Source organism: Canis aureus, chromosome 1 (genome assembly GCF_053574225.1).
Source record: "Canis aureus isolate CA01 chromosome 1, VMU_Caureus_v.1.0, whole genome shotgun sequence".
In the NCBI taxonomy this organism is placed as follows: domain Eukaryota; kingdom Metazoa; phylum Chordata; class Mammalia; order Carnivora; family Canidae; genus Canis; species Canis aureus.
In genome coordinates, this window is record NC_135611.1 from 101,392,223 (window position 1) to 101,462,863 (window position 70,641).

General features: G+C 45.0%; 3 protein-coding genes, 1 long non-coding RNA gene and 1 pseudogene across 7 annotated transcripts; 4 read left to right on the forward strand and 1 right to left on the reverse strand.

The window, feature by feature from the left end:
• Positions 1–938: 938 nt before the first annotated feature.
• On the forward strand, positions 939–31,937 carry LOC144322746 (uncharacterized). 3 transcript variants are annotated; one of them, XM_077913105.1, is made up of 3 exons: positions 939–1,175; positions 5,193–5,319; positions 6,974–8,025. In XM_077913105.1, the coding sequence occupies exons 1-3, from the start codon at positions 1,161–1,163 to the stop codon at positions 8,002–8,004; spliced, it is 1,173 nt and encodes a 390-aa protein (XP_077769231.1). In that variant the 5' UTR covers positions 939–1,160; the 3' UTR covers positions 8,005–8,025. The 3 variants fall into 3 exon arrangements, 1 of the variants encoding a protein (XP_077769231.1); XR_013388399.1 differs by lacking the exons at positions 939–1,175; positions 6,974–8,025 and adding exons at positions 30,090–30,276; positions 31,439–31,937 and having other exon boundaries at positions 5,190–5,319; XR_013388397.1 differs by lacking the exons at positions 939–1,175; positions 5,193–5,319; positions 6,974–8,025 and adding exons at positions 12,840–13,086; positions 30,090–30,276; positions 31,439–31,937.
• Positions 10,646–11,541, forward strand: LOC144322756 (mitochondrial nicotinamide adenine dinucleotide transporter SLC25A51-like; annotated as a pseudogene).
• Positions 24,213–37,826, reverse strand: LOC144322735 (uncharacterized). The gene is made up of 5 exons (XM_077913102.1): positions 37,590–37,826; positions 35,865–35,903; positions 33,794–33,920; positions 33,190–33,288; positions 24,213–26,439 (listed from the first exon to the last, which is right to left on the reverse strand). Exons 1-5 carry the CDS (start codon positions 37,620–37,622, stop codon positions 25,343–25,345), a joined length of 1,395 nt encoding a protein of 464 aa, XP_077769228.1. The 5' UTR covers positions 37,623–37,826; the 3' UTR covers positions 24,213–25,342.
• Positions 37,827–38,199: 373 nt separating this feature from the next.
• Positions 38,200–40,583, forward strand: LOC144322779 (uncharacterized). The gene is made up of 3 exons (XR_013388440.1): positions 38,200–38,713; positions 39,267–39,332; positions 40,207–40,583. It is a non-coding gene; the product is annotated as an uncharacterized LOC144322779 (long non-coding RNA).
• A 2,449-nt stretch (positions 40,584–43,032) lies between these two features.
• Positions 43,033–48,974, forward strand: ZNF772 (zinc finger protein 772). 2 transcript variants are annotated; one of them, XM_077913010.1, is made up of 5 exons: positions 43,033–43,274; positions 43,852–43,890; positions 45,295–45,421; positions 45,775–45,882; positions 46,502–48,974. In XM_077913010.1, the coding sequence occupies exons 1-5, from the start codon at positions 43,197–43,199 to the stop codon at positions 47,644–47,646; spliced, it is 1,497 nt and encodes a 498-aa protein (XP_077769136.1). In that variant the 5' UTR covers positions 43,033–43,196; the 3' UTR covers positions 47,647–48,974. The 2 variants fall into 2 exon arrangements, with proteins under 2 accessions (XP_077769136.1, XP_077769146.1); XM_077913020.1 differs by lacking the exon at positions 45,295–45,421 and having other exon boundaries at positions 43,035–43,274.
• The last annotated feature ends 21,667 nt before the right edge of the window (positions 48,975–70,641 follow it).

Below are 70,641 nucleotides of genomic sequence, written 5' to 3' on the forward strand. Positions count from 1 at the left end.
TAGTAACATCGTGCATAATTTTGCTAGTGATTAAAACTGGTAGGGAGTAAATTTACTTTTCACAAATGGTTTTCAGAGATCATTTCAATTCCCCAGACAGATGCTATCATTGCAGTTACAGCAGAGGGAGATCAAGAAAACCCATTTATGTCGGGGTTCAGATGGTCACTTTCTACACATTCTATGCCCATGACCACTACAGTCACCATCACAACAGAAAATGAAATTTGGCAAATACTTCTCGTTTTCAAATACATCTTAGATTTCACACTACTGAAAGAAATAGGGTATGTCTTGGAATGTGCAGTAAGAAATACTCCATTATGAGAAGGTCCTGCTTGCCGGGTTGAATAGGAATACAATCTGTGAGTATGCAGACAGGGGAAAAAATGTTTTCTGAGGGAAAAGGAGCCAGCACCTTGGCCACGCGATTTAAGGCTGTCTGATCATTCTGCCCTCTCCCCCTCGACCTGCACCCCATATTTTCGCTATAATCCCACAGAATTAGCTCTCAAATTCAGTCTCCCTGGAACTAAAGAGCAGCAGGACAGTGCTTATGAGGTCTAATCTCTGAGTGGAGGGCTCATTTTCTGAGCGCTATCGCAGTATGCCATGTCCCTTTGGGAACCTAAACCTTGGGCACACACGAAACAACACGTCCCGGAAGCCGAGAAGCAGTGCCCCAGAAGTGGGGCGAGGGCGGATTAAGCCGTGAAGCAGCCTCGCCCCGCCCTCAGAGCCCAATTATGTCATTTCCCAAAGGCCCTTACGTGGGCCTCACAGGTTCCTTGCGCTGATTCCCGGAAGGGCGCCCCTTGAGGCCACAGGAGGAGCTGTGGGAACCGTACTGCCCTGCAGGCTCAGCGGCAAGAGGCGGTAGCGCTGGGCCAATCACAGCACAGGGCTGGGATCTGGCCTCACGCGAGACTTACTGGCGCTGTCCTCGTGGAGGTTGTATTGGGTGCTCCTGGGTCAGCTCTCGAGGTCGCAGCTATAGGACGGTCGGCAAGCTTGAGAAAAAGTGGCCCCTTTGTGCCGACGCAGGGCTGAGGGTGGGTGGTGCAGGTCAGCGGAGCCCTTGAGACCTTTCCCAGCCTCCCGCGGCCTCCGGTCCACGCACGGGAGGGGGGAGGGGTCCCGCGGAGGCTGCAGAGGCACAGATGGACCCGGCACAGGTAAGTGGGGGACCCCCCAGCACCTCTGTATGGAGGATAGTGTTGCCCTGGGTCTCATCACTTTTCCAGGCTGTGCCGCCTTGATATGGAGGTGTACCCACCTCAGTGCCATGTGGAGGAATGATCTAGGGGCCTGCACCAGGGGTGCACATGCAGGGAGTTGAGGCCGACCTGGTGTGCGGGTGGGAACAGACAGCACTGGGAAGGGAGGCGAGTCTGGAATGGCAGGCTGCAGAACGGGCCTCCTTGAGGTCAGTGGGAGCCGTGGAGGATTTGGAGGACAGGAGGAGTGTCTTAATAGGCTTCCTCTGGCAGCAGGGTGAGAGGAGGCAGGGATAGCAGCCCCCACATCGCACCCGGAATTCTGTTCCCCAGGTCACCTTCAGCCACCCTCCCAGCTGAAGTGTGTGTTACGGCTGTGCAAAACAACATCCAGCGCCTACTGTCTAGGTTCAGCTGCAGGCTCTACCCACCCCTCCCAGCACAGCCGTGGGAGAGTTGGCTTTCTTGGCTGCAAAATGGGCTAACCGCAGTATCTTCCTTCTGGGTCCTGGTGGCAGGTGTGGGAGGCAGTGTGAAAGGTAGCATACAGGGAATATCCAGTAAATGCTGCTCATAGGCATTCATTTCTGTGATCTCTCGGGTCCAAGGAGGCCTGTGCCCTGGTCTTGTCCTTGTGGCAGTGTGAGTGAGAGAGACACGGGGCTTCTCAGGATCCCCCATCCCTTCACAATCTGAATGAGCTGAGTTTCAGGAATGAGCTCATTTAACTGTAGACTTCAGGGGCCATTCTGGCCGTGCCCTTCCCAGGGCTGTGACCTTGAGTAAGTTTCCTCAGTCCCTTTGTCTTCCATCTCTTGAGGGTCAGTGGGAATATTGACATTTTGTCCCTGTGGCTTGAGGGGATCAGAGAGGGCATGTGTGTGATGTGTGTCCTCCAACGTCCAACACTGCCCAGGTAGTATCACTGTGGACAGTGTTTTTCAGGAGCAGATCCCCTTGTCCTGTGATGATCTTAGGGGCTTATCTCAGGGGAATCCTGCTCAGGCTGTATCCAGCGGAGGACTAGGGGGAAGAGAGAGCCTAGGGGCAGACTCACAGTGCCAGCAGTATTTTTGGAATTACTGCTTCTCTGCTGGGATGAAAAGGGTCCTCAGACATTGGGAGCCACGAAGGTCACTGGATTCATCTTTGTAGTTGCCATCTGTTTATGGCAAGTAAGCTGGCTTGCTACCTATGGTGGAAAAATTATTTTTCTGTTTAAGATACTTACTTTTTAAAAAAATTTTATTTATTTATGATAGTCACACAGAGAGAGAGAGAGAGAGAGAGGCAGAGACACAGGCAGAGGGAGAAGCAGGCTCCATGCACCGGGAACCCGATGTGGGATTCGATCCCGGGTCTCCAGAATCACGCTGGGCCAAAGGCAGGCGCCAAACCGCTGCACCACCCAGGGATCCCAAGATACTTACTTTTATGTGAAAAGTAGATGCATTAAAGATTCAGTGGTAGCAGTATGCAGTACTGTGATGTGCGTTTAGATGTAAACACACAACAGACCCCAGGTTCTTCTCCAGCATGTGACTCTGTTTACTCCCATCAGAGCCCCCATCACTGTTAGGAGTTGTCACATCCATCTGTTGTTCCTGTGGCTCCCCTCCCTTCATTCCAGCCATTCCAGTAGCCTGTCTTCAGCAAGGCCATCCCTGGCTTTCTTTCTCAAATGGCCCCATCTCTCTAATCTTGTCACTTTTTTCTTGGCCTCAGAATTCTTAAGGCCATCTACATTGTCTTGTTTAGTTATTTAGGTCCTTGTTGGGGATCTTTCTCCAGCAGGGACTGTAATTTCCTGTTTGCTGCTCTGTCCCCAGGCCTATAATGGGGGCAAAGCTGTAACAGGACCTTGATAGGTGGGAGAATGAGACTCCCCTCAGTGGACTCTCATTACACTGTGATCAAACCCCCACCATGGCCTGCTACACCTGTACCTGCTCTGTGTCTACCCATGTGTCTTCCCTTCCTTTCTTCCCCATCTCAGAGCCCTGCAGCTTTGCCATCCTCCACTTGCTAAAATCTTGCTCACTTCCCAGCCTTTGCTCATGCAGTTCCCTTTGCCTAGGACAGTCTCCAGAACCCGGCAGGCATCCCTGTGTGTTCCTCTGGTCTCTGCTCAAATGCCACTTCTTTGTCTTTCTAGTTTTAGCTAAAATACTCCCTGAACCCACAGGGTTGGGATCTAGCATTTTGTGCAGAGTTGAGTGCCAGGGTACTTGAGGAGCAAAGAGGAAAAATAATCATAACAAAACAATGATAATAGCTGGATTTTACCAGGCCCTTGATTTGCTCTGAGGGACAGTTACTATGTTTCATTCAGTTCCCATCTCCTTAGAGTTAGGTTCTATCATCCCTGCTTACAGAAGAGGAACTGGAGGCTTAGAGACATACAGTTACCTATCCAGGGTCCCACAGCTCTTTAGTAGTTGAAACTCACATATTGCCCATTGGCTTCCAGAGCCTGTATTTCCCAACCACAGTGGGCTGGGGAAGCCTGATGGTGACACCTATTTTAAACTTTGTGAGGTGGGCAGGGCTTTCTCCTCCAGGTGAGCTTGGGAACAAGGAGGGAAAGAGGAGCCAACCCAGGATAGGGAACCTTGTCACAGAGGCTGTGAGTACAGAGTTGTTTAAGGAGTCACAAGAGGACCTTGTGATTGCCACACACCCCCAACCGCCAGCTGAGATGTGGGAAGGGGAGCACAGATGGTCATTTGCTGGATGTTCACCTTGCCCTCACCCAGGACACACATCACAGCCAGTCAGAGGCTGCTGCCTGTGTTCTTATGGCCACTGTGGCATTGTTCTCATGCACTTGGGTTCCCTGGTTCTTACGGTATCCATGAGTCAGGGATGCATGCTTCAGGACTCAGGAAGGGGAAGTTGACAGATAGTTCGCTGTGGAATCTCCTGGGGGTTCTGAGAAGGCTGGGGGACCTGAGAAGGCTGGGGGACCCACATGGGCATGGGGAGCTGGCCCAGGCGCTGCCACTCCCAGGATGAGTGGCACCCCCTTCAGTGGCTGTTTCATGAGGTGGGTGAGGATGGCTCCAATCCTCTGCCCGTGTCCATGGAAGTATGGCCAGAATGGCAGAAGTAGATTAACAGCAACATTTGTTAGAAGTGCTTCACCTGCAATAATGGAGCAGTGTGGGGGTTACAATAGACCCAGGCCAGAAGGACCTAGGTTCAAATCCCACCTCTGCTGTGTAGACTAGGAACTCGCAGGGTGACTCACTAGAGCTCCCTGAGTCTCAGCTTGCTGACTGTGATGTGGAGCTGATGAGGCATTTATGCTCATGGCTATGGTAGGATCAATATAAATAACAAAACATACAGAGCACCATCATAAGCCAGAGACTCTAGTGTTGGCTTTCTAAATGTTTTTTCTTGAATTCTCAAATAACCTGATAAAGTGAGAAGATAATTATTTTACTGACGGGAGCTCAAGGCTCAGAGAAATAAAGTGGCTTCCCTAAGGTACACAGCAAGCAAGTGTTGGTTCAAGAGGTTGAATTCAAACATGGGCATCTGTTCCAGAGCTGTGGACATTTATTCCCTTTACCACAGCATGTGAAGCTCACAGCCCCCAGTGGGCACACTGGAAGGACCAGGGATGCTCAGCCTTAGCTGCTGCTGTTCTAACTGTTAGAATTATCATCACGATCATTTCCCTGTACCTCTGGCATCCCAGACCACTTGCCATCTGCTCCCATGGTCCTCAGAGGAATGCGGTTGTCTGTGTCCTTCTCTGTTGTGTGCACCATGGAGGGCTTCTTGGTCAGCCATGTCTGCCTCCCCCTTAGGGCCAGCTCATAGCTTGGCCCTCAGGAGGCCTTGGTGGAGGCCTCGGTGATTCAGGCCTAGGTCTCTCTGTGCCTTTACCAGAGACTGAGTTACAGGCTCTGATCCCACCCAATAATTGCCTTGAAGCACATAATATGACTGTGTTTGACTTTCCAGGCACCGGTGACCTTCAAGGATGTGCTTGTGACTTTCACCCAGGAGGAGTGGGAATTATTAGACCTGCCCCAGAGGACACTCTACTGGAAGGTGATGACAGAGACCCGCAGGCTTCTTGTCTCACTGGGTAAGTCTTCTCCTTGCCTCTATGTGGGGACATGGCAGCCTCCTTCTTGGTTTCTTCCTCTCATTTGAGATATGGCTTATGGAGAAGGCCTTCAGAGCAGACTGCCATCCTTCCCACAGTCCTTCCTGCCATTTTCTGGGCTTACCTCCTCCAGCCTGCTCTCCCTTTATCTCCACCAAGAATCACCAAGATGATTGCTCTTCCCTTTTTGATTTCTCAGATTTTTTTTTTGTATATTCCTGATACTCATCTTTTACCTATTTTGTGTGCTACAGTTGTATTCTATTAGCTTTTTAGAAATTTTCTTTAAGCATCTTTTGATTAAGAGAAATTCATATTTTATTTAGTCAGGTTAGTTTATCTTTTGTTTTATGATTACTGCTTTTCATATCTTGCTAGGAAATCTTTCCTTACACCAGGATGAAATTATATTCATTTTCTGTTGCTTACTAATCTGGAATTAACTTGTGTATGATGTGTGGTAAAAATGCAGTAACTTTTTCCTGCATGTGGGAAACCAGTTTTTTTAGCTCCATTTACCATATAGTCCCTTCTTTTCCCATTAATCTGCTATGCCACCTCTGCTGTCTGTGATAGCTGTATGTGTTCAAGAGTCTGTGTCTGAGCACTGTTCTATCCTGTTGCCAGTTTTCCTTATATCTGTGCCAATACCACACTGTCTTGATGCCTGTACTTTCATCCTAACCCTAATCCTGGGAAGGCAAGCCCTATCTCCTTATGATTCTTTTTTCCAGTGATATTCTTGGCCCTTAACTCTTGCCTATAAATTCTAGAATCAGCTTGTTGAGTTTCGTGGAAAATCATGTTTTCTGGCGTGATGATGAACTTATCTATGGATATGAGGAGAGTTAACAACTTTGTTATTAATTTCTCCCATTTGCACAGCTTTTCTTTAATATCTTGACATAAATATTTCAGATTTCTCTACTAGCTTTTGTCTATGTTTTAATCACCTAGCTGTTCCTCACACACAGTAGATTTAATATGTGCCCCCCCCCCCCCCAGTCCTGCTCACTCTCAGCCATGTAGACACTGTCCTGGGAGCAGAAATGGCTATACTTACTCTTACTCTTCCAAACTCTGGAGTCTACACCCTGTCTGCATCTCCACCCACATCTCTGCCATCCCTTCTCTCATGCCCTGAAGTTCCCTCGGCATCCAAGATCTCTCTAGAATCTGTACCTTTGTATACTTTGCCTCCTTTGACTGCAGTGCCCTCTCACTTCCTGTATTTGGTAACTCTTGCTTCCTTGGGACTCATATCTCAAGACACCTCCCAGCTGTCTTTTTCTTTCAGTTGGGCTGGGTTAGATGCCCCATCCTGTGTCCCCTGTGACATCCTTTCTCAGAACAAACACAGCACATGGTGCAATCATTTCTCTCTGCTCTGGATAGGGAGGACAGGATTTCATTCTGGCCTCTACCCTAAATTCTCCCCAAAGTTGTCCCTTTAAAGATGTCAAGAATCCAAGAACCAGCAAAAACAAAAAAACACCTGAGTTTCAGAGATGTGAAAATCCAGCAGGTGTCAGGGGCCTTGTTTCCATCTTCCTTTCTCCACTGGCTTGGTAATTTTGCTCCTTCTTTGTTGGTATTGCTAATGGGCCTCTTTTGTGTATTGGATTCCCTTCAGATGACAAAGCAAAAGCCAATACCACAGAGCCTTCTGCTTCTCAACCAGCCTTGTTTGAGAGATTCTCACCCCACACATTACTGACTGAGGAAGACTCCAGTGTTTCCACATTGGGAGAAGCCAGGGAACAAGAAGGACCATCAGAAAAACAGGGAGGGCACATAAGGACAGGGACAGACCCCTACAAAGAATCCCTCCCTAGAAAGGTTAACCCTGAATGTGATGATTTGGGAACAAGTAAAAATCTTCCCACAAAGGATTTACGGGAGCAAGACTCTCCAGGAGATGCTCTCCATGAGTGTGAACCACATAGATCAAGAAGAGACCCCTTGATTCATGGAGGGAAGAACCCCTACAAATGCAAGGAATGTGGGAAAGAGTTTATCAAGAATCACTTCCTCCTTCAACATCAGTGGATTCATACTAGAGTAAAATCCTATAAATGCAAAAAGTGTGGGAAGGTCTTTCTCAGGAAGGCAGATCTCACTGGACACTACAGCATTCACATTAAGAAGAAGCTCTATGAGTGCATTGAGTGTGAGAAGGCCTTCAGCCGCAGGTCACACCTCACAGAACACAAGCGGATTCACACTGGGGAGAAACCCTATGAGTGCAACGAATGCAGGAAGGCCTTCAGCCGCAGGTCACACCTCACGGAGCACCAGCGGATTCACAGTGGAGAGAAGCCTTATGTGTGCAATGAATGTGGAAGGGGCTTTGCCCGCCACTCAGATTTTATTCGGCATAATAGAACCCACACTGGAGAAAAACCCTTTGAGTGCAAAGAGTGCGGGAAGGCCTTTTGTAACAGCTTCTCTGTAACTCGACACATGAGGTCTCATTCTGGGGAGAAGCTCTATGAGTGCAGTGAGTGTGGAAAGACCTACAGCTACAGCTCAACCCTCAATACTCATCAAAAGATTCACGGTGGAGTAAAATCCTACAAATGTAAGAGATGTGGGAAGGCCTTTCACCAGAAGGCAGCCCTCAGTCAGCATCAGAGAACTCATAGTGAGTTCTTTTTAAAGTAACTACGGTGGCAAATTGTTCGACTGGAGGGAAAATGTTACTTGGCATCTGAGAGTTCATACCCAAGGCTTTCCTGCATACTGTGTCCTCCACGTGCACAGTTTGTACTGTGGCTGTGGCATTACCTTCACCTGTGGCTGAGCCCTGGCACTGCAGAGACTGGAGGCCAGTCTCCCAAAACAGAACTTGATTCTCTGCAGAGGGACCTTCTTTCCACACCCGTAAGTGCTTTGCTATCACATGGCTTGCAAAGAGACCTGGCCTCAGTGTATCCCAAAGCAGAAGTGATGCGCTTTGCAGTGGATGAAGGGCCCTCTTCCCTCATGGTCCCTGTCTCCCATCTAACTTCCTGTGTTTATAGGAGTCTGCTGTGCTCTTGCTGGTGTGAAGGGCAGGGTCACAAGAACCCCATCCTTTATGCCCATTACCCTGCATGTGCCTTGTGTCATGGATACGTGGGTGACTGAGACACGGGCCTTGCTCTTTAGAGGGGAGAAAAGTGGTAGCACAGAGGTGTGGTATCGTAACTCTGTTGCTATGATAATAATGTGCCTATAACCCTGTGTATCAGGGTCGAAACTTAGGTGTGGAGGACAAATGTGCATTGGGAAGAGTGGTCCAGTGGCTAAGGGCTTGGACCCTGGAGACAATTGATATTCCAGCACTTCTGAGCTGTGCCCATCACCTCTGGGTGACCTTGGTCATGTCATTTCTCCACAGGCCTCTCTTGTAAAAGTGGGAAGATTAATTTAAAATGTAAAGCACGGGCAGAGGAACAGACAGTACACAGAGGGTGATACCATGCAGATCCATGAGGTATTGAGGAGCCCCAGCCACATTTGAAAATGAAGAAGAACATTTCTGGCAAAGGGAACAGCATGTTCTAAGACCTTGAGGCAGGCAAGAGTTGGGCTTATTAGAGGAAACAGCTGAAGGTCAGTGTGTCTGGAGGAAATGAATAGTGAGCAGTGAGATGGACAGAATAGGCCCAGATGCACAGGGCTTTGTGGGTTTTATTCTGACTGTTCTGGGAGGCTGAGAAAGTGGTTGAGCAGGGCAGTGGCATGATCTTGTCTCTGAATTTCTCCTTGTTTGCTGAGTGGAGGGTGAATTAAAGAGGGAGTAATTTATGTGGGAAAGAGAGATGAGGCCACTCTGTGGTCCAGGAGGGCATTGTCATTGGACTGACCCATGATGGTGGTATGGGAATTGGTGGGGAGATGACTTGGGACATGTTAGGCAGAGCCACAGGACATGTGCATAATTGGGATGATGAGTGAGCCCCAGGAAATGATTTCCCTCCTCATTCCTCAGGAGAGAGCCTTTTGCATCCATGGGAATGTGCCATGGCCTGCCCTGTGTTCCAGGTTTTCAATCAGCACCTAGTGTGTTGAGTGAGCAAGTGGAGCTGAAGGCTCCCTTTCTTGAACAGAAAAAAGGCAGAACTCCCTCCCCACTCGGTGGTTACATGGGTAGTCAATCTGCCATAGCTTTATTTCTCTGATGCTGAGGGGCCCTGGCCCTTGCCCCTGCTCCTGCCCAGATTGAATTTGGGCAGGAAGCCATGAAGGGCAGTGATGAGCCCTACATCCCTGTGAGCACTGTTCTCACCTGTGCTGCTTACTAGTGGCCGCAACAGGCCAGTTTAGGGACTTTTTGGGGTTCTTAGTTTCCTCCTCTGTAAACTGAGTGATCTAATATCCTGTGTGAGTTGCAGATTCATTATCTATGAAACAGGAATGTTGACTGATGCACCTCACAAGGCATTTATGCAGGTCAAAGGGTAGTGTTGTACCTGGTATCAGCTTTGTGGATATTCTTAAATGTTAGCTGTTGTTAAAATTGTTTTCACTAATATGTTATATTTTCATGCCATCCTATTCCTTTCTTATCAGGAGATGTGCTGATGGGATTTGTTTGTAAAAATATACTGAAAGTCCTGATGACATCTTAGCTGATTTTTGGCCTTAAGAAGCTTGATCATAGATTCTGGTGACCCCTCAGCATAAGGTCTTGGGTCCTCAGCAACCAAAGCCAGGACATTCTTGCCCCCTGGTTTCTTTCCCTCTTAGAGATAGAGTGGCTGAGGATGCCAGAAAATGTTGGTTTGCTTTGAATGGAAATTCAAAAGCTGCCCCTGAAATTTATATTAAGTATCTTATAAAGGGAGGTTTTAACCATCAAAAGGTACTGACTGCTAATTTAATTTAATTCCTACTTACCTAATGTAATATTATATATATTTGGGTATCAATATATCCTCTAATTTTGTGGCTTTCTTTGCCTCACTTGTTCTTTTTCTGGTCCTTTAAGAAATAACAACTGTGGCTGCTTGCCGGCTCGCGGACCTGTTGGCTGGCGGTACTGGGCATGGCACGGGGCGCCCGCTGCGATGGCATGATCTAGCAAAAAGATGGCTACCATTGGTTACTTTATTTTTCTTTCTGTGGCAAGACTGTTATGGATCCTGGATATTTCAGGAAATCCAGTATCAAATTGACTGCAGAAGAAAGAACCTAACAGACCAGTAACAATGGAAGAAATCGAGAAAGTTATCAAAAAGCTACAATTCCCCAAAACACCAGGCCCAGGTGGTGTTACAGGTTAAAAATACCTTCATGAAGAAGAAAGATCTTAAGCAACATGGTGGATTCAGAAGCTCATGAAAAGAGACCGCCCATCCTAACATCTTCAAAACAAGATGTCACCTCATATTGCAAATGTTGGTGAAATGAAGCATTACTTGTGTAGCTGCTGTGCAGCTTTCAACAATGTAGCAATCACATTTCCCATTCAGAAGGTGCTCTTTAGGTAGCAGCTGTATGGAATCAAAACCCGGGATGCAGTGCTTCAGTTGAGGAGGGATGTCTTTCGCAACTTGTACCGTGGAATCCTTCCCCCACTGATGCAGAAGACAACTACACTGGCACTTATGTTTGGTCTATACGAGGGCTTATGTTGCCTTCTCCTGAAGCATATCAGTACCCCTGAGTTTGCAACCTGTAGTGTGGTGGCAGTACTTGCAGGCACAACAGAAGCGATTGTCACTCCATTGGAAAGATTTCAGACATTGCTTCAAGACCATAAGCATCATGACAAATTTACAAACACTTACCAGGCTTTCAAGGCACTCAAATGCCATGGAATTAGAGAGTATTATCGAGGCTTGGTACCTGTTCTTTTCCGTAATGGATTCAGCAATGTCCTTTTCTTTGGCCTTCGAGGTCCCATTAAGGAGCATCTGCCTACTGCCAAAACTCACAGCGCCCATTTGGTCAGTAATTTTATCTGTGGAGGTCTGTCAGGTGCCATGTTGGGAATCTTGTTTTCGCCAGTTAATGTTGTGAAAACTCACATGCAGTCTCAGATTGGTGGGGAAAAGATTTCAGTCTTTTCCCAAGGTTTTCCAGAAAATCTGGCTAGAGCTGGACAGGAAGCTGACAAATCTTTTCAGAGGTGCTCATCTGAATTACCATTGATCCCTCATCTCTTGGGGCATAATCAATGCAACTTATGAGTTCTTGTTAAAGATTATATGAAAGAAACTATCCGTTAAGTGCCATTTATTAACTGAATAGACCTAAGAAGAATGTGGTTTGGCATTGTTCCTAATTGGCCAAATATAAGTTGGTGTCATTAGTTCAGGGCACAGTGAATTATAGGCAAAGCTGTTTTCTTGAAGCACCAACAAATTCAGAATAAAAGATTCTAATAGGAAAAAAAAAAACTGTTACTGTTAAAAAAAATCCAGATTTAAAAAAAATTCTAGTTTAAAAAGCTTATTCTGTTTATTGTTTAAGCTAAAATCTACAAACACTTAAAACAGCAGACTTATGGGGGATCCCTGGGTGGCTCAGCCATTTAGAGTCTGCCTTTGGCCCAGGGTGTGGTCCTGGAGTTCTGGGATTGAGTCCCACTGCAGGCTTCCTGCATAGAGCCTGCTTCTCCCTCTGCCTGTGCCTCTGCCTTTCTCTCTCTCTGTCTCTCATGAATAAATAAATTTTTAAAAATATTTTAAAAAAGACTTAGGAATCCCTGGGTGGTGCAGCGGTTTAGCGCCTGCCTTTGGCCCAGGGTGTGATCCTGGAGACCCGGGATCGAATCCCACGTCGGGCTCCCGGTGCATGGAGCCTGCTTCTCCCTCTGCCTATGTCTGCCTCTCTCTATGACTCATAAATAAATAAAAATTAAAAAAAAAAAGACTTAAAATGTTTTTCTTTCTTTCCAGGCAATATAAGGGATTTAGAAGATGAAATAGTATGTTCTATCTCAGTATATATTTTGAGATTATGTATGTTAATTCCATCAGTCTGACTTCACAAGGAAATGTTATTCATGTTTAATACAAATAATGAGCAGATGTATCAATAGACATAGGCATTCCCCTCTTTGGTCCTCATTCCTTTAATCATTGTAGATGTTTCATCTGAGATCACTTTTTTAAAAAGATTTATTTATTTATTTATTTATTTATTTATTTATTTATTTATTTATTTATTATAGACATAGAGAGAGAGAGAGGCAAAGACACAGGAAGAGGGAGAAGCAGGCTCCATGCCGGGAGCCCGATGCGGGACTTGATCCCGGGACTCCAGGATCACGCCCTGGGCCAAAGGCAGGCGCAAAACCTCTGAGCCACCCAGGGATCCCCCTTATTTTATGGTTTTAATTATATTTTTTTCCCTCAGAGGTTGAGGAGTCTTGCCTAGGGCCACAAGGAGAAGTCTATTACAGCTTTCCCAGGATGGGCCTTCACTCAAGATGGCCACAGAAACCTGGGCACGGTCGTGTATTTGGAACTGGAGAGCATTATTTCCCAAGGTCCCTTGCAGCGCTGTTTGGCCAAGATTGCGGAGAATGAGAAAGGCCCATCCCAGCCTGGCCATGTGCAGGGCAGAAACTACATTACCCAGCAGGCTGTGCATAGGCGGCCGGCGCTCATCCAATAACCACCCAGGAGTGAGGTGTTTCCTGCAGAAGTGGGGGCGGGGCTTCCAATGATGTCATAAAGGCTGTGGTGGGTCTGGGCAAGTTGGGTGAAGGAGGAGGAAGAAAGGAGAGTAGGCACACTTCTACACTTTTGTGTGAGCCATCACCCTAGCCTAACCCACACCCCTCCCGTACCAGTCCTCCTTCCTCAGGTGCCTGGAGGCAGGACCCTGGGCCTTGAGTGAATTTTTTTTTTTTAGGTTTTTTATTTATTTATTCATGATAGTCACAGAGAGAGAGAGAGAGAGAGAGGCAGAGACACAGGCAGAGGGAGAAGCGGGCTCCATGCAGGGAGCTGATGTGGGATTCGATCCCAGGTCTCCAGGATCGCGCCCTGGGCCAAAGGCAGGCGCCAAACCGCTGCGCCACCCAGGGATCCCCCTTGAGTGAATTTTAGAGGACAGCAGCTGAAGCTGGGAAGTGGGGGTCAGCCGAGGTCACGCCCCACCTGTGGCTGGGCAAGATGGGAAGTGGACTAAGCTCGAGGGGCCTGCAGGGGTCGCCTGGGCGGGTGAGTGGGCAGCTGGGGAATGGAAACCAGCCGCTGGGACCCTTGCCCTGCTGGTCTCAGGGATCGATAGGAGGCTGTGACCTAGGGCTTCTGGCTCTCCCCTCCTCTCGCCTCTGATATTGGGCTCCTGGAGTTGCTGTTGGCTCAGGGCCCTTAAGGGAGACCAGGAATTGTAGAGCACATTTCCCATTTCTGGAACCCAGTAGGATGAAGGAGGATTTTTCCAGTCACAAGAACGAGCATGAATATATGGTTGGAAGTGGTACTGAACTGGGGATGTTCGAGAATGCAGGTCCATGCAGTGTCTTTTAATGGTTCTATACAAATTTTAGAATTGTAATTCTGTGGAAAATGCTTTTTTTTCCAAAAAAAAATTTATTCAAGAGAGACACAGAAAGAGAGGCAGAGACACAGGCAGAGGGAGAAGCAGGCTCCCTGCAAAGAGCCCGATGCAGGCCTCTATACCAGGACCCTGGGGTCAGGGCCTGACCTGAAGGCAGTCCCTCAACCACAGACCCACCCAGGAGTCCCTGGAAAATGCCTTTGAAATGTTGATAAGGATTGTGTTGAATCTGTAGATTGCCTTGGGTAATATGGCAGTTTAACAACGTTATTTTGTCTAATCTATTGGCACAGAACATCTTTCCATTTAGGTGTGTATTTTTCAATTTTTTTCCCTCAAAGCCTTCTATAATATTCAGCATACAGGTCTTTCACTTCCTTGGTTAAGTTTGTTCCTTGGTCTTAAATTATTTTTGATGCAGTTGTAAATGGGATTGCTTTCTTAATTTCTGTTTCTATTTTGTTAGTGTATGAACACATGACTTTTTTATTTATTTATTTATGATAGTGACAGAGAGAGAGAGAGGCAGAGACACAGGCAGAGGGAGAAGCAGGCTCCATGCACCGGGAGCCCGACGTGGGACTCGATCCCGGGTCTCCAGGATCGCGCCCTGGGCCAAAGGCAGGCGCCAAACCGCTGCACCACCCAGGGATCCCCATGACATATTTTTGTATATTGATTTTTTACTTTACAGAACCTTAACTGAATTTGCTTATTTTAACAGTTTTTTTAAGTGGAGTCTTAAGGATTTTTTAATATATAAAATCATGTGTGCAAACAGTGACAGTTTTATTTCTTCCTTTGCAATGTGGATGCCTTTTACTTCTTTTTCCTGTATTACTGCTCTGGCTAGAAGTTCCAATGCTATGTTTTTTTCTTTTTTAAGATTTTTATTTATTCATGAAAGACACAGAGAGACAGAGACACAAGGAGAGGGAGAAGCAGGCTCCATGCATGGAGCCCAATGCGGAACTCGATCCCAGGACCCCAGGATCACGCCCCAGGCTGAAGGCAGGCGCCAAACTGCTGAGCCACCCAGGGATCCCCTCCAATGCTATGTTGAATAAAAGCGAGAGTGGGCATCCTTCTTCCTAATATTAATGGAAGAGCTTTCAGGGTGCCTGGGTGGCTCAGTCAGTTGAACATCTGACTCTTGATTTTGGCTCAGGTTATGATCTCAGGGTTGTGGGATCAAGCCCCAAGTCAGGTTCTGCACTCAGCATGGTGTCTGCTTTAGATCCTCTACGCCTGCCCTCCTCCCTCCCCACATGCTCTAAAGAACTCTTTAAAAAAATAAAGGAAAAACTTTCACCTTTTGTGTTGAGTATGATAGCAATAGGCTTGTCATATATGGTCTTTATTATGTTGAGATATATTCCACCTATACCCACTTTGTTGAGAGTTTTTATCATAAATAGATGTTGAATTTGGTCTGCTGTTTTATGTCTATTGAGATAATTGTATGACTTTTATCCTTCATTTTACCAATGTGTATCACATAGGTTGGTTTGCTGGTGTTCAATCATCCTTACATCCCTGGAATATGTATTGTATTCTCCAACTTTTTGACTTCTGTTTGGTATTTTCTTATATTTTCTCTTTGTTGGAGTTCTCATTGAATTCATCCATTCTTTTCCCAAGTTCAGTAAGCATTTTATGACCACTAAGAACTCTTTATCAATTGAATTACTTTTCTCTGTTTCATTGTTTTTTCCAGGGTTTTATCTTGTTCTTCATTTAGGACATATTCCTTTAGTTTTTCATTTTGCTTGACTTTGTTTCTTTTTTTGTTTCTATGTATTAGGCATAGTAGCTGTTTCTCCCAGTCTTGAAGGAGAACTTTACCACTTAGCCTTCCCTTAGCTCTTGATTATCTCTCAAACATTTGTCATTGTCTAAATAGCCTGATTTATTCTATGCCAGGGCCCATGAGTCTTCCAGAGGGAGGGATAGTCTATACCTAGTTTCAGCCTAACTGGAAGCTACATCCTAAGGCAGCAGTTTTTATGGTATGCAAGTACATACAGTCCCACTGGATCACAATCATAAGCCCTGCTGGCCTTATGATCATGTGATCTACAGGTGTCCCTTTCATGACAGTTGCAAAAGCTGGGGCTCCAGACAAGTGCCTAAGCTCCCTTCTGGGAGGTAACTGGCTCACTGTAGGAAGACCAAGGAAGAGCACAAAGATGCTGTCCCCTGGCCTATGTTCCCTAGAAGCATTTCCATAGCCTCCAGATGTGTGGTAAACCTGAAGCCTGCACTTCTAGGATAAGTAAATAGGTTTTTTCCACAGGAAGATGGGGTATGTTTCAGTCTCCTGTCTGTGCAGTGTCCTATGGGTGGTAGCCTGCCACTTTATCTGATTGTGTCAGGCTTTGTGAGAGCCAGAAATGCTGTTTCCCTGGCAACAAGAGCCAGGTGCTCAAGGGTGCCCCTTCTGTGGGCTGTGCTTGCAGCATTCACACACCTTGCTTTGGTGGGGCCTTAAAAGTGGGGCAGGGGAGAGGTTCACACACTGGTGCTAGCAGGTTACAGGAGAGTATAAAGTTGGTGCCCACCATTGCTGGTACTAGTAAATAGAATGCAAAAATGGTGCCCACCAGCATCTCCATCCCAAGAGAGAGTTCTAGCATGCTACTGCCCATCCAGCAAATGCTTTTAAGATTAACAAAGGAATCTCCTTTACCTGTAGTCTTAAAATTTTTCAAAACTGCTGCTTTTAGGGGACCTGGGTGGCTTAGTTGGTTAAGCCTTTGTCTCAAGTCATGATCCCAGGGTCCTGAGGTTGACCCCCATGATGGGCTCCCTGCTTAGCGGGGAGCTTGCTTCTCCATCTCCCTCTGCTCCCCACTCATGCTTGCTCTGTTTCTCTAGTGCTCTCTCTCAAATAAACACACTGCTGCTTTTGTATCAGATCCTGGGGTGAATGATTCTTCATGCCAGCCTTTTAGGAGCAGAATCTCCATTCCCTACAGCCCTACAATGGACATAAGCTCTACTGGTTTTCAAAGCCAGATGTTTGGGGGTTTCATCCCTCTGGTGTAGATTCCAAGAGTTGGAGTGCATGACATGGGGCACAAAATCCTCACATCTCGGAGAAGCCAGTGTTTATGAGATTCTCCCGATTATGCATTACCATGCCAAGGGTAGGGTTTTGGGCAAGACTGTGTCCTCTGCCTCTTCTGCCTGTCAGTGTGTCTCTTGTATTCTTTGTTGTGGAGGAGCTATTCAGCTAGTTTTCAGAGGGAATTGTTCGATATGTAGTTGGAGATGTGTGATGTCCATGGGAGGAGAGGAATTTAGGATCTTCCTATGCTGCCATCTTGAACTGCTTCTTTTTTATTTGGCCTCTTAAAAGGAGTGGAAAGATTTGATCCTCTTTTCTGACAGGATGTATTATTGTATTATTTATTCTTTACATCTCTAGAATTCGCCAGTGAAACTAGTTAGGCCTTTTTTTTTTAATTTTTATTTATTTATGATAGTCACACACACACACACAGAGAGGGGCAGAGACACAGGCAGAGGGAGAAGCAGGCCCCATGCACCGGGAGCCCGACATGGGATTTGATCCCGCGTCTCCAGGATCGCGCCCTGGGCCAAAGGCAGGCACCAAACCGCTGCGCCACCCAGGGATCCCTAGTTAGGCCTTTAATGTCTCAGTAATGTTTGATAATTTCTTATACCTCTTGAACATATATTTTTAAATTTATTTCTAAATATCTCATATTTTGATGCTATTGTAAAGGGATTTTTTCAACTTCCAAATATTCATAGCTGGTATATAGAAACCAGCTATAGTATACAGGCATACCTCATTGCACTTAAGAAATTGCATTTTTCACAAAATTAAAGGTTTGTGGCAACTCTGCCTTTGAGCAAGTCTGTCAGTGCCATCTTTCCAATGGCATTTGCTCATTTCATATCTGTGTCACATTTGCTACCTATATTTCTAAATTTATTATTTTTAAAAAAGATTTTTAATTTATTTATTCATGAGACACAGAGAGGCAGAAACATAGGCAAGGGAGAAGCAGGCTCCCTGCAGACCCCAATGCGGGACTCAATCTCCAGACTGGAATCACACCCTGACCCAAAGGTAGACACTCATCCACTGAGCCACTGAGGTGTCCCTAAAATTTATTATATCTATTATGGTGATCTGTGATAAGTGATTATGACTTGCTGAAAGCTAAGATGATGGTTAACATTTTTTAGCAATAAAATACTTCTTAATTAAGGTGCGTACATTTCTTTTAGACAATGCTATATAGCACACTTAATAGACTATGGTATAAACATAACTTTTATATGATTGGGAAACCAAAGAATTCATTTGACTTGCTGAACTGAATCCACAGGATCTCCAAAATATGCTTGAATTTTCCTTTTTATCCTGGGACCTTGCTAAACTCAGTCATTAGACATAGTAGCTTTTTAGTGGATAATTTGGAATTTTCAACATAATCATGTCATATATGAATAGACAGTTTGGGTTCTACATTTACGATCTTTAGACCTTTTTTTTTTAAGTCACTAACACCGACTTACAGTACAATATTGAGTAAAAGTGCTAAGCACAGATATAGTCCCATTACTGCCCATAGTGGGGAGGAAAGCACACAGGCTTTTGCCATCAAATACGTAAGCTTTTGGTTTTTCATAGGTACCCTCCAGCAGGTTGAGGTTCTTAATTTGTTAAGAAATTTTATCATTTCTTAACAGTCATTTCAAAACCATGACTGGTTTTGAGTCTGTGAAATGCTTTCACAATGTCTTTGATGATTTTTATTTTCCTGGTAGTTGAGACTCCATTATAAACTCCATTATTAAGTAAACCTGGATACCTGATAAACCATGCTAGGTTATGACTTATTGGGGCTTATACATGTATATACAAATATGGCAGGATTCAATTTGCTAAAATTTTGTTAAGATTTCTTGATTGCTTTTTTAAAGTTTTTATTGAACTCCAGTTAGTTAACATACAGAGTTATGTTAGTTTTAGGTATTCAAGCAGTGATTCAACAGGGACGCCTGGGTGGCACAGTGGTTGGGCGCCTGCCTTCAGCTCAGGTCACGATCCTGGGATCCGGGATTGAGTCCCACATGGGGTTCCCTGCAGGGAGCCTGCTTCTCCCTCTGCCTGTGTCTCTGCCTCTCTGTCTGTGTCTCTCATGAATAAATAAATTAAAAAAAATAGTGATTCAACAATTCCATACATCACCCAGTGCTCATTTTGACCAGTACATTCCTTAATCCCCATCACCAGTTTCCCCTATCCCCTCACCTACCTCCCCTCTGGTAACCATTAGTTTATTCTTTATAGTTAAGAGCTAATTCTTGGTTTGTCTTTTTCCTTTTGCTTGTTTCCTAAATTCCTCAAAATAAGAGGTGCCTGCCTGGATAGCTCAGTTGGTTATGCAACGGCCTTCAACTCAGGTCATGATCTCAGGGTTCTGTGATCAAGCCCTGAGTTAGGCTCCCTATTCAGCAAGAAGTCTGCTTCTCCATCTCCCCCCTGCTTCTGCTGTCTCCCTCTTTTTCATTCTAACAAATAATCTTTTAAAAAATTCCTCATGAGTGAAATTATGTGGTATTTGTCTTTTTTCTAACTGATTTATTTGCCTAACATTATACCCTAGCTCCACCTGTGTTGTTGCAAATGGCAAGATTTCATTCTTTTTGATGGCTGAATAATATTCCATCATATATATCCATTTGCCAATCCATAGACAGTTGGGCTGCTTCCATACCTTGGCTATTTTAAACAATGCTGCTATAAACATTGGGGTACATGTATCCCTTTGAATTAGTGTTTTTGTATTATTTGGGTAAATATTCAGTAATATGTTTGCATATTATTTTTTGCAATATACTATTGCAAGGTAGTTCTATTTTTTTTAAGGTAGTTCTATTTTTAACTTTTTGAGAAGCCTCCATACTATTTTCCACAGTGGCTGCACCCACAGTTTGTATTCCCACCAAAGGTGCATGAGGGCTCCTTTTCCTCCTCATCCTCTCCACCTGTTTCTTGTACTATTTTAGCCATTCTGACAGATGTGAGGTGATACCTTATTGTAGTTTTGATTTGCTTTTCCCTGATGATAAACATCTTTTCATGTCTCTGTTGGCAATTTGTATGTCTTCTTTACAGAAATGTCTTCTGCCCATCTTTTAATTGGATTGTTTTCTGGGTGTTGGATTTTATGTTTTTTATATATATTGGATACTACCCATTTATTAGCTGTGTCATTTGCAAATATCCTCTCCCATTCTGTAGGTTGCCTTTTAGTTTTGTTGATTGTTTCTCTCTGCAGAAGCTTTTTATTTTTATGTAGTCTCAATTGTTTGTTTTTTAAATTTTCCTTGCCTCAGGGGACCTATTTAGTAAGAGTTACTTTCTCTTTATTCTTTGCATATTACTTTTTTTAAAAAAAGATTTATTTGAGAGAGGGAGAGCACGTGAGAGTTGGAGGAGGGACAGAGTGAGAAAGAATCCTCAAGCAGATTCCCTGCTGTGCAAGAGCCTGACGTGGGGCTCTATCCCAGGACCCTGAGATCATGACCGGGAGCTGAAATCAAGAACTGGCTACCCAAATGACCAAGCCACCTAGACATCCCTAACAAATTAGCTTAAAAAACAATTTTTTTTTTTAAAGTAGGGTCCATGGGAGCCCAATGTGGGGCTTGAACTCACTATCCTGAGATCAAGACCTGAGGTGAGGTCAAGAGTTGGGACGCTCAACTGACAGCCACCCAGGTGCCCCACGTATTACTGGTTTTTTATTTGTAGTTACCATTAAGTTTATGTATAACATCTTCTGCATATAGCAATCTATATTAAGTTGATGGTCATTTAAGTCTGAACCCATTCTTTACTCCTTGTCCCTTCCCCCTCCCCATTTTAGGTATATGTTGTCATATTTACTACTTTTGCTTTCTACCTTCATACCGTCACTTTTGGTCTTTCCTTTCCACTGAGAGTCCCCTTTAATATTTCCTGCAGAACTGGCTTACTGGTCATGAACTCCTTTGTTTTTTTGTCTAGGAAACTCTCTCCTTCTATTCTGAATGATAGTCCTGCTAAAGAGAGTATTCTTGGCTGCAGATTATTCCCATTCAGCACTTTGAATATATCATACCACTGCCTTCTAGCTTGGAAAGTTTCTGCTGAATAATTCCCAGATAGCCTATGGAGTTTCTCTTGCATGTAACTGTCTTCTTTTGTCTTGCCACTTTTAAAGTTTTTTTTATCACTATATTTTGCCATTTTAATTACAATATGCCTTGGTATAGATCTGCTTTTGTTGGGATCCCTGGGTGGCGCAGCGGTTTGGCTCCTGCCTTTGGCCCAGGGCGCGATCCTGGAGACCCGGGATCGAATCCCACGTCGGGCTCCCGGTGCATGGAGCCTGCTTCTCCCTCTGCCTGTGTCTCTGCCTCTCTCTCTCTCTGTGTGTGTGACTGTCATAAATAAATAAAAAAATATTATTAAAAAAAAAGATCTGCTTTTGTTGATTTTGTTGAGGGTTCTGTGTTCCTCCTGGATGTAGATATGCTTCTATCATCAGATTAGGGCATTTTCCAGCTATCATCGCTTCAAATAAATTTTTTCTTCTCCTCTTCTTCCTTTTTTTTCCTCCTCCCCCTATAATGCAAATGTTAGTATGTATGATGGAGTTACTGAGTTCCCTGTCTATTTTTGTTTTGCTTAATTCTTTTTTTCCCCTCTTTTGTTTACCTTAATTACTTTCCATTACTCTTCTAGGTCATTAATTCATTCTTCTGCCTTTTCCAGCCTGCTATGCATGGCATCAGATATGTGTCTAATCTCGTTTATTTCACTGTTCATCTCTGATTGGTTTTTAGCTCTGTGTTAAGGGTCTCACTGATGTCCACTCTTTTCTGATGTCCAATGAGTATTCCTTATGATTGTTGCTTTAAATACTCCATCAGACATGTTGCTAGTATCTGCTAACTTAGATCTCCAGCTGAGGCCTTGTCATGTTCTTTCATTTAGGACAAGTTTGTCTTCTCATTTTGTCTAGGTCTCTGTGCCTCTGTGTATGAGTAAAGTCAGCTATGTCTCCTGTTTTGAAGGTTTTATGAGGAAGAGGTCCAGTAGTGCTCTGCTGTGTAGTGTCCCTTTTTTCCCAGGGCCTGACACTTCTGCAGTTGTCTCTAATGTGTGCTGTGTGTGCTCTGCTCTTTTGTCTTGGATGGTTTTTCCTTCAAGGCCACTCATCTGCAGAGGCTTTTTGCCTGTTGTGGGCAGCATTTGGTCCCTGGCCAAATGTAGTGGATGTGCTCTGGTCTGCTATGAATTGAGACTTGTCACCACCATTGCCAGAACCAAGGCTCTGAAAAACTCCTGAGTTGGGAGATGCATTGTTGGCAGAACAATCTTCTGGAGGAGGGGCAGCTGCACTGGGACTGAGGCAAGCGTGACTAGCAAGGGTGGTTCCACCAGAGTGTGGGAGGGGGTTGCTGGGTTTGGTGTAACTAAGTTAGGTAGTGAGTATTCATGCTACACTGGCTCCCACAGGTGGCCCTGTGTTTATGCCAAGGTGCAGGGGAGGGAAACGGTGACTATCAGTTCTTCTGTTCCTGGAGGGATCTCTCTATAAATGCTGCCTCTCTGGGACACACTCCAAGATAAGTCAATAGCCTTGGCTTATTTCCTGGCCCCTGGAATTCATCAGATCATTGTTTCCATGCTGTATGTCCAAGGTGTTTGCCCTGCTATCCTCCAAGAGGAACCTCAAATGCCTCGGGGCTCTATCTGATCTAAGCCCACTAACCTTTAGAATTCCAGGCCTTCAGCCTCTCCTGATCCAAGAACTCATAAAATTTGGCCCCTCGTGCTTTCCAAGCTAATTGATATGGGTATTTGTTTTCCCTGTGCATACTCCTCTGTGGGAGTCTGTCTCTAGACCTTTTCCATCAGTGCAGCTCTCTCTCCACCATATTGGCCACAGTCCAGTTCTCTCCCAAATCATGGCTCCACACTTCCTACCTTCTTTGATGTGGACTCTTCTCTACTTTTAGTTGTGGAGTTTGTTCTGCCAATCTTCAGGTCAATTTCTAGGGTATTTAGGATGCTTTGACATTCAGTTGTATTTGTGGGATGAGGTGACCCTAGGATCCTCCCTCTCTGCCACCATCATTCCCCCACCTCCAGAATTTTTTTTTTAAGGTTTTGCTGTATCTGTGTTCATATGAGTATTGCTCTGTAATTTATTTATTTTTTTAAAGATTTATTTATTTATTTCTGAGAATACACAGAGAGGAGAGAGAGAGAAGCAGAGACACAGGCAGAGGGAGAAGCAGGGGCCATGCAAGGAGCCTGACACGGGACTCGATCCTGGGTCTCCAGGATCAGGCCCTGGGCCGAAGGCGGTGCTAAACCGCTGAGCCACCCGGGCTGCCCTGTAATTTGTTTTAATATTATCCACATTTAGTATCATGTTAGTATTGGGTTCACTTAATTACTTGAGAAGTATTTGAACTTTGTTTTGGAAGATTTTGTATACAATTGGTACTTTTTTTTTTTTTTAAGATTGATTGGTTGATGATAGACACACACAGAGAGAGAGAGAGAGAGAGAGAGAGAAAGGCAGAGACACAGGAAGAGGGGGAAGCAGGCTCCATGCCGGGAGTCTGACGTGGGACTCGATCCCGGGACTCCAGGATCGCACCCTGGGCCAAAGGCAGGCACTAAACCGCTGAGCCACCCAGGTATCCCGTTTTATCTTTAAATATGCTGTAAAAATTCTTACATATTCCAGGGATGACCCTAAGCTGACGGCCACAAAGAAAACAGGAACATAAGACCTACAAACACAGGAACTGAAATTGTCCGACAACTCAAATGAGTAGAAAACAGAATCTGTCTTAGAGACTCCAGAAAAGAACACATCCCTGCCAGCACCTTGATTTTAACTTATTGAGACCCATCCTGTGTGGGACTTCTGCTCTACAGTACTATAATGTAATTTGTGTTGTTTCAGCCATAGGTTTGTGGTAATTTGTTAGGACAGCACTAGAAAGCTAATAAATCAACATCATTCTGTGAGCATTTTTTGACTAATCCAAGAAAATTTCCTAGGCTCATGTACCTTTCCTGAACCAACCTGGAATTAGCCTCTAAGAAGTTCCAGTTCTTTTTACTGAAAAACTGCACCAATAAGAGGGCATTAAATATGCTCATGCCTACTGGATTCCACTGCTTTCTAGGCTCTCTTAGAAGAGACAGGGGATATGTACACAAGTAAATATTTCTACATACATTGAAATCTTCATGTACATTTAAATCCACAAAGATTTCACAGGATTGGATAAGGACTCCTAAGACTCCAGCATACTCAGATAAGGCTTTTATTTACAAACAAAGATAGAGTACCATAAGAGAAAAAGAATATAATACCAAACATGTAGTCCCTAACCAATACATAAGCTGAACTTCCTGAAAATTAATAAATTCTAACCTAGGAAAGAGACTGTTAAGAAATGAAAATTTTAAAAAGAAAGAAAAATGAAAATCAAAGGCATAGACTATGAGAAAACATTGGTAAAGCATATATCAAATAGAGAACTTATATGTAGAATATATATCAGAAAACAGAAACCAATTTTTCTAAAAGTAAGCAAAAAACATTAAACGATAATTCACTAAAGAAGATATATGGGTGGCAGATAAACACAGAGACTAATCCTCAACACTGAGTCATTAGGGAGACAAGTCAAAACCACACACCTACTAGAATGGCTGAAATGAATGGCATGTCTTATATACAGTCATCAGCAATAAGGTGAAGAAACTGGAAACCTAATACTGTAGGAGTAAATATGAAATGGCATTACACTACTTGGCAAGTTCTAATAAAGTTAAATATTTAGATCAACTTCCTGCATAACAATGTGAGGAGCTTTGCAGGCCTGCTTCCCATTAAAACTGGGGAAAATTATAAAAACACAACTTAAAACTCTGGAAATGTCCTCAGATATACAGCAAATGAAGAAACCCTTAAGAACATCTGATTATTTGTAAGAACAGCAAGAGACAATCACATTTGAACTAAGACCATTCCCTTTCTCCCCACTCCAGTGATAGAGCTGGAAACTCCACTCCAGACTAATACATCCAAGAACACAAGACTCCCTCTCCCTGGAGCTCCCAGGCAGAGGCCTATCTTCACAGGAGACAGAATGTCAGGATATTTGGATCAATGATGTTCAATTGCTGTCTCCCTCAAAAAGGCTACCTTTAGAGCTCCTCTTTGTTTTAAGTTAGGTTGAACATGAGACTGCATGTGTGCTGCACTCCTAAGGCCTCTCTTCAGTCTGAACATTTTGGTGCTTAACAAGGGTAAGCCTTTGGCTGAAGCCTTTCTTCACACTTACTGTATTCATGAGGCCTACTGGATTGTGATGTTTCTGTTGCTGAACCAGAGCGGACTTTTGGTTAAAGGCTTTTCCACATTACCCACATTCAAGACTTTTCTCCACTGTGAACTTTCTGGTGTTGAATGAGGTTGAAACGCTGGCTAAATGATTTCCCACAACTGCTGCACTCATAAGGCATTTCTCCAGTGTGAATCCTCCGATGTTTAACAAGGCTGGAGCTGTGGCGAAAAAATTTCCCACATTCTCTGCACTCATAAGGTCTTGCTCCAGTATGAACCCTCTGATGTTTAACAAGGCTGGAATTCTCACTAAAATATCTTCCACATTCATTGCACTTAAAAGGCTTTTCTCCAGTGTGAACTTTCCGATGTTGCATGAGGCTAGAGCTTTGGCTAAAAAACTTCCCACATTCGGTGCACTCATAAGGCCTTTCTCCAGTGTGAACCCTCCAATGATTAATAAGGCTTGACTTGTGGCTATAAAATTTCCCACATTCACTGCACTTATAAGGTCTTTCTCCAGTGTGAACTCTCTGATGTTTCATGAGGCTCGAGTTAAAGCTAAAGAATTTCCCACATTCACTGCACTCATAAGGTCTCACTCCAGTGTGGATCCTATGATGCTGAACAAGTGTGGAATTATGCCTGAAGGCTTTTCCACATTCACTGCATGTAAAAGGCTTTTCTCCAGTGTGAACTCTCTGGTGTTGAATGAGGTCAGCATTGCGGCTAAAGGATTTTCCACATTCACTACACCCATAAGGCCTTTCTCCAGTGTGAACTATTTGATGTATAAAAAGATTTGATTTATGGCTAAATAATTTGCCACATTCACTGCATTCATAAGGCTTTTCTCCAGTGTGTAGTCTCTGGTGCTGAACAAGTAAGTATTTCTGACCAAAGGCTTTTCCACATTCGCTGCATTTGTAACGCCTTTTTCCAGGGTGAAAGGCCTCCCTGCTCTTGGTGCTTCCTTGTGGCTCCCCTCCGTCACAGGTCACCTGATGACTGAGAAAACCAGAACTAATTGGGAAGTCCTTTCCAACCTCTCCTGCCTCTTCTCTCCTTAATGGTTTCTCTCCACAGTGCAGCCTCTGGTGTTGAAGTTTTTCTCTGAGCACTCCTTTTAGGTAAACATTCTGCTCAAGAGGTCCTTCCTCAATCTCTGCTCTATGCCACCAACCTGAAAGCAAAGAGATGCTGAAATGTACATGGACTTCAGTGGGAGGAGGTAACCTGCTTACAATTGTGTCTCACACACCCCATAAACAGTCCATCACATTACTGGCAGAATCAGGCCTGAGGTTCAGGGTGAGGAAGGGCTGCTGTGTGGTGCTAGACCCAGCAAGCTCGCAGATTGGTGGGAGCCTCATGAGCAGCAAGGACACAGGATGGAATGGGTCTCCAACACACTCTGCAAATAGCCTTCCACAAGGCTGATGATGACCCAGTAACACAGTGTGAAAAGGCGTGTCCAGGCACAGGAAAGAACCAAATGCAACTGAATAGCTGGTGTTCAAGGACTATTAAGGATACATGCACACCTCATAACATATTCAGTGAAAGCCTGTATCTGACCTTAAAAACTTCATATTCTGTTGCTGCCTCAGTCTCCCCACAAACAGGCTGTGAATTCTGCAACCATGCACACTAGTCTGATAAGGTGGGCTCCTGCCACAAGTCCTCCTTCCTACCCTCCCCTGACTGGGAACTAGCACCATTCAAATGCACCAGTGCAGTCCCCTCATTCCTTTCCCTGTGCATCCCACCCTGACTCCCAATAAAGGCACCTGCCTGCAGGTCTCTCTACTTCTCCCCAGCGTGGTTGAGCCCACTCCCATGGCACTCCCTCCCAGGGGACCCTCCTCCCAGAATTCAGTGACTGTCTCTCTCAGACCTGCGAGTACAATAAATTTTGTTTATTCCTGAGCCTCTACTGTCTCCTCCTATGGCTGCACCTGTCTTATAAGTGAATACAAAATGACTGGCATCACAAATAGGATGGTTTGCTCATGGATAAGGGAGGATTTAGGAAATGCCCCTTAACTGCTTGGCTTACTAACCAGCTGTCCCAGTTGGGCCCTACCATCTGGGAAAACTGAGTGTTGTGCTGGCATTCCTGTGTGCTGCCTTGTGCTGCTCTGTGTTGCCTCTCTCAGGCACTGCCAAGGCTTTCCATCCTAAATTGTGGAGCTCATTCTCCTACAATACCCTGAGACTTCACTTCTAGCCAGTTTGACTCCACAGGGTGCTAGTGAGGTAGAGGGCGTGTTCTCCTGGTGCTCTCTGTTAAGGGATAGACTGGTATAACTGGATAAAAATATTATGAAGTCTCTACTGGGATTGAGGTTGAGAGTGAAAGGGTAACCTTGCACCCACCAAAGAAACACTGTATGTCAGGTGTTGGCTATTAGCAGATCTGTCAACAGAGAAGGGCTGGGTAGCACTGGGGAGATGACTCCTGTGGACTTGTGGCACCAGGACTGGGAGGTTTTTTGTGTTCCCATTCAAGTCCATGTTGCTCCTCAGTCCTAAGCAGATATACTGCATCACCTTCACAGGAAGTCTATCATGGCACCCTGTGAGGGTCAGTACTGCTGGCAACTCCTCCACTGCGTGTGTTGCTGCTGTTGCTCTTTGCCTCCCAATCTCATGGGTATCAATCCCAGGTCTTACCTCTGGAGATAAGTGGCACAACATCTAATGGCCTAGAAGCTCAGCAGGAACATTTCATTCCAGCACTCTCAATAACCAGAGGAAGTTAGCTAATAATTCAAGAAAGGTAAAAACCTTTGAAACATTTCTGCTTAGTGACGCTATCTATCAACTTGCCAACTCTGCTCCCGAGGTCCAGGGCCAATTCCCAAAGGACATCAGGCCACCATGGCTCTCAATGGATACCAATCCAGCTGAGCTCATCCTAAGATATGGACAGGCCCATAGGAAGGAAGCATCCAAGGTCTTTCCAGACCCAGCAGGTCGAGAATACAGAAAGTAGAAATTAAAATTCATAACTTCACAAGACTGGAAATCCAAACTATTCTGAAAGATTTCATGTAAAGAGAAGGGGGAAAGGAGCTCACTGGTTACTGAGAACATTCAATACAGGCTTGCAACTCCTGCTCAGAGCCCCAGAGATGAAGCAGCTGCTGACATTACTAAAGAGCCTAAGATGCCTAATTTACTTTTTTTTTTTTTTAAAGGTTTTATTCATGAGAGACACAGAGAGCGAGGCAGAGACATAGGCAGATGGAGAGGCAGACTCCTTGCGAGGAGCCTGATGTAGGACTTGATCCCAGGACCCCAGGATCATGACCTGAGCCACCCAGGTGCCCCGCATTAACTTACTTAAAGATCCTCTGGCCCACCAAGTTCAAGTCCCACATGACATTTTTAGCTGAAGGCACCCAAATGCCAGAGCAGGAGTGACAGGCCAAAACTTTTGATGAGATTATAAAAGCCTCAGATGAGAAATCTGAAACTTCTACTACCATTCAGGATTCAGAAGCCCTGCCTTTACTGACTTGGATTTTCATGGCCTAGAAATGGCCAACAGAACTATCAAGGAAAAAAAAAAAAAAAAGAACTATCAAGAAGCCCTTATGGTCCTCCACAAAAGTTGGAATGGTTGAGTGGATCTATCAGTACTTTGAACACATAGACAAGAAAAATCCTGAGTGGTTTTTATCCAGAGGAGGCCTCCTTTGTCACAAAGTCTAGGAGTTGTTCTTGTAGGTGGCCTTCTCAATACAGGACAACATTGCTTAATTTTATTAACATGTCCCACACCAAACAGAATGGAACTAATTTCCCAACATGCTGTAAGGGCTCTACCTACTCTGACTCACAAAGTCTGATTTACCATACTCTGCCTCCTAGTATGCAGGACCCCCATCTATAGCATTCAGTCTGCATCTTTCCCAACTTCCTCTCACCCCTACTGCCCCCAGGTGACTTACTGACAACAGAGACCCCACGAACTAACTACTAGGCAAACCATTCCCAAATTACAACTAAACGAAGTATTTAAAAAGCCTCATCAGGGCAGCCCGGGTGGCTCAGTGGTTTAACGCTGCCTTCACTCCACGGCGTGATCCTGGGGACCCGGGGTTGAGTCCCAATTCGGGCTCCCTGAGTGGGGCCTACTTCTCCCTCTGCCTGTGTGTCTGCCTCTCTCTCTCTCTCTCTCTGTCTCTCATGAGTGAATAAATAAAATCTTTTAAAAAGCCTCACCAGGAGCACCTGGGTTGCTTAGTCGGTTAAGTGGCTCCCTTCAGCTTAGGTCATGATCTCAGGGTCCTGAGGCTGAGCCCCATATTGGGCTCCCTGCTCAGCAGGAAATCTGCTTCTCCTTTTCCCTCTGCCTCTCCTCCCTGCTTGTGTTCTCTCAAATAAATTAATCTTAAAAAAAAAAAAAAAAAAAAGCCAAAGAGCCTCATTCATATTACCCACAGGTCTGGTGGCTCAGGGAACCACTCCTCTGGAATCACCCAAAGATGCTTCGAGCTCCAAAAATGGCAACAGTCAAGGCCTCCAGTGAGGATTCAGCTAGTCCTCAGGCCTTGTCACAGTCCCCAGGACAATTACCCATATACAACTCTGCTAATTCACTGGAATTCTTAAACATTTCCTAACTTTATGTACGACTGGAGCCCAAGTCACCACCATTCCAAGCCACCTATTCAGACTTAAAGGAAGTGCCCCTTTAAACTACAGGGTAATGCCAGTAAAATTACTTATGGCAAAGAAATTTCTCAATGTCAATACTGCAGTGGTCTTTATTAAATTGCTACCTGTCACAGTGACCCCTAACACTGAGTTTTTCTGTTCTAGACAAAGATGCCAGTGCACACCACATACAAAGCTGAATGAGCCAAGGTCCTCCGTCCTGCCTGTAAGAATCACCAAATGAGAACCTACAGGCCTGCTCCTGGTGGTGAAGGTCGAAAACGCACCACGGTATCATCTGAAACTACTGCTGGCCTTCAAGAGTGCTATACAAGATCTACTAAATGAAAGGGTGATTATTCCCATATCGCCTTTCAATAATCATATTTGGCCAGTCTTCAAGGCTTTTACCCACAGTGCCACTTACTATTGATTATTAAAACCCTAAAGTTTAAGTTCTCCCCATCAAGGCTCTAACACCTAACATAATTGAACTAACTGAAAATACCCAAGTGTGCCCAGTGACAACTTTGCTGTGATAGATCTGGGCAATATAATTTATTCAGTGCCTATTACCAGCCACAGCCCCTGTTTGCCTTTATCTTTCAAGGAACCCAACATACATTTATTGAGTTGTCCATGAATTATTTATTTATTTATTTTTTAAGATTTTATTTATTTATTTATTCATGAAAGACTGAGAGACAGAGAGAGAGAGAGAGAGCCAGAGACACAGGCAGAGGGAGAAGCAGGCTCCATGCACCGGGAGCCTGATGTGGGATTCAATCCCGGGTCTCCAGGATCGCACCCTGGGCCAAAGGCAGGCGCTAAACCGCTGCGCCACCCAGGGATCCCTGTCCATAAATAATTTAAACAGCCCAGTGACTCCACAATCTATACTGTCAGGACCCAGACAGGGTCCCCCCAAAGAACCTTGTTTGCTTACACCATCTGCCTTTGTTCCCAACTATACTCTCCTAGATGGCTGCACTTTATAATCAAGTCACCCCCACAAACGTACTGCTTGTGCTCAGGAGCCAACTGCACTTGACCGATTTCCCATGTTAGGTTTTTTTGCCCTCCTTAATGCTAACTACCTCACAGGCCCATATACTTTAAATAACAGCACCTCAGGGGCACCTGGGTGGCTCAGTCGGTTAAGCATCCAACTCGTGGTTTCAGCTCATGATCTCAGGGTCGTGGGATCAAACCCTGCATCAGGCTCCCCACTCAGCTCAGAGTCTGCTTGGGATTCTCCCCTTCTGCCCCTCCCCCCATTTGCATGCTCTCTCTCTCCAATAAATCAGTAACTAACAGCATCTCTAGATTCTACTGCAAGCCAAACCCATGGGCATAGCACTTTATAAACTTTTCCCTACTGACTCCCAATGAGTCCAAACCCCAAGGTGCAGTGGTTACAGAGGATCCCCATGGTTCTTTATCCACCAGGCATCTATCTCCCTTGTGCTGTTAACCCCAGGCAAAACTGGCAATATTTATTCCTATCTTAACAGGATTCGCCACAGCCACAAGAGACACCAGAGCTGGCCCCAGTACAGCAGCCTTTGTCAAACGAGATTATATCATGAGTGCCAACCAGCACCTCTTGCGACCCTCTCAAGATCACATACAGAAGCTACATTAAACACTGTCCCTCACCTGCACCCCAATGTTTATAGCAGCAATGTCCACAATAGCCAAACTGTGGAAGGAGCCTCGGTGTCCATCAAAAGATGAATGGATAAAGAAGATGTGGTATATGTATACAATGGAATATTACTCAGCCATTAGAAACGACAAATACCCACCATTTGCTTTGACGTGGATGGAACTGGAGGGTATTATGCTGAGTGAAATAAGTCAACCGGAAAAGGACAAACATTATATGGTCTCATTCATTTAGGGAATATAAAAATTAGTGAAAGGGAATAAAGGGAAAGGAGTGAAAATATCACTGAGGGTGACAAAACATGAGAGACACCTAACTCTGGGAAATGAACAAGGGGTAGTGGAAGGGGAGGTGGGTGGGAGGTTGGGGTGACTGGGTGATGGGCACTGAGGGGGGCACTTGGTGGGATGAGCACTGGGTGTTATGCTATATGTTGGCAAATTGAACTCCAATAAAAAAAACTTAAAAAAATAAAATAAAATAAACACTGTCCCTATGCAACAAGCAAATGAGTCTCTCTAAGCCCAGAGAGCCATAGATAACAGTCTGGCTTAACTGTTAACTAGCCAGGAAAGAAGGTGTTGGTGCTATTCAGGGTACCTCCCGCTATATGTAAATCAATCATTCTAAACAGCTACAAGCAAAGCTCTGATTAGGCCAAGAGGTAAAAATCTTCCATAACATAACCAAAATCTCCCAGCAGATTCCCTTAAACCAAGAGGTACCTAACTTGTTCTCTTGGCTTTTCCCCACTAAGCACAGTGCCCACCTGTGGCCTGGGTTTCAAACCCTCATCATATGTCTAATAGTACTCTTCTCAGTTGTCACCTATGTCAGAGCTTGCCTTTGATGGGTAGACCAAGCTATTCCAGTTACCTATAACATCTCCACAACTCAGGTGGCAAGCATTACCCGTCACAGTATCATTAATGATGTTGAGACATCACAGGGTTCATTGTATTATAACCTCTTAAACTTCATGTTGTCCTGTTGACTCAACATCCCACAAACAGGCTGTGAGCACTCCATTCAGGTGACCAGCTTAACCAAGTGATAAGGCTGGTCTCTGTCACAAGTCCCCCTTCTTGCCCTCTCCTGTGACCTAGTGACATTCAAATGTTCCAAATGATATCAGCTTATACTTAACTCTGTGTACGCCCCTCCTGGCCCCGGAAAGTCACTTGCCCATAGGTCCTCACTCACTCTCTGCTTCCCTCTGCTTGATTAAGCCCACTCCCTGGGTGCTCCCTCCCATGTGAACCACCCCCCAACACACATAGACCCCACTGTGTGTCATGACTCTCTAGACCTGTTGAACATAATGAACATAAAGAATACAAAACAAGGCTACTGCTGGGGAGCATTGCAGAGGGAGCAGTGGGGAGGACCACATGAGATACAGAAGACAGAGATGGGGAATAGCCCAAGGTCAGAAATCATAGTAGACATAAAACGTGTGCAACTGAGAAAGAAAAGATGGGAATCAGCCATGGACTGTGCCTTGGCAACAAATCATCAGGGCTCAGTAGAAGGATTCCTGGTATGACCTGAGCCCATCACTGAGTTCATACTTGCCCACCTCTGCCCTCCAAGTACCTCCTGGCATGGCTGCAGTCATGACTCCACAGGGAGGCAAAAAGGGTTCTCTCCACCACTCCAATCGGCTAACTTCATGAGTCCTGGAAGATGCAAGTCCTAAGGAAGAGACAACAGGTGGGTCAAAGTGACCCACTCCACAACAGACCACAGGAAAGAAAACAAAAGTATTACAGAAGAATCTTGGAGGAAACTCTTACAAGAACAACCTAGTCAAGCAGTGGCCATTTTAGTGCCTCAATTGCAGGTATAGGCGTATCCCATGGCAGCCAGAGGAAGAGAGCAGAACCTGGGGCATGGAGCTGCCATAGATCTTTACAGTATCCCAGGCCAGGGAGAGGCCAAAAGGGTGTGATCCATTAGGCTGACTTCAAGACTCCTAATTCCCAAATCTTTTCCTGCAGTTTTGGGGCAGCAAGTACTGAGGCAGCTCTAGAAAAGAAGAAGTAGTACATACAGTCCAGGCTCTCACAATATCTACTCAAGAGCATGAGGAAGGAAGAAATACCCACAGTCCAGCTTTGGGAAGGTGATACCTGTCCCTAAAGTAAGGAGAAGAGCAGAACCCAGCCCAGGACACTGGAGTGGGTTGTAAGGACCTTACCCAGAGAGGCCATCAGTGAAAAGTTCTCCAGCATCACATCACGGTATAGGAGTCTCTGGGCTTCATCAAGGAGTCCCCACTCCTCCCAAGAGAAGTAGACAGCCACATCCTCAAAGGTCACATGGCCCTGTCAAAAGGGACAGTTGAATTTATGTGTGTAGCTTCCTTTCCCAGGACTCTAGGCATCCCCACAAATGTCTACCCTCCTCCAGAGTTCCCCACCTCAAAGGAGATACCAAGCGCTGTGCCACTGCTGCCTACTTGTTCCTTACTATCCCAGTCAGCACTATGTTCAGTCCTCAGCAACAACAGGTGGGCAGATAAATGCCATCTGAGCTCTGGGCCCCTGAGGCAGAGTCTCACCCTTCTGCCAGACAATTCACTTGGGGTGCCCCAGATCGTGCTTACCAAACACAACTAACTTTGGGCAACTGTTCTTCAACCCCCAGTACAAGAGCCTGGAGCCATGAGTTTATACTCCTGCCCAACATGCACATCACTCCACACTTGCCTTCACTGCCACCCCTCCAACCCCTCACTGCCACCAGTACCCCCTACATCACATCATGCATCTCCTTGGCCTCACCACATGCCAGTGTGCACATGCCATCTAGAGGGTGCTTGGCAAACATAATCAGAATCCCATCCTGTCCCAGAATTCCAACGACCCTGACTGCTAGAAGCAATCCCCAAGCCTGCTTTCAAGGCCTTCCTGCCTGGCCCATATCCTTGCTTCATCCTCAGCCACCAGGAACCACACAGATTTCAGACACCCTCAGCCCTCTTCCACTTCTTTTTCAAGTTGTGTTGCAAAGGTGTTCCCTTACCTGTCTCAGTTTCCTCTGATGCTTATTCGAAGCCCAAGCCCACTTGTCTTTCACGCTAGGCCTACAATTGTCCCATTGGATCCCATTTGATCTTGAGCTAATCCCCTGGTCCAAGCAAGGGTCAGAACAAGAGCCTGTGAAGCCCAGAGCTGAATAAATAAGCAGTAGCACCAGCTTCACTGTAACCTCACTACTCTGTCTCCATATCCATCTCATGTCCACTGGCCATCAGCTAGACCCACTTCATGCCTACACCCTGTCGCATGGACACTACTCTCTCTCTCACGTGTCTTTGGAAACCCCACTACCCCCATCCAGGTGTCCAACAAGAGACTCAATCCTTGGCCCCACACTCTGCTCCTTGTTATCTGAAGATGCTCCTGCCAACTCTGATCCACAGCTCATCTTAGTCCACATACCATCCATACTATGGGTATCCAATCTGACTATTTCACCTCAACTCCAGACTTGTGTGTCCCGGTGCCCACTCAACACACCCACTTGTGGGTCTCTGAAGAAGCATCACAGTTCAACATAGCCCAAACCTGACTTATAAGCCCACTGAAAATGACTCTTACCACCAACTCTGACATGGTGGTACTTGCCTGCTTCTAGCTGTTAAGGCCAAACATCCCTGAGTGACCATTGCCTCTTCCATTTCCTTCTCCCACCCTCCACATCAGAAAGTCTGCTTGGACCTACTGAAGAAACAGACCCAGATTCCAACACATGTCTCATCTCCACAGCCCACACTAACATTCACCTGGACTACTGCAGCTGCTTCCTCCCCACAGTCTGCTGTCTGCTCTGCAACAGGAACAGCTCATTAAGTCTGGTCCTGTCACTTCCGTCTTCTGCTAACCTTCCCTGACTCCCACCACTCCAGAATAGGGGCCCAGCTCCCGGCTTCCATTCTAGGTCTTATTTGTTTCCTACTGTTTCCACCAGACACAATAGAGACCTAAAGTTTCATGAGTATTCCCAGCCCAGCCTCTCTTCTAGCATTTTCTAATGTCTATCACCATGACTGTAACATCTTATAAACATCACGCCATTGGTTGCCAGAAATGGGAACCAATCCATAGAATTCCTGCCCTGGACTCAGGCCCCTGATCTTAGGCGATCACCTTCCAGGGATCTAGGATGGAAGAGTAGAGATAATTGCAAGCAAAGAGTCACAGAATCCAGCAGCCCATGCAGGTGGGAACTGAAGAGGGTGAGGTTTGAAGATAACCCCCACTTACCTCCGCATGGTATGGAAGCAAATCTGCAGCAATAGGAACCTACAGAAAAGGAAAGCCATGAGAGGCAGGCAACAGTGTTGCGCCACAAAGGTCAACCCAAGCCCCTCACACCATCTGGTCTTCAGTCCTCAGGGATGCCTCTTACCAGCTGTGTGACATTGGATACTCAACCTCCCTGTGCTGCAGTGTTGTCATCTGTAAAATGAGGATAAATAGTGGTACCCACCTCATGGGGCCATGATGTGTATCAAATTCATTCCTATGTGTCAATTAGTAGTGACTTTTACTGACCTCATAATTAAAACGTTTGTCAACATTTTCAGTGCAAATAAACTGATACGTATTGAAAATGAGTTTTGTACATACATTTTAATTAAGAGAATGTGATATTTAAGGCCCTTGATTTTAATCAGTTGCTTAGCAGTATATTTAAAACTTCAACCAACATGAAGTACTTACATCAATTTAACTTGTTAAACCCATGCTATTTTAATGCCTACATATGTATATATATACACACATGTGCAAATGTATATATATGTATACATGTATTTTTATCAGTTAATGTTTAAGTAAAACTTAATTCATATAACTCACAGGTTAATAAAATGGGGATTGGGCCTGAGCAAACAGTAGATACTAGTGTGGTGGCAACTTGGCTGCTTACTACACACACTCCTAAAAGCAGTCCTGCTGGGGGTCTTTCCAGCTACTCATCCCTCCTGCTCCAAAGGCTGGGGGAAGGTAAGAGCCAAAAGGCTACCCTACTCACCTGACTCTTCCTTTTCTCCACAAGGACTGGACATGAGGGCTTGCTGAGTCCAGAGTGGCAAACCTAAACCACTGAACATCTCAGGCTCCATTCCAGTCCTGGGTCCTTAGATCCTATAACCCTGCACTTCTGCACACACTAACCAGAACCACTTGGGATTACCCTTCTGAAAGTAGCCAACACCCCACCCCCAAGCCCATCTGAAAGAAGAATTTAAAATTCTCCCTCCTAAATAGGAATCCCCACCACATCTTGGGTATCTTCAGCCAAGACCCATCCCCAGGATTTAGATGTGAGCGAGCAAGCTACGCCAATGACACCTGCACTTGACAGGGTAATTCCAATCACTGTGTCCCAAATTCAACTCCTACTCTTTTCCCTGAAACCCGCTCCTTGTACCGACTTCCCCATCTACATCCTTCCCCGTATTTTCAGGAACCATACATACATGCATGCATGCATGCAAACACAGATGGTCCTTCCTTCTCTTCTTTCTGTCACAGCCACATCTGGGCATCCAGGAATCCTGCCCAGTTTTTAAAATCCCTGAGAGACCCCATCCGTCCGCCCCCTCGATGGCCGTCAGTACGTCCAGTTCCGGCCACCATGCTCCGACTGTCTACTGTACGGACTCCTCCACCCTATCCTACCCTACCCTCTCCCGCAGTGTTCCCTCAGAAGCTTCTGAAAACTCTAAGCAACACGTGGGCGTCGGTCCTCTGTTCACTACAGTCCGTGGCCATCCGAGCCCTCGGAGCCCAGGCCCAGCCACTCGGGTCTCCAGTGCACCGGGACCTGCTCCTTGCGGACACGTGACCAACCGTAGCTTTAGGACACGAGTGCGGGCCCTGTCCCCGTAGCCCTCCCGCACCCCTCACACTGGCTGACAGCAGTGCGGCCGCTCTCTCCAGCTGGGCGCGGGCTGGGAGGCCCAGGGACCCGCGGCCGCCTACCTGAGCCAGGTCCCTCTGCGCGGCCGCCGCCATCGGACTCTGCGGGCGGAGCGGCGCCGGGGGAGGAGGACCAGCACCGGGGGCCCCGATCCCGCGCCGCTGCGGTACCGCAGCCCCACCTCTTGTTGCAGCTTCCCGCTCTCGTCACCCCAACCCCACAGCTCCCTTCCTGAACTTCAGTTCAGACCAACCGGCCCCAGAGGCCCGAAAACGCCCGCCCCTGCAGCCGCGCCAGAAGCCCCGCCCACCGCGTTCCGCACGCTAGAAATGTTCGCTTTCATTTGCAGAGCGCGGGCGGCGCGGGGCGCAGCGCCTTTCGGGTAATGTAGTTTCCACCGCGCCCCGCGTGGAGCAAGTGGGCCCACAGGCAGAGATGGCAGGCAAGAGAAGTCTGGCTCAGAAACTGTACGAGGCTCTCCTCCAGAGACCATCCTAAATGCAGATGGGCCTAGATTTGAGTTTTCCTACGCAGCTGGTACTACAGTCTTTCCTTCTGTCAAAGGACTTCAAAAGTCTTGAGAGCCACGATAAAGCGGTTTCCTTGGATTGAACTAATTGTGCGTTACCAAATTTCCCTTGCTAAGGGGCTGCCAAATATCAGACAGCAGTGGTGAATCAATGTCTGATATGTGAGGAAAAATGATGCAGTTCTGAATGTAGGTGGGGAGATAGGGATCCCAACTGTTCACCTTTCTCCCTCATCCCACATATCTGTGCCCTTTCCCTTTTAAGGGCCCAGCATTGGTGTTCAAGTAGGACAGTGGGCCTCAAACTTAAAAGCCAACATGCCTCTCACTCCTAGATTTCTCCCCGTCATCCCTTTTTAGTATTCCCACTGCCCTTTCATTCCCATATACAAAGCAAACTCCCTGCAGGTAGGAAGGATGCTGGACTGTTGACACCAGGAAGCATTGATAAAAGAAATGCCACCACTTTAGTATGTTTTCTCCCAGTACCTCCCTTACCACTGGCTTCATTTATTTCGTGTCAGTCTTCCGGTTCCCCAATTCTTCTGTCCTTTTTATCTGTAGGCTGAGTAATGACTAAATCCACCACTGCTTTTGAACAACTCATGAGAATAAAAGATGATGAAGCATTCACTCTTTCCTGGGATTTTTCTGGAAGTAGGTATTAAGTACTAGCTGATTCTGGAAAGGAGGTGGTACATCAGTATTGGAGTTGAGAACATGAAATGATAGAGACCCAAGTGGCATTAGTTATTTAGATTAGGCCACAATGTAGCATGTGACTATAGACTACCATTTAAGGAAATATACATAAGTGGTAAAACTGTAAAGACATTAAGAGTATGATTATTAAAATATCAGGTGAACTCTAGGGACCAGAGTTCTGTTTTACACTGGGTGATAGTTTTATAGGTATGGTCATTATTTTTTTTAGTTTAATTTATTTATTTATGAGAGAGACAGAGGCAGAGACATAGGCAGAGGAAGCAGGCTCCCCCATGGGAATCACAATGCAGGACTCGATCCCTGCAGACACTCAACCGCTGAGCTACCCAGGCATCCCTAGGTGTGGACTTTATTAAAGAAAAAACATGATTTGTACATCTTATTAACACTCAACTGAATGTATGACAGTTTTTTAAAAAAGAAAGAGGAAAAGCTATTTAGATAGTTTATGTCACAATAATAAACAAATGGATGATCTCAACAGGCTGAAACACCTGACATGGTCCAGAGTCTTTATTGGGGTTCCCATCGGAAGACACAAGCAAGACAGGTAGGTACATTGAACAAAGCTTAGATACTTTGAATAATTTTAGCAGACTCTGGGATATAGTCAGTAGGACTCAACAACTGCTACTCCTGGGTGAAATCTACAGTTCCATTCTGGAAAGCTGTTAGTATTTTGTTTACTTCAAAAAGAAGAAAGAGGCCTCCACTCACCTGAAGGGAAGCCATATAGCAGAGAGCATAAGCTACATATCCCAGTCTACTTCATGTTGACTGTGCAGGACTTCAGGGTGTAACCTGACCCAAGTCTGTCTACCTGATGCACAGCAAAGTCAATCACTGAGACATCGGGTATGCAACAGAAAAATGGGAAACTGCACTCTTTAACTTTTATCTTTATAACTCTGCCCCCTTCCTTGTCTTCCTCAGAACACTATCCAGGTTTCTACCTGAATCTGTGTCTCCTGAATTGCAATTCTAATTGCCCACGTAAGAGTCTGTTTGCTTTAATTTTCAGTGAATTCTTTCTTTTTTTTTAAGATTATTTATTTATTTATTTATTTATTTATTTATTTATTTAGAGAGAGAGGCAGAGGGAGAAGCAGGCTCCATGCAGGAAGCCTGATTTGGGACTCGATCCCAGGTCTCCAGGATCATACCCCAGGCTGCAGGCGGCGCTAAACCGCTGCGCCACGGCACTGCCCTTCAGTGAATTCTTTCTTGGTCAACAAGTTGTATTCCAAATTTGTCCTCTTCTAGTCTGAAGAGTATACACTCTGATTCTATTTATTATATTTAAACTAAAAATCACAAACATGTATTTAATACATTCAAGTTGTGAAAATTAGTAATGAGAAGTCTCACTAAAATGGAATTAGGAGGTTTCTGCAGGAGAAGCGCTCATTCCCTCCCAATTGCAGTCAATTGCAGACCCAACAGGAAGAGTTGGACTTGACCTTACCTGGACAAGATCTTGCATATTGATACTACTCTACTACTCCGGACACAGGAAGAAACGCTTTCTTCACACCTCCTCTCCAGGCAACAGGTCCACCAATGCAAAGCCACATTGCTTTGAACTCCCAGTTTACGGCAATGGACTTGTAGTTCATAACAGCCTTCCCAACTTCCCCCTTTTCTCCTTAAAGAATTGTGCCTCGGGATGCCTGGGTGGCTCAGTGTTTGAGCGTCTGCCTCCAGTTCAGGTTGTGATCCCGGGGTCCTGGGATCCAGTCCCACGTCAGGCTCCCCGCGGGGATCCTGCTTCTCCCTCTGCTTGTGTCTCTGCCTCTCTCTGTGTGTGTCTCATGAATAAATAAATAAAATATTTAAAAAATAGAGAATTGTGCCTCTCCTTTGTTCCCCAGACTTGCCTATGGTTTTGCTGTAGCGTGTTTGTCCTGAATTGCAATTCTCTTTTCCCAAATAAACCCATCTTTTGCTGGTAAAATATCTGGCAGCTTCTATTTTTTTTTAATTTTTTTTTTTATTTATTTATGATAGTCACAGAGAGAGAGAGAGAGAGAGGCAGAGACACAGGCAGAGGGAGAAGCAGGCTCCATGCACCGGGAGCCTGATGTGGGACTCGATCCCGGGTCTCCAGGATTGCGCCCTGGGCCAAAGGCAGGCGCCAAACCGCTGCGCCACCCAGGGATCCCTGGCAGCTTCTATTTTTAAAGTTAACAGAGTTATAAATACATTTACTTCCCATTTCAAATATAAGGGATTTAGCACATTAAGCAACTAGCCTTCTCTCAATGGATGTTGTCTGATAAAATGCTTGGGAATTCTGATGGAAAGAAGAAAGGAAAAAGAAAAAGAAAACTTTCCCTACAACTTAAAGCTCATTGACAAGTCCTTGGGACAGGCAGTGACCTTCCTCTAGGAACTCAACTGCCTCAATGTTAATACTTTGCTAAGGGCAAAAGACAATCTTAACTTAATATTATCTCAACCTCCAAGATCCTGTAAGTGTCCTTTAACATACAAAAATACTAGGGATGCCTGGCTAGTTCAGTCAGTAGAATGTGTGACTCTTGACTTCGGGGTTGTGAGTTTGAGCCCCACTCCTAGAGGTAGAATTTACTTGAAGGTAAAAGCATATAAAAATTCCTTTGGAAAAAAAATTCCTTTGGAAACTTCCTTTATTTCTACCCCACCAAGATATATGTTAGCACTCATCCTCCAAGCATATGGCCCATTGATATACATTTAAAGGGTCTCATGACTAAGGTTTTACTATGTGGTACTAAACAACCTTTTCCTAACAACAGCTAGCCCATCAAGGGGACAGTCCCTCAAGATCCTGGAAATCTTCCTTCCAGTTTCCTTAAGGACTTAGGCTTTCAGTCACTCCTCACAACCCCAGTGTAACTCTTTCTGCCCACAGCTTCTGCCCCCATGCTTTAATTTTAATCACATTTTTGCACTGGCAATGTCTCAATAATTTTTTTTGACCTTTCACTCCAAACCCCAACATTGGCATATCAATTCCATCATTTTAATTCCATAGATAGATAGATAGATAGATAGATAGATAGATAGATAGATATCATATATAGATACTGAACATTTATTTTATTTTTTAAGATTTTATTTATTTATTCATGAGAGACACAGAGAGAGAGGCAGAGACACACACAGAGGGAGAAGCAGGCTCCCCGTAGGGAGCCCGATGTGGGACTCTATCCCAGGACCTGGGATCACGACCTGAACCAAAGGCAGACGCTCAACCACTGAGCCATCCAGGAGTCCCTATTTATTTTATTTTAATCAAAAGCTGTACCTCTCTCTCAATCTTAATTCCTTCTCTCATTGCAACTTTTCATCTGGGATCAGACTTCTTTGGACTTGAATATTTTGTTTAGAATTTTATTTTCTATGGGTTTGTTTTCCATTAAATTAATAATTTTGGGCTTCAAATAGTCTTATGTCACACTTTCTTAAGAGACATTTTCACTATGCATAGAAAATTAAATTCGTGTCTATTTCTTCTATATAGAATCTGTTTTTATTGCCCTCCTGACTCCCAAATGACATTTGGTATATCACCTTTCACTCAGACATTTGTAACACACAAGGAATATAAGGAATATAAGGAATTGAATACATCCCTGTATAGAGAGTATGAAATATGATCTTGTAAGAAAGTATTACCACTGTGTTCTACACAATCACTTATTATACTGGCAGGGGGAATGATTTCTGAGGTAACCACAGACACAAACATTGCCCACGTGCTTTAGCAGTGCTTAACATCCGTCTCCATGTTCCACATCTTCTAGGTGTCTGTTGTCTTTTCTTTCTTGGTCCTGACCCTCAATGCTGAGTCTCACAAAACTAACTCTAGAGCTGCAGGCTACAAGTTTATTTGATAGCAATATTTATTAGCTTCCAGCTATAAAAATCTGAGTGGCATAAGCATATGATGCGTCTATCGAATTTTTGGTGAGCATTCTCGGCGTAAAGAGTCCTGAAGTAAATCTCTAAACATTTCTGTAACCTGGTACAGACTACACTGGTCGGAAATACGGGAACAGATGATTTAAGGGAAAGGGAAGCTCCGCCTAATCCTCAAGACGCAATTTCTAGGCGCCGCCAGTTAACGCGGGGGCCTATCCTCCCGCGGTGGCTCAGATAGCCTTCTCCAAACGTGGTTGCTGAGGAAACTACATTACCCAGGATTCTCCGCGATGCTGGGTTAATGAAGGCCCGATAGAGGGGCGTTTCCGTTGGTGCGGGAGACGTCAGGGAGGGATTTCCGTTCCCTTCTTGAGCGGACATTTTGTTTGCTTTTGGATTAGCCCGCCAGGTCAGACTTCAGATCACCGTGTCAGGCCTGAGTGACAGGAGAGAGCAAACGCGAGAGGGGGCGTTGTCTTCTAAACAGAGGCGGGCCCACTGGCCGTTAATGACCCCTTCCCATCAGCGCGCCTTCCCCGGTCCGCAGGTTCCGGTGGCGGCGGCGGCTCTGAAAGACCTGGCGCAGGTGGGTGCCGCGCCCTCGAGTCCCCCCGCGGCCTCCGTTTCTGAACACAGAGTCTCGAATGAGGGCCGCCTCAGGCCCCCACAGCTCCGGCCTCTGTGTCCAGGCAGCAGGACGCTCCTATTGGGTCCCATATCTGACAGCCGTTGTGGTGGGGTGTGGAAGGACGTTGTGGAAGGCGGAGGGACGGGCGTATGCAAAGGCTGGGGGCGGAGGGAGGGCGACACTGACCGAGCATTTGGGAACTCCGGAGTCATAGGTGTGTGAAAGGGTCAGAGGATGTGTGAAGAGGAGTCACACCTGCAGTGTCAGCCTGAGCAGTTGTGCCTTCGTGGTGCGTGTGCCGGCAGCTAACGAAGAGGGACTGCTTCTGGAACAAACTTGGGGTGGAGGTTAGATGATGAAGACGGTGAAGCACAGAAAGCCTTAGTCCAAGGTAACACAGCTGTTAGGTGGCCCTAGAGACCGAGGCACAGAGGTGAGCCAGTCAGCCTCGGGTCTTTGTGGCCGGGCAGGAGTAGGGGATAGGCATGAGCTCCTTCGTGGTTGTTTGTCTCTCACAATCTTCCTCTTCTTACAGGTTCGGATGAACTCGGAAGTAATTATGGGCCCTGCACAGGTGAGGGAAGGGCACCTGTGCTCTCATCCATCCCACTCCCACCCTCACCCCCAATGGTCTCCAGGATTGTGGGATCATACAACACTCTGCGTATACTCTCCCAGCTCTTGATTCTGAGGAACCTGGAGAGAGCCTCAGCCCAGGGTTTTGAGTTCAGGCCAGGGGTTATATGGAAGGATTCCCGTTTTGGGTAACTGCTGGAGTATGATGTGGACAGTTTTTCCAGGTACAGGAACCAACATGTGCAAATACTTGGAGGAGAGACTGAGATAGAAGTTTTCAAGAAACAACAGTTCTCCCCCATGTGTGATAGGAATCAGGAACAGGTGGACAGGAGTCAGGTCTGGAGTGGACAGCTGACAAGCTGTGTCTCTGTTCTGAGGATTGTGTAGCCATGTGGGTACCAAGCAGAGGAGGGAGGTGATCTGATTCAGGTTTTAACAGGACCCGTCTGGATGCCAAGTGGAGAATGGACTGTGTGTGGTGAGGGTAAAGGGAATAATAATATAGACAAGGAGACCAGGAGGAGGCTGCTTCAAGATTCCAGGTGACTCATAGTGATGGATGGGCCAGAGGGGAGATGTGTAGAATGGAGAAGTGTTAGGTCAGATTTTTTTTTTCTTCTTTTAAATGTGTGTGAGAGAGAAAAACCCGAGGTTTTAGCCCTTATCAGCTGGAAGGGTAGATGCTCCATCACCTGAGACAGAGAAGTCAGGTTGGATAACAAGATTTTATTTGTTGCTCATGTCTAAGTTGTTCCAGAGAACAGTGAATGGAAGTGATAAGTGAGCTGCTGGACACAGGACTGGACTTCTGTGGAGGGGTTCATGGTGACGACAACCACAAAGTAGAAAATGGTGTACAGGTTGGATTAGGAGGAAGAATATACACATCACAATGACAGTGCAGTTACTGAGTTAGGAAGGTGATGGTGGAAGGCCAAGGACTGGGTGGGGGACCAGAGTTGTGAGACACAGTATGATCCAAAAGAATACTGTGTACATGGAAAGTAGCATGGACTGATGGCTTCTGGGTCCTGGTATCAGGGACTTAAAGGATAAAGATGAGCCCAACTTTGGTTGTCTGGTAGCATGATCTTAGCAACCCCAGGAGAACTGGCTGGCAGGAAGGGGTGGAGGCGGGGTACAGTGCAGCCCTGCAGGCCAGGCCCAGAGCTTAGATGGTGCCTCTCTGAGGCACCACCTGCCTGTTGTTGCTGTTAGTGGGCACAGTAATCAAAGGGACGATTAGGAGAGAGCAGACACCTTTGGCACCTAGTCTCTGTGTTTCCTCTGAATTGAGAAATTAGGTAGGAAGGAATGCAGGGGGGAGATCTGTGGAGGCCTGGATGGGTGTCCTTGGGAGAGAGGCTTCTCATGGACTCGGATCTCTCCATTGGGACAGGGGCAGGTGAACTTTGAGGACGTGGCTGTATACTTCTCCCCGGAGGAGTGGGGGCTCCTTGATGAGGCTCAGAGGCTCCTGTACCGTGATGTGATGCTGGAGAACTTGGCACTTATGGCCTCTTTGGGTAAGGCCTCACACCCACCCCAGGGTCCTGTACTGGGCTCTTCCTCTCCCCTATTTCCCAAGGGCAGTCCAGCCCTTCCTGAATCAGAGCTTGTCTTCTCCCGGACTGGAAGCCTCTGTTCAGATCCATGTACCTCTGTGCCCTAATTTGTGCCACCTCCTCTAGCTGATGTTTCTAGTGGCCTGCATGGGTCAGGAATTGCAGGGACCATTTTGGTTACTACTTGTTGAGACCATGAACTATTCGTCCAAGACCCTTCTTTGAGGTTATTTTTATAATACATAGTTTTCTTCTCTGAGGGGTGGGTTACCCAGGCTAGTGCTGGCCATTTACCTGTCTTGTCTTATCTTTAGGATATGAATCTTCCATGTCCCATGGATTTGCTTCACTGGAGCTGGGCAGCAAGCCCTGGGGATCTGACTGGGCAGATGTTACTCCAGCCAGGACCAGAGACACTCAGGGTGGGTATGACCTGGGGAATGGGAATGGGGAAGGATGTGATGTTGGGGCTGGGTTCCTGTCATTCCCTAATCTCTCTCCCCACACTTTACTTTGCCATGTACACACTTGTCATTTATGCTCTGACCTTTGGCTTCTGGATGTTCCCCACCTCTGCCTCCATATCTGACCTGTTCCTCTCCATTGCTCCTGCTGCAGTGCTCCTCAACATTGGCCTATACTTAGTGTGTTATAAGATGTGCACATACTCCAAATAGTTCTTAAATACCAACTGTTCAGTGGTAGCTATTCAGTAGACACAGCTCTCACCTGTCCCCAGCAGCAAAAGCCTCACTGACATCCTGAAATATTCTTTCTGGGCTGTACCCCACATTTGTGTCCTCTCCTAGTCAAAGCCTCTTCCATTCCTTTATTTTTTAATTTTTTTAAGGACTCTTACATTCTATGATCTTTAGATGTCAACTACTGCATAGCAGCCCTTTACTCAACTTGAATTTGGGCCTCTTGTTCTGACAGCAGTCCTATGACCTAGATCTTATTTCTGTTAGACACACATTTATAATGAGGCTACCCCTTCCATCAGTGTCAATTTGTACTTCACCAGCATTTGTCTGCTTTCAGGTTGTTGGCATGGAACAGAGGGTGAGGAGATAGCTTTTAAGCAGAACATTTCTGTGGGAATGTCACAGATCAAGACTCCCAAGACAGGTCCTGCTACCCAGAAGGCCCACCCCTGTGAGACCTGTGGCCTGGTCTTGAAAGACATTTTGTACTTGGCTGAGCACCAGGGAGCACACCCTGGTCAGAAATCATACATGTGTGGGGCATGTGGGAAACAATTCTGGTTCAATGCAAACCTTCACTACCAGAAGCAGCACAATGGAGAGGAACCCTTCAGAGGGGATAAGGGCAGCACCTTACTTGTGAACAGCTGCCCTGTCAAACCATTGGAGATGCCTTTTATGCCAGGGAAAGGTTATAAGGACTTGCCAACTAGCTCAAGCATTTTCCAGCACCATCCCTCTCATAGTAAGTGGAAGCGAAACAGTAATGCCAAATGTGTGGATGCCTTTCACAGTGGACAGAGGCATTATGAGTGCAGCGAATGTGGGAAAACCTTCAGCCGCAAAGACTCACTTGTCCAGCATCAGAGAGTCCACACTGGAGAAAGGCCTTATGAGTGCAGCGAATGTGGGAAAACCTTCAGCCGCAAACCCATACTTGCTCAGCACCAGAGAATCCACACTGGAGAAATGCCATATGAATGTGGCATATGTGGGAAAGTTTTCAATCATAGTTCCAACCTTATTGTACACCAGAGAGTCCACACTGGAGCAAGGCCTTACAAGTGCAGTGAATGTGGGAAAGCCTATAGCCACAAATCCACACTTGTTCAGCATGAGAGTATCCACACTGGAGAAAGGCCTTATGAATGCAGTGAATGTGGGAAATACTTTGGTCACAAATACAGACTCATTAAACACTGGAGTGTTCATACTGGGGCAAGGCCCTATGAGTGCATTGCATGTGGGAAGTTCTTTAGCCAGAGTTCTGACCTTATTGCACACCAGAGAGTTCACAATGGTGAAAAGCCTTACGTGTGCAACGACTGTGGAAAAGCCTTTAGCCACAAACATGTACTTGTTCAGCATCATAGAATTCACACTGGAGAAAGGCCATATAAGTGCAGTGAGTGTGGGAAGGCCTTCAGGCAAAGAGCTTCTCTCATCCGACATTGGAAAGTTCACACTGGAGAAAGGCCTTAGGATGGCCGGTAATATACCATATTTCCTTGTTCAACATAGTGACTGACAGAAGCTGTGAGATTAGCCTTTGTGAGTAGCCATCAGCCAGAAGTTGAACCTCCTGCATTTAAACATCCACTCTGTTGAGACTTCTGAATGCCAGCTATGTGGGAATCTTTCTGGTGCAGTGTTGCACTTTGTAACCTCACCAGGAGCCTTGCCAGAATTCTGTCACTGCCAGTGTCTCTGAAAAACAACAACAACAACAAAAACAAACAAAAAAAAAAACAAGCTATGTATGGAATGGCAGAGTCCCACATTGTGCATAAGTCATCCCAACATGTTCTAATAGCCAGACATCTGCTTCTCCTCCCTTCCTTAGAGGGAATCATCAGTACCTAGAGCCCATTAAAAATCCTCACTCTTTCCTGCCTTCTCCTCCAACTGGTTTAAGCATGGACATGACCCAGTTTTGGTTAGAAGGTTGCAATTTTTTTTTCTTTCTGCTGGTTACTTATAGAGAAGATTTCCATTTTTCATGGACTTGAACTGATTTTGTTGGTCTCATTTTGTGCTCATGATGGATTCGTTCAGCCTCCAAGTCCCCTACTTTGAAAATTGCCATCTCATCTTTTTCTGTTTTTGCAACAAATGCCTTAGTTTTAAACTACCTTTAATTTGGAGGATTCTGTTCGCTCTGTGGGTTGTATTGAGAAGAGAGTTGGGCGCTGCCAGCGTGAAGAAAGGAACAACTTTTGTGAGAGTTCAAATGTTTCTCCGTGGTATTAGCAGAATGGCAAGGAACAACTCTCATTTTAGCCTAACTTGCATTACTGCTCAAGGACTCCTATGAATTAGGCCCAGATTGCCGGGCCTAATCTTTTGGCCTGTATGCCAAGGTTTTTTGTGTGATCAAGGTCACCCTGAGCAGTGGGCAGTTGTGACAACCTCTGGTGTATCTGGGAGTGGTATGAATTGGTTCCCTTGTTCCAGAGGGATGTTTCATATTCCCATATTCTCTTTATGGGAACTTGACACACACATCCTGCCCCCAGGACTTGCCGATGCCCCTGAAATCTATTATTTAGTAGGCAGACGTCACTGTCCCCTAAAAAGATAGTTAGGAATCATAATAGGCACAGAGATACTGATGAATTGGGAGTTGGGAACATACTGTAGAGAATGTGACTTTTATACAGGTAAATGCACATATGTTTCTATCACTATGGCTTTGGTATGCAGGTTTACAGAAATTCTCAGGATTCCCGTATTTGTGTCTCTTTTATGGCTACAGTCCCTGTCCGAGCAATTTAAACATTTTCTGCAATAAACTGCACATATTTATAGTATACAGTTTGATAAGTTTTGATACATGTTTGTGAAGCCAAGTTTTCTGAATTGCCTTATAATCCCTCCTCCCCTTACCCATTCCCAGGCAGCCACTCATCTTGCTTTTTAACTGTAGATTTTTGTTGCATTTCCCAGAATTTTATGTATATGGAAGGATTTATGTACACAGGTAACACTTTAATATATACTGTTATATATCTGGTTTTAACTGCATAATTGCCTTGTGATTCATCAGTTTTACATGCATCAGTAGTTCATTCGTTTGCATTCATACTTTTGCTGAAAGTTCCATTTTTAGAGAAAGAGTTCTTTTTTTTTTTTTTTTTTTTTTTTTTTTTTTATGATAGTCACAGAGAGAGAGAGGCAGAGACATAGACAGAGGGAGAAGCAGGCTCCATGCACCGGGAGCCCGACGTGGGATTTGATCCCAGGTCTCCAGGATCGCGCCCTGGGCCAAAGGCAGGCGCCAAACCGCTGCGCCACCCAGGGATCCCTAGAGAAAGAGTTCTAAATCAAGTGATCCAATAGAGAGCTCACAAAAAAACAAAGCCATGGTGTCTGTTAAAAACTTTACCTGGAAGTGATGTGTTAACATTCCTGACTTATCCTGTGAGTAGTACAGACTAATCCCAGTATAAAGTGGAAGAGGACTGGGCAGCCCCAGTGGCGCAGCGGTTTAGCGCGGCCTGCAGCCCAGGGCGTGATCCTGGAGTCCTGGGATCGAGTTCCACGTCCGGCTCCCTGCATGGAGCCTGCTTCTCCCTCTGCCTGTGTCTCTGCCTCTCTCTCTCTCTGCATCTCTATGAATAAATAAATAAAATATTAAAAAAAATAAAGAAGAGGGCTCCACAACTGACAATACAAGAAGGTAGGGATTTCTAAGAGGATCTTGGATAGTAGTTTCCACAATCATAGGGTTTTTTTTTTTCTTTACATTTTTGGTCTTTTAATGAATGACATTGACTAGTTTTAAAATGTTAACCTTACATTTCTAAGGTGAGCCCTATTTGGTCATCCTGAATTCTTTTTTATGTACTGTACTTACTTTTTTTTTTTTTTTTTTTTTGCATCTGTACTCATGAGGGATGTAATCTCTAATTTTCCTTAAACCCCTCCTGGGTTTAGTTGGTATCACCATAATGCTGGCTTTACACAATAAGTTGGTTAAGTATTCCCTGATTTTTAATTTTGTGAAACAGTTTGTGAAGAATTCGTTATTGTTTCATTATTGTTTTGTAGAAATCACCAGTGAAGTAATTGGGCCTGAGGTTTTATTTTAGGGGAAGATTTATAATTACATATTTAATTTTGATTGTGGATGTAGATCTTTAGTAGGAGTTCTTTTTATCCCAGCAGGAGGAAGGAAGATTTCTTCCTCCTCTAGCAATAACCCAGCCAATGAGAAAGCACTATAGTTACAACTCCTAGTTACTCCAGTGGACTTCTCAACTTCCTTTTCCCTCTATAAAAGAGCATTCCTCACCTTTGTTTTCTGGACTTGCCTATGGTTTTGCTAAAACTTGCTTGCAAATCTCAGCTATTCCCAAATAAACCCATTTTTTGCTGGTAAAATAACTGGCAGTTTTATTTTTAAGATTAACAAGAATAAGAGAGGTGGCATCAGTAAAGACTCTACAGGTACTAAAATAAGAATAGTTTGACTATTTAAATAAAATGAACTTCTTGAATGACACAACCACCAATGCTCACTGTAGGGGATAGAATAGTTTGACTACTTAAATAAAATGAACTCCTTGAATGACACAAACCACCAATGCTCACTCTAAGGGGAAAAAAACTTACTGGTTTAGTCCCTCAGTACTGGGAAGGTCGTCATGCCCCACATTGGAAGGAAAGTGTGTTGCAAGTGGAAACCACTTAAGGCGACATTTGAGAAATAAGGACAGTTACGAGGGAGAAACAGATTATTGAAGCATCAAGCCAGCATCACCTTATTGAGTGGTCATTTAATAATAATAAAAAAATAATAATAATAATAATAAACCCTCAACAGTCAACAAAATACAAAACAATTATGTACACATCAGAAGTAACATAACTCCAAATTGTATGATGGTTCTAAACAAGGACCCTAAGTCTGAAAGTCAAACGAAATATTTAGTGGCACTTACTCCAATTTAGGGGAGAAAGGTTCTCCCTATGAAGGCAAACCTGGAGTGATGTATTTCTCTTGGAAATGTTTGTTAAAAGTTACCATGAAAACAGACTAGTGAATACTGCAAGAGCACAATAGAGTGAACCATTTGGGAGGACACAGTGCAGGTATAAACATGAAGCAACAGCTGATGAACTTTTTGCAAGACAACAAAACTTCAAAGATGTTTTAAAACAGTATTATCTCAAAAAACTATTTGAAAAAAAAAACCATTTGGAGGCAAATGTGTTATTGCTAATACAGCCTATAACATTGCAAATTCAGAGACCATGAATTTAGAGATGAATCCAAAGTCAGTTAATAGTTAAGATGAGACTTCTGAATTCTGAACCTTCTAGCCCCTCAGAAAAAGCAAATGAAAATTATCTTGACCCAGGATAATGATGCTGTTTCTGAAAGGCCACAATCAAAAGATGTTTCCCTTTTTGCAAGGGCTTGGAAAAATGCAGACAGGGTACTGTCTTTCCATAAAAGAAGCAGCTACAGTGAAAAAGGTATACGGGTTTGTTTTACACATCTTGGGAAAGCTGTCTTCAGATGTCTGTTTCAATTCCAAGAAATTTACTTTCAGGTCACCAAATGATGTGCAGATCCAATCAAAGGTTTGGTGCTTTCTTTAGATGTGTTACAGAAACCCAAGGGTCTGTTCCCTGGAGTTTGATGGCATAAGGATTGCTTAGCACTTCCTGACCAGGGCCTTTCCAGTGAGGCTGATAAGTCTGAAGGTGTCTTTTCCAACAACACCTGGGAGCGCACTGAGAGAAGACTGCTCTACCAAAGCATAGTTAACTTTTTAAAAAATATTTATTTATTCATGAGAAACACAGGCAAAGACACAGGCAGAGGGAGAAGCAGGCTCCATGTGGGGAGCCTGACATGGGACTTGATCCCAGGTCTCCAGGATCAGGCCCTGGACTGAAGGCAGCACTAAACCACTGAGCCACCCGGGCTGCCCAGCATACTTCTCTTTAATATAAATATCAACTGTGAGTCAAAGAAGGCTGGAGCCAAATGCTTTGAATGTCCTTTGACTACCTCAAAGGGTAAAAGTCTGTGAGTTCCCTAGGGGGTGGATCTGAGGTTTAGAGGAATTAACAGCCATGCTTTTGGCCAAGATATTTGAGAGTCTCTAGAAGTTTTGCCAATTGAGTTTTAATAGTGCCATTAAGTGGATTTAGCTAACAGGATTAAAGATGATAAGCAAAAACTGGGAAAACAGCACAAAATCATCAAAATACCTGACCACTATTTCAAATGGGTTCTCTGATCACTATGAAGTTTGAGAGAGATTCCACATATAGGGATAGTATCTTTGTTTAAAGAGATTTATTTATGGGGATCCCTGGGTGGCTTGGCAGTTTAGCGCCTGCCTTTGGCCCAGGGCGTGATCCTGGGGTCCCAGGATTGAGTCCCATGTTGGGCTCCCTGCATGGAGCCTGCTTCTCCCTCTGCCTTTGTCTCTGCCTCTCTCTTTCTCTGTGTGTCTCTCATGAATAAATAAATAAAATCTTTTAAAAAATTATTTATATTGGAAGGGGTGGGAAAGAAAGAGGGAGAGAATCTTCAAGCAGATTCCTCGCTGGGTATGGAGCCTGACATGGGGCTTGATCCCACAACTCATGAGATGACCTGAGCTGAAACCAAAAGTTGCAACTCAACTGACTGAGCCATCCAGGTGCCCCTAGGGATAATCTTTTCCAACAGTCACAGAAGAGACATTGGCCTATTTTCAAGGGAAAGCTTTGATCCGTAAGAAAACCCAAACCATAACTAAAACATCTAAATCCATGAGATGGGGTGAGCTGTATGAAATCCATTTGCCAAACCTGAAGTCTGTTGGGTAATTTGAAATGCCCAGGGTCAGTATGGACAGGTACCTAAGACTATATTTTGAACAGGTGGGACAAGTGAGGTAGGTACTTCTGTGGACTTAGTAACTGTTCCTCAGCAACATTGGTTTATGAATGCTATCATTTTCTCAGACAAATGGTTTAATGTGTATGCATTTGGGTTTTTTTTTTTAAGATTGATTGACTTAGAGAGCCCACAGGTGGGGAAATGGGCAGAGGGAGAGGGAGAAAGAATCCTCAAGCAGACTCCCCACTGAATGTAGAGCCAGACATGAGGCTCAATCACAGGACCCCGAGATCATGACCTGAGCCAACATCAAGAGTTGACCAAATAACCTACTGAGCCACCCAGGCACCTGTAATGTGTATGCATTTGTAAGTAGTGGAAATTTTAGAACTTCTGATATGGCTGAATTGTTATGTGTCCCAAACCAAAGTTATCTCTTTTTATTAAGGGAACAATTATATTTCCAATATTGTCTTTCCCCCTTTGTTGCCAATTGCTGGGTATCTCCTGTCAATTTTCCCAAAATTTATCATTTTGGAGAACATCCCTTTGAACCACGACAAAAATTTGGCTATTCGTTTCCTTGAGAGCAGCATTTGTGGCACAGATACCAGTGAGGTGGGTTGCTTTGGCCCCCAGGGAGTTGAGTCTGGAATGCCCAGAAAATTTACTAATATCCAGAGTAGCTGGCAGAAGTATGGCATCTAAAAAATTTTGGATATAGGAACCATTTTTAACATTATTCCAATTGGAGGTAAGGACACATTGTTGTTTCTATAATATTCCAAAAGTCATAAGCTACCTCAAAGACATACCGGCTATAGGTATAAATGTTTGTGGAGTTTTACTCTTGGGTAAGATACAAGCTCAAGTGAGGGCATAGGACTCAGCTTTTGGGCTGAAGTAGTCAAAAGTAAAAGTTCTGCCTCAGTGACGTCAAAGGGTGTTGTAGTAGCATACCCAGCACGATATTTACAATTTTCATTCTTTAAATAAGAACCATCAGTAAACCATGAAAAATCTGCATCGGTTAGAGGAGTTTCCTGTTAAGTTCTCATGAAGATTCAAAAAGTACCTGTCAACATTAAGCAGTTGTGAGGGGTTTCATCTGGATCGAAATGTAGTCCTTGTTTCAAGATCAGACACCCTAAGTATCTAACCTGAGACCGAGTAAATTGCATTTTTTCTTTGAGGACTTTATGTCCTTTTAAGGCCAAAAATTTTAACAGGTGGGTGCTGTCTTCCTGTGAAGATATTTGAGAAGGGAAGCAGAGAAGCAAATTGTTTATATAGTACAACAAAGTAGAGCCTGCTGAGGACTTTCTATAATCCAAATCAAGTTTTAAAATTTGTGAAAAGTTAAGAGGGACTCTGTGATACCTTGGGGCATGACTCTCCAGGTGTATTTCTGTTCTTTCCAAGTGAAAACAAAATTGGCTATCCTTATCAACAGGAATACTAAAAATGTACTGCATAATCAATTACAGTGAAAATTTTGTTTACCACAGGAATGGATGTTAGTAGCAGATGGGCACTGGGGACAACAGGGTCTGAGGAGTAACAGTGGTTATTTGGTATTTATTGCTCAGAGATCCTGGATAAACTCCCATTGTTGGTTTTTGGGTTTTCTCACAGTTAAAATAGTGTTATGGGAAATAAGGCGGGGGTGGGGTGGGGTGGTGGGTGGGTAATGAGACCTTCCTTAATCTATTATGGGCTTGATACCCTGGCAGGCTTCTTTATTTCTAGAGCACTGATTATAGGAGGAGGTTTTGAATCTTGATAGAAGCTACACTGTGGATTTCCCAATATTAGTTGAGGATTTTTCCCAGAGAGGATGGTAGCTGTTACAATAGGAACAAATGCTCAGTATCTCCAGAGTCTGCTATAGTGCTGTCAGAGACAGAATAAAAGATGTCAAATGGTCATTAAATTCCCTTGGTTGGCTATTTTGATTACCACTGTAAAATTCTAGAGTTATTACCCCTTTTTGGGAGAAAGCCTGGCATGATACTTTTATAAGAGAACTCAGCCCAATAAAATGAATAGGGGCAGAATAACTAAGGAAAAATGGGTGAGAGTAGCTCTCCAAGGACCTAGACAAAAGGGAGTAGGTACAGACACAGGAACCTGTTGAAGTGTGTTAGAGACCCCCACTATTTGAACTACTCTAGTACTCTGGAACAGAGGCAGCTTTACAGCAGTGGGGGGTTAAACACTGAGAGTGTAGCTTTGGTATCAAAGACAGAGATTCGGGGATCCTTGGGTGGCGCAGCGGTTTGGCGCCTGCCTTTGGCCCAGGGCGCGATCTTGGAGACCGGGGATCGAATCCCACGTCGGGCTCCCGGTGCATGGAGCCTGCTTCTCCCTCTGCCTGTGTCTCTGCCTCTCTCTCTCTCTCTCTCTCTCTCTCTCTCTCTCTCTCTGACTATCATAAATAAATAAAAATTTAAAAAAAAGGAATATTAAAAAAAAAACAGAGATTCATTCCCAACTGTCTTGACTGTCCAGTGAAACGACGACGCTGAGAGGGCTTCAGAAACTGCAGTAGAGGGAGCCAAGGATGACGGCCCGCAGGTCACAGCAGGAACTGCGTCCTGGCAGCGCTGGCCGCTCCTGAGCGAATCCACGTCTCCCCTCAGTTCCTCCAGACGCGCATTTTCTTGAATTCCCTTGAAAGCCCCACCTCAGCCACAGACTCAATAATTAAAGAAATAGCCTGTTTTGGGGAAAGAAAAAAAAAGTTTCTCTAAGCTGTTTTAAGAAGGAGGATTGGGAAGAGCCTCTGAAGTTTCTCATACCTTCGTCATTGGGAATTAGGAAGACACTAGAAAGGCTGGCAAAGGACTGAATGCACCTGGAACACTCAAATTTATAACAATCTTTTTTTTTTTTTTCCAGTACCCTGGCTTTTTGCAAAAATAGCAACTAGAAAGGCTTTTGTTTTGTTCACGGACTGTCATTTGTGAGAATCGAAAATTGAGAATTTTAGTGGTCTTTCTTTTAGGCGACTCATCTGGGATGTGGGTGAGCTGGTTTGCCATATTAACTAAATCTGGAGTGGGAAGTTTCTCATTCCATCCTGGTCCTTTTAACTAAAAGAGAAAGATCCTTGTTCAGGCCATTAATAAACAGAGTCAGATGCTACCCAGGTGGATTATTCAACATCTAAAGGTAGACCAGAATAGTCTTTTTTTTTTTAAGGTATTCATTCATTCATTCATTCATTCATTCATTGGAAACAAAGAGAGAGAGGCAGAGACATAGGCAGAGGGAGAAGCTCCCCTGCGGGGAGCCTGATGTGGGATTGGACCTCAGGACCCCAAAAATCATGCCCCGAACCAAAGGCAGAGGCTCAACCACTGAGCCACCCAGGTGTCCCTAACCAGAATATTCTTGAGACAATTTTGTGTTGATTGTAATTGTCATGATCACAATCCTTGATTACAAATCTTTTATCAGCTTTCTGTGTGCAAGCCTGAATTTTGTTGCCACATGTCTGCAGACAAAGAAGATGAGACAGAAGGGAAAAAGAGGCCTCAAGCCATTTTGACTTATTTTAATTGTTTGCTTCAGTGAATTTAGAAATAGTATTTTACAAAGAGACAAACTTAGAACACTAAAAACAACTGGAAGCCTTGAGATAACCATTTAAAATAGGCATCCCATTTAGAGTTTTTTATTTTAGGAACTGCAGCTTTCTAATTGAATTTTGAGTAAAATAAGTAAGCTTGGGGAGATCAAAACTTCCTCATAATGGCCACGGAAGCTCCAAATTACTTTTGATTAAGTTAGTCTACTTACTCATAAATGCACGATCATAGTTTTTAAACATAAAACTAGAGTCCCAGTTGGGAGGGGTGCTCTCAAAAGCATTTTGATGACTGGGATCCCACTTCTTAGAGGTTCTTCTGGAACAGTCTGGTTCTAGAAGGAATCTGATTGAAGGCTACAGTACCTACAGGTACAGTAGTAAAATCCGATCCTGAACAGGAGTTGAACTGAAGGCTGGCACCGTTTCAACCAGAATAATCTGATTCACAAGAAAAACTGGGACTGAAGTCCTACACAGTTCAAAAGGGCACAGTTCCTAAAGGAGCAGTCTAGTTCCAAAAAAGAGTCATACCAAAAGCTAGTTCCTATAGTAACATTCTTATTCCAAACATGACTTGGACTGAAGTCAACACAGTCCCATCAAAAATGGTTGAATTCTAAAAAAGGAGTTGCACCAACGATCAAACAAGTATTCTCAGAGATAATTTTTTAAAAGACAAGGTCTTAAAACAGATCCTGAATAAGTCCCAGAGGGCTCAGACACAAAGCATGGAGCTTAAAATCCAGAAGAAAATTTACTGGCAAACCCCAGGATTGGTGAGAAAGCAATGAGAACAATCAGCTGTGTGGGTACCAGCACATTTGTTCACCAGCCTCAGAGTTGTTGGGAGTCTTCTCTGGATCCCAGTTTGGTGCAACAACTAACCTTAACTTTAAAAATAAAACTGCCACTTATTTAACCAAAAAAGGGGGGGGGGTGTCATTTGGGAATAGCTGAGAACTGCAATCCAGGGCAAGCAAGCTTCAGCAAAACCATAAGCAAGTCCAGAGAAGAAAGTGAGGAATGCTCTTGTATAGAGGAAAAGGGAATTTGAGAAGGCTGTTATAAACTAGAAGTCCACTTGAGAAAACTGGGTAAGTATGGTGGCTTCTCAGTGATTGAGCTGTCACTATCATTGGCCAGGCTGTTACCAGGAGAGGAAGAAATTGAACTTCCTCCTGGGGATAGTGAAGTAGTATTGGCTTGCAAGGTCCTCTGTTCCCATTGGGTCTGCAATGGACAACTAGTACCAGGCATGAGAGCTCCCCATGCTGTGCTCCTGACTCCATCCTAAATGAGGTTTCCTTTTTGTGAATTTTCACACCTTATACTGATAATATCTATACCTCTTTTTCTTGATCAAAAGTTTATCAGTTTTATTATCTTCTTAAAGTAATTGGTTACACTGATTTTTTCCCAATTTGATTTTTTTTTCCCTACCGTTGCCTTTTTCTTTATTTCTCTCTCTCTCTTTAAATCTCTATACCCAACACGGGACTGGAGCTCACAACTTTGAGACCAAGTCCATACTCTTCTGACTGAGCCAGCCAAGCACTCTGCCTTTTACTTTTATTGGATTTCATTTATTTTGCTACTTTTAAACATGGAAGCTGAGATCCTTTGATCTTTGATTTGAAATCTTTTTCCCCCTAGTATAGATGCTTAATACCAAAAGTGGTTCTGTAAGAACTGCTTTAGTTGCCTCCCATAGAAGGCATGTTTTTTTCATTTTAATTTAAAATATTTTCCAGTTTCCTTTCAAATTCCTTCTTTCACACCTAGCTCATTTTAGAAGTATATTATTATATCAAACATTTGGAATTTTCCTTATCTTTCTTGTCATTTATTTCTTATTTAATTCTATTGCATTCAGACTATATACTTTATGGCTTGAATTATTTATGTTTATTGAGATTTTCTTTATGGCTCAGAATATGGGCTGTTTTGTATTTCATGTTAACTTGAATGTTATTGTATTGTTTAGTGAAGGGTTCCACAATTGTCAACTAGGTTAAGATTGTTGATAATGTCTGTTTTCTGTGTCCTTACTAATTTTGGGGTGGGGGTGGGGTCCATCAACCTCTCTTTGAAGATTATTGACATCCCTGAATATAAAAGTGGATTTGTTGGGTGCCTGGTGGCTCAGTCAGTTGAGCATCTGACTCTTCTAGTTGAACAGCCACTATTCCATTCTTTATATTAGTCTTCAAATTATTTCATCTTACCCTTTTTGGTGTTTATTTTTTTTACCCAGCCTTTGGTGGTTTCCTACATGCATATACAAATTAGTACTCAGCCAAATATTTGAGGATGCCCCAGTGTATGACCCTGAAGTTTTCTCTCTCCTGCAGTGCACACTATGGATTCCAGACACTTTGGCAGACCCAGATTCCAAACTCTGTGTCCTTAACTTAGAGTGACTTTGGGGTTGGCCTGCAGTTCCCATCCTTGCATTAGGTTGCTTGACTAATGTCCTGTGTATTGAGAATCAGTTTAACAAACTTTGTTAATTTTTTTTAAGTTTTTCAAAAAACTTCTGAACCCTCAAAGAAGATAGCTTGAATAAATTAGTAAAATTGAAACACCTCCAGACACAACAGGAAAAAGACAAAGAAACAGCATATTACAAATATAAGCAAGGAAAGGAGGTATAGCACTAGATATCTTTGAAAAATATAATGGATAATGGGTACTTATTTTAAACAGCTCTTTCCCAATAAATGGAAATTTGGAGGACAAAAGTTCTTTGAAAGATACCAACTTACCAGTCCCACTCAAGAAGAAATAGATAATCTGAAAATCCTTGTACATTAAAAATATTTAATTAGGGGCACTTGGGTGGCTCAGTGGTTGAACGCCTGCCTTTGGCTCAGGTGGTGGCCCCCTGGGATTGAGTCCTGGATCAGGCTCCCCGAAGGGAGCCTGCTTCTCCCTCTGCCTATGTCTCTGCCTCTCTCTGTGTGTGTCTCTCATGAATAAATAAATAAAATCTTTTTTAAAAATTTAGTATCCAGGCTTCTAGTAATGCAAATCTGTGTATAAGTGTAAGAAACCTTCTTACTAAAAACTTAGGCCAAGATGGCTTTGCCAATGAATCCTACCAAATATTTAATGAAGAAATAAAGATTCTATCGAACTCTTTTTTTTAAAGATAATATATGGAATACTTCCCAACTAATTTTATAAAGCCAATTTTGTTCTGATTGCAAAACCAGGTAATGATATGAAAAGAAAATTCCAGATCAATATATGAACATAGATGCGTATGTGTGTGCACGCACACACACACACACACACACACAAATCCTTAAAAGTTTAGGAAATTGGATTCCTGAAACTGTCATAATCTATTGATATTTACCAGTAATGTAAAGTTGTTTTAACAATTTAGATTATATTAAATGAATGTATATTAGCTAGAAAGTGTAGTATAATTAAAAGCACACCTGCATTTTGTCCCAGGTTCCTGGCAGAGAGCTTTAAAAATCTTGTAATTCCTGGAGTGATAGGAATCTTTCTTATGCTAACAGGTGACTAATGGTAGGCTACTAGAAAGTTTCAGGATGGAAACTTGTTACCAGAAAGACCAACTCTGTGACTAAAAGTTTGAAACTTTGAGTCCGACAGACCTTCCCCTAGAAAGGGAAATGAGTCCAGTCATGTGGCCATGATCTAATCAATCATGCCTGTATAACAGGACCCCAGTCAGAACTCTGGACACCTAGGCTTGGTGGAGCTCCTGGTTGGTGAACACAGTGATGTGCAGGAGAGTGCTGTGGCTTGACTCCCTAGGGAAAGGTCATAGCAGCTTCACAGCCAGGACCTGCCCAGACTTTGCCCTATGCATCCTTTCTATTTGGCTGTTCCAGAGTTATATTATTTACAACAAAACTGGGGCCATAGGTATACCACTTTTAGTTAGTTCTATGAGTCATTCTAGTAAGTTATTGAACTTGAAGGGATTGTAGGGACCCCTGGAATTATAGCCAATAGGTCAGATGTATAGGTGGCCCCTGACACTTGCCACTTTTGTTTGAGATGGGGGCTTTCTTGTGGAGGACTAAGCCCTTAAAGATGTTGGAGATCGTTGCTAACTCTGGGTAGTCGGTGTCAGAGAATTGGTGTCAGAATCAATTTCCTTAACTTGATTTAGGGCATCTATTAAAAGCCTAAAGCTAGGGGCACCTAGACGGCTCAGTCGGTTAAGTGTCTGACTCTTGATTTTGGCTCAGGTCATGATCTCAGGGTTGTGAAATCAAACTCCACACAAGGCTCTGTCCTCAGTATAGAGTCTACTTGAGATTCTCTCCCTCTGCCCCTCATACCCCATGCTCATGCTCTCTTGCTCTCTAAAATAAAGAAAATCTTAAAATAAAAACCAATCCCAAAGTTAACATGATGAAAGTCTGAATGCTTTCCCTCTAATATTAGGAATAAGCAGGGATATCCACTCTCACAACTTCTATATGGTATTGCACTGAAGATCTATGCCCATGACATAAGAAAATTAAAGGAAATAAATGGTTCACAGATTGTAAAGGAAGAACCAGAAGAGTCATTATTCACAGATGAATGCTTATCTATTTAGAAAATCCTTAGATACATGCTTAAAAAGTTAATAAATTCAATGAGTTAATCAAAGTCCCAGGATAAAAGGTCAATAAACAATGAATGTGCAGATATTGAAAAACTATACCCCTTCCAATACCATTAAAATATGAAATATATAGGAAGAAATACATTTAACAAAATACATTCCAGAACTATAAGGCAAATTTACAAGACATTACTGAGGCATACCACGTTTCTGAATCTAAAGATTTAATATTTTAATTTTCTCTCTCCTAATTTTAAACATTCACAGAACTACCAAATTTTCACTGTTTGTTTCTTGATGGAACTGGACAAAATTCATATGAAAACCCAAAGGACCTAAAATATCCAAAATAATTTGGAAAGAACAATAATTTTAAAAGAGTTTACCTGATTTTATGATTACTATAGAGCGGGGCAGCCTGGTGGCTCAGTGGTTTGGCGCCACCTTCAGCCAAGGGTGTGATCCTGGAGACCTGGGATCGAGTCCCATGTCAGCTCCGTGTGTGGAGCCTGCTACTCCCTCTGCCTGCGTCTCTGGTTCTCTCTCTCTCTCTGTGTCTGTCATGAGGAAATAAATAAAATCTTTTTTTAAAAAAGGTTACTATAGAGCTATAGTAATCAAACGTATAATATTGATGAAAGGATAGAGAATCCAAAATAGACCCATACATGTGTTGTCAATTTATTCCCCACAAAATTGCCAAAGTATTTCAAGCCTGAAATGATGTTTTAAAAAAACTGCTCTAAAGTTATGACATGGGATCCCTGGGTGGCGCAGCGGTTTGGCGCCTGCCTTTGGCCCAGAGCATGATCCTGGAGACCCGGGATCGAATCCCACATTGGGCTCCCGGTGCATGGAGCCTGCTTCTCCCTCTCCCTCTGCCTATGTCTCTGCCTCTCTCTCTCTCTCTATCTGTGACTATCATAAATAAAAAAATAAATAAAAAAATAAAATAAAGTTATGACATGCATATGAAAAATAAAAATCTTAAAACATCTCAAGTCATTTACTAATTAAATTGAAATGGATCATAAACCTGAATGTCTAAGATAAAATATATACATGTCATATGAAATAGTATATAAGGAGCACTCTTTGAATGTGGGCTAGACAAAGACTTTTTCACAATAAACATAAAAATCAAACCCCAAAAAAAAAAAAATCAAACCCAAAGAAGATAATAAGTTGGGAATTTATCAAAATTTTAAAACTTTGCTATTAAAAAGACACATTTAATAAAGTTAAAACTGCAAGCTTTAGCCTGGTGAAAAATGTTTTAAAGTATATTGATAAAATAAGTGGTATCCAGAATTGTAAAATAACCTTTACAACAGTAATTAGAAAAACAACCCAACGTGACAAGAAAAAGGACAAATTTGAAATCATATTTCACCAAAGAAGATACCTAAATGATAAGCATGTGTGAATATGTTCAACATCATTAACCATCAGAGGATTACAAATTAAAACCATAGTGAGCTAACTAGAATTTAAATAAAAATTTGAGATTAACCACCACCACCCCGAAAACAACAACAAAACAACCATAGTGAAACACAAGTACACACTCATTGAGGTAGCTAAATTCAAAGACTGACAAGTGAAGTTGTGAGACAGAACTCCCATACATTGCTGGTGAGAATGCAGAATGTTTTAAAACCCAATTTACAGAGGCGCCTGGGTGGCTCAGTCAATGAAGCATCCACCTCTTGCTTTCAGCTCAGGTCATGATATTAGTATTGTGAGATCGAGCCCTGTGTCAGGCTCTGCACTCAGCACAAAGTCTGCTTTGGATTCTTTCTCTCCTTCTCCCTCTGCTCCTTCCCATGCTTGTGTACCCACTCTCTCTCTCTCCCTCAAATAAATAAATAAATCTAATACAACCCCACTCTACAAAACTCAGTGGTTCTTTCTATGAAACTAAACATGCTCTTATCATGTGACACAGCCATCTCACTTGTAGGGTATGTCCCTAGTGTCTGTCCATAGAAATACTTGTATTTGAATGTTCATAGCAACAGCAATATTACTGATAAAAGACAATGGCTAGGAACAAAATAACAACAACAAAATTCTGCAAGTACCTATTCATAGGTAAATGGGTAATATATTAGTTTGCTATGGCAGTCATGACAAGATACCACAGACTGGGTAGCGTAAAGGACAAATTTATTTTCTCATAGTTCTGGAGGCTGGAAGTCTAAGATCAAGATGCCGGCAAGGGGGAGTTTCCCCTGGGGCCTCTCTCTGTGAATTATAGTTGGCTGTCCTCTTGCTTACTCTTCACATGGTCATCCCTCTGTGCTTATACACCTTTATGTCAGTGTGTGTCCTAATCACTTGTAAGGTACCAGTTAGATTGGATGAATGCCCACCCTGGTGGCTTATTTTAACTTAATTACCTCTTTAAAGGCCCTATCTCCCAATACACTTAAATTCTGAGACACTGGGGTGTGTTTCAACATATGAATGTGGGGAAACACAACTCAGCCCTGTAATGAGAAAATAGTTGTTGTGAGTTGCTGCCCAGGCAGTTTACAGAATGACAACTCTGCTTACAATCAGGGTAGACATGTAGCTAAGGACATGAGCTTAGGATTCCTGTCACAAGTCCTGCTTTGCTTTTCCTGGGGCATCTGTTAAAATAACTGCTCAGAGTTGAGCCTCAAAAACTAGTGACTGCTGCCCCAACCACCTTTAAGTAATAAGTGCTTGCTAACCTGCTTTCTTTCTCCTGCTCATTGTGATCTGGGACAGAGGACTGCCTTTCCCCTGACTCACTGTATCCCCATGGAGGGATTTGTAAATAATAAACCTTGTGACTTTACTTCTTTTATGTGAATGCACTGAAACTACACCTTCAATCAAAATGACTGTGGGGAGGGGCACATGGGTTGCTCAGTTGGTTAAGTGTCTGCCTTAGCGTTTGGCTCAGGTCATGATCCCAGGGTCCTGGAATGGAGCCCCACATTGGCTCTCTGCTCAGCGGGGAGTCTGCTTCTCCCTCTCCCTCTGCTTGTGCTCTATCAATCAAATAAATAGATAAAATCATTAAAAAAATAACCGTAGGTTTCCACTTCCCTAACATGGAGGCTCTGATGCTGAGGGAGCTACCTGCCAAACTCATGTGGGTGTGCCCCCTCATTCAGCAGGTCATAATCTCTATATTCTTAACACACCAGCCCTAGGTTTCCCAACACAGCCTCATCTTTTATTTACTGTCGGCTATCTTCTCTATGCCTTACACCTAAATGTTTATCTTCCCACTTTTACTATGAAGAATACTGAGGTTTAGGCAGAAGTGACCAAATGACATTTCTATTTGAAGCACAACTAACAGCTCATGGCACCCTCCACCCCCAAATTATCAGCAGAGCTTAGAAGGGTCTGAATTCCTCTCTCTCTCTCCCCAGAATCAAAGGTCTCAGACATTAGGGAACACTACCTTTGCTCACCTGTGCTGGGACCCCAAGATCTGACTCTTCTCTCCCTCGTGAACTCTGGGTGTGCTGAGAGCAGCATAATTATTTCATTGCATCTATGTGTGTTGTCATGTATATTTATAATGATCTGCTCCCTCCCTGTGCAAGGATATGTCCCATAGCTCTATATCATCCATGTCCACCCACTCTCCAGAACAGGGTTCTTAGTGTGTGAAGAAAGGACAGGGATCTTATGAGACTCTTACTCATAGCAGCATGGCCACAGCAGACCTCTCTCTATGACCCCATACATGAAGACTAGACTGGAAGAACTGGATGATGAGGGACTAACCCCTAGTGCATCATTCCCCCAACAGGATGCACCTGACTCCTGCTTCCGGCAGTCTGGTGCCCAGGTCTCTATGATATTAGAAATGATGCCAGAGACTGGGTGTTTTTGGGCCCTGAGACCTCAGCCACTAGTCAGTGCCAGGCTCAGTGACTTCCCTGAGGGAACGGATTTAAGGATGAGCCACAGTAAAGTATAGCAGAAGCAGCTTTATTGCAAAGCAAATGTACACACTTGAAGAGGCAGGGAGTGCAGTCACAGACACAAGATCTGATCACCAGGTACATGTGGGGCTCTGATCTTTATGGAAAGTTATAATAGAGGGGTGGAAAATTCATGTAGGGTTCTGGAAATAGGCGGGGACTTCCAAGAACTCTGCATATTATCACACTTGTTCTAGGCCAGACAACGCGCATGCGCAGTCTGAGTTTTCTCTTGGGCATACTCCTTATGTGAAGGTCTACTAGGAGTCCTCTAGCGGCCCCCCGCCCAGTGGAAGGGTCATTCTGGGGTCATTTGCAGACTAACTGGGTCTTTGCGTGCATGTGCCATGTAGGCTTTGTAACAGCAGGATGCTTCAGCCCTGAGAAACCAGAGCTATCACAGGATTTATTCGGTAGTCACAAACACCCTCAGGTGTCAGACTTAGTTATCCATGTTTTGATCTACAATTACCAAGCGTTTCCTTATTCTTCTTGCCTCAGAAAGAATAACCCTGTGCTTTGAGCCAAGAGTGGATTCTCTGACTCTCATGGACTCGAAGGCTCAACTAAATGCACAGCCACAGCTACCGCCAAAACATACTTCCAGAGAGGAAGTAAAAGAGGTTAGAGTCCTCAGAAGGCCACTGGCTTTCCTAAAGAATATAAGAACTGTACAAGCTATCCTAAAAACAGAAATTTGGAGAAAATTTTGAAACTTTTTCACTGAGAGATATGTGTGCAATAACAGTATTGGATAAAACACACAAAAAAAGGTTCTTGCCAAGCTTAGCAACACAAACTATGTATGTCATCATATAAAAGGCTCCCAGAAGGGCTCAAAATGAAGATATGATTTTATTTGAAATTTTAAAAATATTCTATTAATTTATTAGGGAGAGAGAGCACACTAGAGAGAGAGCACAAGAGAGGGATAGCAAGAATAGGGGCAGAGAGAAAGGGAGAAGCAGACTCCCCAGTGAGCAGAGAGCCCAATGCAGGGCTTGATTCCACAACCTGGGATCCTCACCCAAGCTGAAGGCAGACGCTTAACCAACTGAATCATCCAGGCACCCCCAAGGTACAGTTTTAGTATCCTTTTAGACAATACCTTTTTTAAACTAAAGGTCACATTGATTATTTTGTAAAGCTTTGAAATTAGCTCCAGAGGCCATCCAAAGGAGGAATTTCAAAACATCCAACTGATAAAGTATCTTGAGAATAAGTCTATGGTGGTAACTGTGAAACCCACACAGAGTTCATAGAGAGCTCATGCATAATGGTTTGCCTGTGAACATTCCAGGCAATTTAAAACACTTCACAAAAACTTTCATAAAGTTAAGCAATGAGATTTCTTCTCCATATGTGTTTTCCTGAGTGAACTGGGAACTTTACTCAGCTACATGTGTTTTATTGTGTTTGTTGTAGTTGTTGTAATTTGACGCCTAGAAAATTCTGAGGTAGACTTAGAAACAGTTGGCTACTCAGGAGGAAAGCACCTGAGGAACACCAGAAGACAAGAGAATTAGGACTTGGCTGGCATGGCACACCTGATTATTCCCTCCCCTGATTATTTCCCTTCAGGGAAAATGCAAATCACCTGAACAATGGCTAATAATTCACCAAAATGGCCCTTCCCCTCCCCCAACCACCCTTGGTCCACTATCCCTGAAACTGACTCAGTGCATGCTGAACCCTCCTCCAATAAAGCCTATAGCTTCCCCTGACTCCACCCCTGCCCTCTGCACACTGTGCTCCTTAGCAGGCATTTCCAAGTTTAAGTTTTCAGGCACTGCAGCTTGAGTTGATTTGCTCCCATCACATGTCCTTGAAGGCTTACATTCAGTATTTAAACCTGTATGAGTCTCCACACTGTGCCAAGGTGTGCACCCAGTTCCCCATTCTGACCACCATCAATGCATCATCAAACCTGCAGGAATGGGGCTAGGATGGGGAAGAGGTGTGATTGTTCTCTCCAAGCCAGGTTGAAATCACCTTGTCACACTCAGTCCATGGAGATAGTTTGATGTGTGTGTGTATGCACACACCAGGCTTTTGGGTGTACCTATGCCATGCCAGTCTCATAAGTCTCCCTGCAGTATTTGTACATCTGTGTCCTCATACCTGCTAGGGTGGGTCAGCACCTCCCTCTGTTCTCACAAGTCCCTGGTGCAAGCTGTATCTACCCCGTTGTGTGTCTCATGCCCGTTGCACATCTTTTCTGTCATGGGCATGGTAAAATGCATGTGTGTGCATAGTCCTGTTGAGGGGTGTCAGCATGCTTCACTCATCATACAGTGTCCCTAGGATGTATGTGTAGGGGTTTGCATATTCCTCTGAGATGTGTCATAATCTCACACTTGTCACACTTCCTGTATCTCCACGAGTGTCACCATCGCACAACTGTCCCCCTGGAGTAGACCCACACCACCCATCTCACCGATATGAAGAAATATGGAGGAAGGTGTGTAGGTGTGAAAGCAAATCAAGAATAAAAAAAGAATTCTCTTCAGTGCCAAAAAAGGAGAATTTCCTCCAATCTTTCGTTAGAGCACTTCCCTTGGGAAACATATGCCAAACCTTTTGAAAAGCTAAATAAACCTCCTGACAGTTTCACAGAGGCGCTCCAACATCTGTGCCTCAGGTAGTGCTCCCTCGCCGTCCCGCGGTGATGATCCGTCCCGCTGACGTTCGCGCGGTTCTCGGGCGCCATCTGGTGGGAGCCGCGCTTAGACTTTCCTCCCTCCGGAGCGCGGACGAAATCGACGAGGGACGGGATTCGGTCGCGACACGCGACGCAGGGTTCCAGGAGGCCGGCGGCGCTGGCCGGATCCTCCCGGTCTCGCCGGCGCGTCGTCGCCATCCATTCGCTGGAGATTGGATGCGCAGTTCCACCGGGCTGCAGCTGCGGTGAAGAACGGACTTGTGGGGCCGCAGGGACCTCGACCAGCCCCGGCTTGCGGGTCCTCCGCCCGCAGGAACTGGCTGCGATACCGCGGGGGAACGGGAGAGGGAGCCCTGCACCCAGGGCCGGCGGGGACCCTGCCGGGAGACCGGGGTAAGTTGCCAAGGGCCCGGCTGCGGTTCCTCGTGGGGTCCGGTGGTTGGGGACTCCTCTGCGGAAGTTCTTCCAGGTCCCAACGGGTAGGCGTGCATGGACGGCCACACCCCACACGGCTGGGGAGAGGGCAGGCCTTGGCGGTGCACGTACCCGCGTCGGTTCCAGGCGGTTACGCTCGGTTTTCCGAAGTTTGTTTTGATCCAGAAGTGAAGACGGTCACGGGGTGTGCAGGGTGGCCAGGCTGAGGGACCAGGGCCGCCCGCGGCTCTGCGTGGGGTCGGGGAGTTGGGGGTGCCTCTGCGGTTCTCCTCAGGCCCCAATCTGGAAGCGGGGACTCGCAGGCATCCCGCGAGGGAAGGGGATCACCTAAGCTTTCCAGGTCGGTGGTACCTCCGTGGGACTCACGCTCGGATTCAGGACCCCAGTGGATGGGCCCCAACTGCACGGGCAGCTGGGAAGAAGGTCTGCAACCTCTATAGCGTGGGGGGTCTGTGCCTATGCTCCAGGGTCAACCAGATGGCCGCAGGAGCCCTGGAGCTGTGAAGATGGGGTCTTGCTGGGGACCAGTGGTTGACCTACGGTTACAAGAAACCCATGGAATCCGTGAGTCAGCTCCATCTCCGAACAGAGTAAAAATTTTTTTTTTTTTCACGTGAAATTGACACTTTTTGTGGCTGTGTAGCCGGGGTCAGGGGTCTCGGCAGCTAGCAAAAGAAGCTAGATCTCAGATCGCGTGTGGGAGCTTTGAGGCTTGATTTTGTTCCTGTTTGAGCTGTTCGCCTGAGTCATCCGTGAGCTCAGGCCTCCCAAACGTGGTGCAGGAGGTTGGGGGTGATGTCCTGCTGCAGGTACTTGGTTGCCTTCGCAAACCTGCTCTGCCATCCCTCATGGTTCAGGGCTGTCAGGTGACCATCTCCAGACTACCGATCTTTTCTCGACGACACAGGGCTGGGGGCCAAAACAGGCCCAGGACGCTTGTCTCTGCTGGGCACCCTTCAGGCTCCTGGAGCCCGCCGCGGTGGGGAGCGGCTCTTCCGCACTAAGCCCAGCTCCAGGCGGAGGGGAGACGAATATTGGAATATCTGCCGCCTGGGACACTCTTCCTCTTTCCCCGCCGGGGTAGGGGCGGTGCGGGGCCCAGCCAGCCTCGCTCTGCTCTCGGCCACACTCGGGTCAGGGCCTCGTACCAGCAGATACTTCCCTTCCTTTCCTGGTTATCTCCGCGGTGGAGACGCCAACCTGCCGCCCTGTGTGCTCCCCGAGGTCCACTACCAGGTGCCCGTTCACAGTGGCCCCTCAACCACTTGTTCTCCCGTGCCTCTGAGCGGGAATTGAGTGGGTGAGGAAGATGCGCCATTCCCATGTGGGGTGGGCACCTCGCTTGGCTGCACCGGTGGCAAGCCGGAGGCGACGATGGGGGTTCGACAGCCTTGTTCCGGAGTTTTACCGCTTCTGGGAATAGAGTCTGAGCAGCGAACGGATGAGCTCCCAAGGCAGCACAGTTCCTCAGCAGCTGAAGGGCCCCAGTGCGCTCACCGGCAACAGGGAGTCCCCAGCCCGTGCGTCTGGACATCTCTGCCGCCCTGCCCGGCCCTGACCTGGGGGGATGATGCACAGAGACCATTCCCCCCAACTTTCAGGGCCCTGACACTCTTGCGGCCACCACCCCCATGCCGAGTACCACTTGGGGGCACGCCGTTGCAAGTGGGCAAAGGCCTTTTCCCGCCGTTGACCCCACAGGGCCCTCGGTGGGGGCCGAGCACAGCTTTCCCTGTCGTGAACTGTGAAGCCGCCTCCAAGGCCGGGCATGGCCTGCCGAAGCTGGACCAGCAAGGACCGTGCGTACCGGTCTCCTTTCCGGGGCCCTAAGTCTGTCTCCAGCACCCTGACCCCTGCTCTCGGCTGCTCCTGGCCCCTGACCTGGTGGATGGCTAGTGAGCCCGGCTCGGGCCACCTCGCTGGGGGTGCTTCCCGGACACAGTCCCAGAGCGGAGCTCCGGGTGGCCCCACAGCGGGGCCACCAGGCAGGGAAGGAGGGTGCCGAGGCCGACGTGCGCCCCAGGTATCCCCGGATTGCTTCAGCGGCTGCGTTTGAGGCGGGCGTGCGCCCCAGGCATCCGCGGACAGCTCCCGTGGCTGTTGTTCAGACCACGTTGGCCTGAGCGCAACCGAATTGGAGGTTCTTCCTCCGCCTTCTCGGTGTGTGCGCCCGTTCCTCTGTGCCATCTGAGTCTTCCTGTGCGTTTCCTGCCCGTCAGCGCTGACTCTCCGTCTGCCAAAGGACCCGCGTGTACCCCGCCTGCTCCCGCAGCCAGCCCTGGCGCGCGGATGTCACCCTGGTCTCCCCCCACCCCCCACCAGCTGGTAGCATCCAGGGTGCGGTTGGCATGATGTGGGCCCCGCGCTGCG

Bases quoted from the DNA above. Each gene is read 5' to 3' on its own strand.
- LOC144322746 (XM_077913105.1), top strand. The intron at 5,320-6,973 runs GTAAGTCTTCTC...GATTCCCTTCAG, and splicing joins CAGGCTTCTTGTCTCACTGG to ATGACAAAGCAAAAGCCAAT.
- ZNF772 (XM_077913010.1), top strand. From the start codon at position 43,197: ATGACCCCTTCCCATCAGCGCGCCTTCCCCGGTCCGCAGGTTCCGGTG. The intron at 43,275-43,851 runs GTGGGTGCCGCG...CTCTTCTTACAG, and splicing joins CTCTGAAAGACCTGGCGCAG to GTTCGGATGAACTCGGAAGT. The intron at 45,883-46,501 runs GTGGGTATGACC...GTCTGCTTTCAG, and splicing joins CAGGACCAGAGACACTCAGG to GTTGTTGGCATGGAACAGAG.
- LOC144322735 (XM_077913102.1), bottom strand. From the start codon at position 37,622: ATGGCGGCGGCCGCGCAGAGGGACCTGGCTCAG. The intron at 33,289-33,793 runs GTAAGGTCCTTA...TCTCTTCCTTAG, and splicing joins TTCACTGATGGCCTCTCTGG to GACTTGCATCTTCCAGGACT. The intron at 26,440-33,189 runs GTACTTGGAGGG...CTTTGCTTTCAG, and splicing joins GACTGCAGCCATGCCAGGAG to GTTGGTGGCATAGAGCAGAG.